At 44.8% G+C, this 60948-nt stretch overlaps 1 long non-coding RNA gene across 2 annotated transcripts; it reads left to right on the forward strand.

The window, feature by feature from the left end:
* Positions 1 to 34470: 34470 nt before the first annotated feature.
* On the forward strand, positions 34471 to 59607 carry LOC120892590 (uncharacterized). Of its 2 annotated transcripts, XR_005737346.2 has the most exons (5): positions 34471 to 36475; positions 37052 to 37226; positions 57608 to 57708; positions 57809 to 57972; positions 58457 to 59607. It is a non-coding gene; the product is annotated as an uncharacterized LOC120892590 (long non-coding RNA). The 2 variants fall into 2 exon arrangements; XR_013426156.1 differs by having other exon boundaries at positions 57809 to 59607.
* Positions 59608 to 60948: the final 1341 nt, after the last annotated feature.

Here is a 60948-nt window from a genome sequence, read left to right on the forward strand (position 1 = left end):
GCGTGTCTCTTCCTTCCACGTCACGCCATGGGGTCCACCCTCTGGACAGCCTGGCTGCCCGGGAGAGGCTGTCTTTCTTGCAGGAGGCTGGTCCTTTGCATCTTCTCTCTCTTACCCCAGAGGTGGCTCCTTGTGGAGCAGCAGCGGGATGGTCCAGCTCCTGCAGCCCAGGTTCTGTGAGTGTGTTGTTTCCTCTCTGTTTTCTTCTCCCCCACTCCATCTCCCCGCCCCGTGCCTCCACAGAGGAGTCTTTTAAAATCACATCTTTAAAAAAGAAAATACTCCAAGATACAGAGCCGATAAAAGACAGAATACCCACCCGGGGAGCAGGAGGATAATTTCCTCACATGCATTTTCTGACAATTTTGGCAAAGCTGCTTCCCAAACATCTGCATTAAATATTCCCCACCACAGGTGTGTGCTGAATGTGGTTGTCAAGTAAATCACACTCAGAATGGTAACTGCTAGGCGGCCGGGGACCAGCCAGGCCATCTACCCGGACCAACTTCTTGGGGACCCAGGGTGCAGGAGGCCTGGGTCTGGACCGCATTGGGTAGATTGCTTCTGCTCAGTGGGAGGAGGAGGCAGCCGTGGCTCAAGGCCTTGGGAGAGGCCATGCACTTGCTCTTTCATAGCACAGACCCGGATGCCAACTGGTGTGAATGCATTCGCTGTGCTACTCTGCTCCGCAGATGAGAAACCCGAGGCACCAAGTAGTCAAAGATCAGATCCTAAGTACCCCGGTCCCCGTCTTGGAGATGGAGAGGATGGACTAACATTTCTTCTCATTCTAAAATGGGCTGATTCTAGAAAATCGCTTCTTCCAAATTTGTTCACTCTTGCTGATGAGTGCGGCTGCCTCTCTAATTTCCGTGGGATGTGAAGGGTTTTTCTAGCAATCTGCAGGCTGAGCTGAATGCCTCTTTGTGCTTTCCATTGCAGTCTAAAATAAAATCTTTGGAATCGTAGGAGGTGGAAAAAAAAACCAAAAACCCTTCTGAAAAAGTCTCGGTGAAAGAAAAGTGCCTCTGCTGTAGGCTCTGTTCCACAGAAGGAAAAAAGATCTTGACATTTCCCCAGGAGTGAATGAGCAGGTGCTGTGATTTTAAGAGTTAATGGCGAGGTTTCCCAAGAGCTCTGGGATAAGGACAGGATCATGACCGGGCTTCTCAATGAGCTTTTTAAGGGATGATGTACAGGCTGGAATCTAGGATGCCACGGTGGTTTTCAGTGAGGGACAGAGAGGCTGAGTTAGCATAAGTCTTGCTCTGTCTCCTTGGTGGCCTGCAGACCTCGCTGTGTCTGTATGCAGCCGGGTATGTATCCTGCCTGCTATCTACGGGTATCTACCATCTCTCCCTATCATCCATCAATCACCAACACGTTGATCACTATTTCTATCTCTATCATCTATCTGTACCTATTACCTACCTCTCTATCCATCGATCTGCCTACCATATTGATCACCTATCAATCAATGGATGCCTGCATCCATCCATCACCTGCGGCGGTGTCTCTTCATCTTGCCTGCTCTCTCTGCCTTGTCTCAGGGTCTCGCAAGGCTAAGATTACTTATCTTCCTAGTACGGATGAATCATGAAGCAGTTCTCCCCCACCCGTGGTATGTCAATCTTCCTCCTGAGTGGACTGTTCAGATAGTTTCGTGGAATTAAAATTCCGGGTCTGCCCTGAAAGTTGAAGCATACATCCATAATGCTTCCTGAGGGTTTTCAGCAATTCTGAGACAGGTGATCACTGCTGCGGATGGGGAGGGCCTCCTCTCTGGGGGTCCCCAAGGCCTGTTAGCGTGGTCATCCAGGGGACATCCCCAGGCACCTGTTGCATTCAAATCTTCTTTGTCTCCTGAGTTGTGGATGGAATTTGGTGGCTGTGGAGTACCCAAAGGATCTCTTAATGCCACCCTTTGTTGAGGCCCCAGAAAGAGGACATGCATTCCCTGAAAACAAATATTCACATAATCCCCCAAAAGAATTTTTGAGTAGCGAATAATCTATGATAGCTCCCTGGCCCAGCTCATTTGACTTGCTGGAATCGTTTCCGTATCCACAGCTGACATTTATTAAGTGACAGCTCAGGCACCGTCATGAGCATTTTACATGTATCAATGCACTTAATTCTCACGGTAACCCAATGGGGTACTCTTCATAGCCCTACTTTTAGGAAGGGGGTTAATGAGGAAGCTGATATCTTTTTGATGGTGAGGCATACATTTTGCTTAGGGAATAAATAGACAAGGGAATCCAAAAAAGTGAATTTCTGTCCTACCCACGTTTGACTTTTAAATTCCCTACTGATCTGCGAAAATAATTTTAAAATAATTTTAAAAATAGGGCAATAAGAATAAATAGGGCAGGGGAAAAAATAGAGCATTGCCTCTTAGATTCCTGATCCTTGGGGTTGAAGGGAGTAAGGAGGTGTTTGCTGCTGACGTGGAATCAGCCTCCGCCACTGGTCTGCTCTTAAGAGCATCCCTGAGACAGATGGTGGCTTGGACTTTTTGTTACAGCCATTCTGGGCCCTATATTCCTGACGATGCCTCTTCTTCCTCCCCAGCACTCTCCCCCTATAATACAAGAGTGTTGGGGACACGAAATCTGGGTGTCCATCTCTGCTTGGCTTCTGAAATTTACTGGCTGATGTGATAGTCAGCGCCCTGTCACTGTTACGAAATACCCGCGATAACTTAAAAGAAGAAAGGTTTATTTTGACTCATGAACTCGGAGGTGGCATCCATAGTTGCTTGACTTTGTTGCCTTGGGCCTGTGGGTTGCCACATGGCCCATCACGGAAGGGTCACATGGCAGAGGAGGCTGCTTACCTCGTGGCAGCCAGGGAACAGAGACAGGCAGGGACCAGGGTGCCCATAGCCCTTTCAAGGTCATGCTGCCAGTGCTCTGGCTCCTTCCCACCAGGCCCCGCCCCTTCCAGGCTCTGCCACCTCCCACTGTGCCCCGGATGGGAGCAGCAGCTTTCCTCACCTGGGCCTTTGGAGGACATTGGAGATGCAAACTATAGCAGCCCCAGAGTGGCTCCGGGAGGGAGAAAGGGAAGGGCACTCTGAGGACCAGTCCCCCAGGCCTCTGGCCATTTTGCTGCGTGTTGGCAGGTGCAGGGCTGAAGAGAGGGACGGATGGAACGGAGCTGCTGTGTCTGTGGGGCTGGTGGGATCTCAGTCACATCCATTCAGTGGGGGTAGCTGCTGTCCGCTGTCCTCCTAGACAGGGCCGTGAGCTGCCCACGCTTTCATAAGGCTAAACTTGGCTTCTAATTTTAAGCTTTTAAACCAGAGCCTGGAGAAAGACGGCCCCTCTAGTGCAGGATACTGACAGATTATCTAAATTTAGAGGCCATGTGGAGTGTGAGTTTGCATATGTCTCTTCCTGATGCCAGTTGGCACTGCAGAGCTGAGCACAACCCCTGAGCATCCTCATGCTCTCTCCCTCCCTCACACACACACACACACACACACACACACACACACACACACACACACACGCCACCCCTCCCCTGTGCATTCCAGACAGTGTGCTTCAAGCAGATGATTGGGCAGAGACAGCAGAGCGCTCCCCTGATCTGTTTGAGAATGGCCACTTTCAGTATGCCATGAGATCCGGTGGCTGCTCTGTCCCCAGGAATCTACGAGAAAATGTCATGTACCCAGCACAGTGTTATGAGGCACAGTGGTTCCTGCGAGGGCCAACTCCGTCTTCTGCCAGGCCTGTTTAGAGCGTGAGCTCTGGAGCGTCCACTGCCAGAACCCTGCATTCTTTTTTGAATTCCAAGAGGAAAACCTTGCAAGACTTGACAGGATATGGCCACTAGATGGCGCCAAAGGTCCGTGAAACATTTGGGTGGGCAGCAGCTCAATCTGTAATTCTGCCCTCAGCTGAAGAATCCTTGTAGAAGAGAAGAGACCTTGATCATAAATCCCACACGCAATAGCAGGTTCATAATGCATCCTAGTGACTACACGTTGTATTTTTCTCCTTCCTGAGAAATAAAATTTCTCTTTCAATGGAGAAGGATGTTCTTTTACATCTAACGTGTGCCAATGTTAAATCTCTTTCCTAAGAAGCCTGCAAACTAAGCCTTTAATGTGCGCTGACCAAGACATCTGGGCGATGTCGGTAGTGAAATGCGGATTGATAGCTTGAGGGACTGAGAACACATAAGCCACAATTTCGGCAGCCTGGATGGAGCGGGTTATTTTTCCCCTAAAAAATGAAACTTTGACTTGTCAAAACCGTTTTCTCATTGATCCACTGAGACAGAATCTGCAGGTTAGAGAGATAAGTTTACAGAAAACCTCTTTCATTTTGGAAGAGATGTTAAGGAGAAAGCAGTGAATAATATCTTTCATTTAAAGTGTACTTACCTATTGGAGAGTGAGCCTAAGAATAAGATGTTGGTTGGACAGAAATACATTTGTTGGTTGCCCCTGCCTCTGCCCTTCCCACAGCCTCTGTGTTACCTGGGTGATAGAAATCACAGAGTGTTGGAAAATATTGCCAAATGAGAAATTACCAGCAGAATCTACATGTGAAAATATACAGCACCATACCTTCACCTCCATCCCAATTAATTCTTGATTATATCAATTCCTATCTAAGTAGGGATATGCAACCGAGAGGGTGAGACTTCCTGGTTACCATACCCCTTTGGCACCTTGTCGGTGAACTCTTTACATGTTGCATGTTTATCACAGGCAAAATGTGAGGTTGGAAAAAAGCCACAGCATAGCAAAGCCAAAACACGGGAACCTGCATTCAGACCCACAGCCAACTCTCCAAACTGCTTTCTTGCAACTGCAGTCAAAGGGCAGGTATCATGTGTCCTTCTCACTCCTGCATGCCCAGTGGCTGGCCTCCTGCCTAGCACGCAGTGGGTTCTCACCCTGCTTGCTTGGTGAGAGGGGTGACCTGCACTCTGGCTGCAGGCCTGGCATGGTGGGAACGGGCTAATTTCCATATTTTGTAGGTGTCACATTCTGAAATCTGCTTGTTTCAGACTGACACTTTCAGAGGCAGAGATTTATCTAGAGTCCTTGAAGAAACAGGACAAAACCCACCACACCCCCATGCCAGGAGCGGGGACCAAGCCTGCAGCACTTCAGGGACTCACACGGAGATTCTCCAAGTGGAACGTGGCAAGTCATTTTGATCAGACACCCCCTCCCGGCCCCCGCTGGCTTTTATCACGGTGTTTAAGTAGGAGGCACTTCCGCTGTCAGTGTTTTTCCTTCCCAGAGTCTGGTGGAGTTCTCCTCGTGCTGGGGGCGGGGAGCTCAGTCGTCCTGTCATATTTATGTGGCCATTTTCAAAGGCATGCCGGTGCATAATGAGCCTCACGTGCATATTGAGGCTCCCAGATAAACCCAGCAGGGACTCACTGAGGGGAGAGAAGGGTTTCTTCTTCATTTCCAGAAATAGAACGAGGCAGGAGGCCGATGATGCGTCCTGGGCTGGGTGCTTCTCTCCCATGCTGCAGAGACCTCTTGCCTTCCAGGCCTCCCTGCTCCTGCCCCTCCTTCAGGCCAGGAGACGGACCTCCTTCTTCTCCTCCAACAAGAGCTAAATCAGGGCCTCTGGTCTTCAAACGGCTGATGGTTCTGCCTCCCTGGGCGGCTTCCGCATTCAGAGATGTGAAAACTGCAGGTCAAGGCTGAGGAGTGTAGAAACAGGGAGTGACCCCGGCAGGACTCCTGCTCCCCAGCAGCTGAGCCTCTGACCCGGGAGGGAATGATCCAGAACCGGCCTGTAGCTCCTTTCCCAGCCAGCTCTCTGTCCCCCTGTGGCCTGTGAGGCCGGCAAACGAGGCACGGGCCTCCGGGTTTCCACGTTTCAGTCACTCTCTCGCCAGGTCGCCTGTTCTGCTCAGAATGTAGGGATCTGGCTGCGGGGACTGTCAACCTCACAGGTCATCGCAGTCCCCGCCTCCCTGTTCCCCACTCACAGCCAGCACAGCTTTCTCCTTGCAGGTTTTCCGCTCACTATGATCCTCTCCTCACCGCCCCCCTCTCCTGTCCACATCAGATCACAAGGAGCCTGAGTGGCGGATGGGTGCTGGACTGTCCCTTTGTTCCTCTGCATGAGGGAGAGCTGTTCTGGCTGATGGCAGGTTATATGCCCACTCATCTGGCTTCTCTGACAAAATGGAGGTAGAAATGGAGGCTCTCCTGCCCGCTCTCTGAGGATCACAGGTGCTGCCTCCATGTGACCACCAGCCACGGTGTCAGTCAGCTCTTCAGACAAGACCCGCTTAGAGGAGACGTTGACCTGGGCTCGGGGTTTCAGAGGTTCAGTCCCTGGTGGGCCAGCTCCATTGCTCTGGACCTGAGAAGATCATGGTGGAAGGACACGGTGGGGGAAGCTGCTCAGCTCATGGCAGCCAGGAAGGCACCAGGGACAGAATAGAGTCCCCAAGCCATGCCCCAGTGACCTACTTCTTCCAGCTATGCCAGGTCTTACAGGCACCACGCAGCACAGCAGTTCTTTCCAATTACTAATCACCAAGTGGATGGATCCTCTGATAAGGGCACAGTCTCATGGTCTCATCATCTCACTCTGAACCTTCCTGCATTAACCTGGGGCTTTTGCAGGGACACCTCATATCCAAACCATCACAGCTGCTGAATTCTGTGCCAGTGTCCCTCATTGCAAATGCCATTCTTGCTGATCTGATAATGGAGCCTTATTACAACCGTTACCGAGCAATAGGTAGAGACCCCCGCCCCCCCGCCCCACCCAGTTGCAATGTACTTTCTGGAAACAGTGCCATAGATTCCAAGATTTATGAGTGCGTGAGCACCTTCAGCGGGCAGCAGTTCATTCCCAGCCCTGTTTCAGGTCCAGTGGTCGGTGGTGACTGTGTGGTGAACACAGCCAGCGTGCTGAGGAGACAGCCCGACCCCAGCTGTGTGAGGGCAAGTGTGACAGGGGGGCGACTGCGAGGATCCCCTTGTCCAGAAGCAGAAGGGAAACAGGTCAGCATTTAGTAACTACAGGAAGGAGAAGGTGTGGGAGGAGAGGCCGTGGAAAGAAGGGACTAGAGGAGTCTGCGTGTCTGGGTGATGCCTGTGCGCCTGTTGTGTATGTGTGTTGTTTGTGGTGTGCACGGTGTGTGATGTGTGGTATGTGGTGGTGTGTCAGTGTGTGTGTGTGTTTATCTGTGCACCTGTAGCTGGGGAGGGGTGTCCTCCGAGCCTGAGGCCCTGCCTTGGCCTGCCGGCAAGCTGGTGGAGGCTGTGCTGAGTCAGGTTTGGAAGTGTGACCACCAGGTTAAACGGGTTCTTTCTAACAGGTTCCTCAGCACGTGCATGTAGCAGAGAATGAAAACCGTAAAATGTGCGCACAACAGGCCGATGGCACTGCCCTGTGGCTCAGTGGCTTCACACCTGCTCTGCAGGGTCCCTCCTTGGGCCCTGGCAGGGCTGTTCCTCTCCAGTGCTGTGTCCTGGGTGGGGCGCGGCTGTAGCCTGTGAACGTCTGGTGGTGTTGGGGCGGAGGCAGGAGGGGGGCTGGGGGAGGGCTCAGGCTGAGCTGGGAGGACTCCAGGGAGCAGGCCAGTGTTGCTCCGTGGTGGACATCACGGGGGACACCCGTCCTCCATGGCAGGTGGTCCTCCGTCTGCTGGCTGCAGCCCTTGGAGCCGGCCATGTTTTCTTTGGTGGGCTCCTCTCCCTGTCACCCCTCCATCGAGCCTGTGGGGACTTCTCCTAAAACTTTGGTGGGTGCTAGTATGTGGCGTAATCTTCCTGCCCTACATTAAAGGCAGTAATAGGTACATTTTTTTCCCTTGAAACTCGAATATTCGAACACTTGTTCTGCTGTGTGCCGTTCCACCCAGGGCACCAGGGCAGGGCTTCGGGGAGTCAGGCTGGGGGCGGGACACACGACCAGTGCTTGACACATCCCAGTGTGCATCACCTGTGAGTGCAGGTCCTGTGCTGCACACTCCTCCCTCCGTCCCTCTCTCCTAAATAACCATGACTGAACCCGCACCACCAGGAGGAAGGGGCATGTTTTGACTGTCCCTACCGTGTGACATGAAGCTGTCTATAGAATGTGGCTCTCTCCCTGTGGGAGAGCCTCCTGGCTGAGCTAAGGTTCCCGTGAGTCTTGTGAAGACACCATTTCTCTGCCGTCAGTGACCCTAGGCCGTCTCAGAGGTGCACTTGGGCTTTGGCCTGGGAGCGTGGAAAGGGAGTGCAGGCAGAACCCGGGCAGTGGGGGCCCCAGGGTTTCAGGAGCTGGCGTGGAGAGGGACCACACCCCTGCCCCCTCCCTTGCTCTCTTGAACCTTGCCTGGAATCCCGAGGCTTCGATTTCTAGGCCTGGGGTCAGGGTGCCGGCCGGGAGGGAGTGTCTGACTCAGCACCACCTGGCGCTCCCAGGGCCGCCGCTGTGGTGCTCATGGTCAGAGTCACCATGAGGACGTCAGCTTTTCCCTGCAGCCAGGGAGACAGTTCAGCGAATCTCTGTCTTCAACATTCTCTGTCTGATCAATGAGGAAAAAGCTTTTTGACAGGTCTGACATTCGGGGTTTTAGGAGTAAAGTGACCTGGAGCTGGAAGAGGGAAGCTGTGGGTGCCACCAGAGGCAGACCCTGGGCCCGCACCCTGAGCTGTGGGGAAGGAGGTCTCTTAGGGTGACGGGCGAGTAGCCGGCTCCTTTTGCCTCGGTGACACGTCTTGCTGCAAGGGCCTTTTTCTTGAGCTCCAATACCAAGGCCAGAAGTAAACATCACCAACAGGGCACCAGCAAAAACCAGGGAGAAGCGGTCCCCGGAGAATAAACACCACTGTTAGTTGTCTCTGGGGAAGGGACACCATGGTGCCGCCGTGTTTTAGGAGTTGTTCTGACGCGGTCCTGGTCTTCCCTTCAGGGGAAGGTTAGCTGGCCCGCCCTGTATCTCCCGGTCCAGTGCCTTGTCTCGGAGCCTTTCTTTCCATTCACCAACGAGGCGTTTGCGGTCACTCCTCAGTGTGACTTCAAGGCACAGGCTTCCGCACTTTGGAACTTTGTTCACTGCTTATCGAGGGAGGAACTCTCAGTTTCCATTTTTTATATTCCTCCCGGGTTGACCCCAGATTGCAGATGCCCATGAAAATCGAAGCCCAGAGGCAGGGAAATCAAGGAGGTCACTCCGGGAGGAGACAGGTTGGCCTGGTGATGTCCTGTGCAAATAACTGTGGGTTGATCCTCGTGGACCATTCCACTCTCCCTGTCACAGCGCTGGTGGGGGCAGCACCACAAGTCCTGGCCAGGTGGGATTCCAGTGAAATGGGATACATGCAGGCATGTTTATTTTCCATCCCTGAGATAATCAAAAGGGAGTTTGAGAGGAATGTGAACTGCTCAGAAGTCTCCAGTTCCTGGGTGTTGGAGGACGAGCCTTCACTCTGGGTCCAGACCAACTCGAACTCTGGAGCAGATGTATTGGAATATATTCAAAGTGTGGAGAGCTCGTCAGAGTCTGAAGATGAAAGCCAGGGCTTCACAACCAAGAAACTTCAGGAACCTTGTTAGAAATCCATGCATGACGTGGAACTGAGCGGCAGATGAAGCCCCAGCCAATCAGGGTCTGGGATCTGGGCCTCTTCCTTATGGGCTCGGAGTCCAGTCCACAGCGGCCCTGCATGCTGATGGGCTGCGGTTCTCTTCTCTGCAATGAGGAGGCAGTCGGTCATGTTCCTGGCTTTTGGCTTGGCGAAGGTATTCAGATTTCAGCCAGCTGGTTAGCTGCCTCAAGGCTACCTGCTTGACTGAAAAACAGGGAATCCGTTTCTTTCCCTTTGCAAGGAGCAGAGAGGGGGGACTGGCTTGAATGGTAATTTTAGGTGGATGATTAAATTTGGCCTCTCAGGCTCCAGGTGAAATGTCACCTCAGGAGACCCTTTTGCTTTTTACACACCCTTGAGCAGTTGTGTACTGCCAGGGCTGAGGTCCCTGATGCAGCCTGCCCCTTGGCTTTAACAGAGCAGAGTCCCCAGCCCACTCTCTAGTTCACGTGCCTCCTGGCTACAGGAGCAGGAGAAGGAAGGGCACGTTTTCTGCTCCTAGGAGAGTTGGGGCGCGGGTGGTTTCTCAGATGACAGTTTGTAGAAGACACCTGTCTCCTCTAGTGCATTTCACAGTTAGGGTGCCATGGGTCAGGCATTGGGTGCCATTTGGCAGAAACATCACCATCTCAGATGCCAAAGTGCTAAGCAGGTACCATGTGCCACCAACCTGCCCAAACCCTGAGATTCGTTCCTAATGTCTCACTCCCAGATCACATCCATCCGTGAATGGTGCCATTCAGCCTCTGGGACATTGCCCCAAACCTCCTTGCACTCCATCGTCACCAATCACTGCCTTTGCAAAGCCCTTGTCACCTCTCACCTGCACCTGAGTGGTTTCCCTGATTCCACTTTGCCTTCCAACGTTCCCCTCATGGCAGGGAGAGTACTCTGTTTAGAAAACTTTCAGATCAGTCAACACCCTCTGTTGAACGTTCTTACGGCTCCCATGTTAATTAGGCCTAAGTGAAACTCTACCTATCTGCTGGCTTTTGAGATCTGGCTTCTGCCTATCATCTGTCCTTATCTCCTATCTCTGTTCTTCTCTTCAGTCTATTCTCGCAGTTTCTTGAAAACTTCAAGTTCCTTTCCATCTCTGGGCTTTGGGGAACATTCCCCCTGGACCGTGATCTTCACAGGGTGCCATGTTTTTTTTTTTTTTTTTAATTCATGTTTCAATTTGAATGTCAGTTCTCAGAGAATCTTGCTTGACTACACAAGTTGAAGCAGTGAGCCCTTCTGTATTATACAACCCCTCTTTTCTTCCAAACAGCATTAACTACTCCCACCCAATGCTTTCTCATTGATTTGCTTATTTGCTCATTTCCTTTCTAGAATATGAAGTCTCTTACACCCTGGGCATCTCCAGGGCCTACAGAGTGTCTTGCCAATAGCAAGTGCCCAGTAGTTATTGGGTGAATGGATGAGCAGAACCTGGTGATTTCTCTAAGTGACAGGGACAGGAGGCTTTCAGTGTGGCCCTTTCAGGAGTTAGGGGACAAGGCTGAATGACTCTTTGCAGGTTGATGCTTTATCCATATTCTGAGCTTCTAAGTTGTCAGATATTTTTCTGAGACCTAACGTCTGTGGTGCTATTAGATGCACTCAAACAATGACAACCTGTTATCTTGGGGAGGTAAGACACTGACCTCATTCTCAGCTGATCTGATCAACAGAAAAGCAAAATGTGTCATTAATTTTAGGATCCATTATATGTGACATTTTTGTCTTGCAAAAGGTTAGGGGCCAATAGGAGACGCAGAGAAAGCTTGCTAACCAATGTGCCTTTATTCACATTTAGAAATTAGTTGGCACTGGGGACAATCCGTGTACTCACCCTGGTTTGAGGTCTAGGTCTCTCTTTTCCTGGAAGGGCTGGTGTCTGTGCTGTGTCCTCAGTGTCTGAAATATCTAATTCATGCATAAACAAAGGCCAGGCAGGATTCAGACAGAATGAATCCCCGAACCTCCCAGGCAGGAGAAAAATGGAGAGGCGTGATACTTGAAACATTTCTCAGCCTTAGTTGTCAATGTTGGTCCCCACTTCAGCACATTTCTGAAATGAACTCTGCCAACGCTAGGTCAGCGACACCATAAAAAAGAATTTTGCAATTAAAAAGGCTTAAAGGGATCACTGGAAAGATGGCCTTCTTCTTCTTCTTCTTCTTCTTTTTTTAAACCAAGTACTTAAAGAAGTAAACTCAGTACAAGTATTTCCTTACATGAGTTTTTCCCATTAGCTGGAGCCAACAGACCCAGGCTGAACAGAGCCCCTGCTGGAGATACTCAGAAAGCAGTGTTTTGAACCCAGCCTTTGCTCCAGGGGCCATTTTTAAAAATTATTATTATTTTTATTTATATATAACAGTGGAATGCATTACAATTCTTATGACACACAGAGAGCACAGTTTTTCATATCTCTGGTTGTATACACAGTATGTTCACACCAATACCTGTCCTTTGGATAATAATGACCATCACATGCCACCATCATTTCTGACCCCCTGCCCCCTCCCTGCCCCTCCCACCCCTCTGCCCTACCTAGAGTTTGTCTATTCCTCTCCAGGAGCCATTTTTAATCTGGGAGGCATCTGCCAGGTGACTTCAACGGTCCTGAAGGTTTGATAATCCACAGAGAAGGATAGTAGGATGAGGAAATAAGATACAGAAGAAAGAGCTCCCTGGGAAATCCTGCCTTGTTTCATTATTATTATTATTATTAACTAATGGTGCGTATGTAGGGGCCACAGTATGACAGTGAAATAGTGTACAGAACCGTGTGTAATGATCAGACCCGGCTGTTGGCATTTCCACTCCCTTCGACACTTATCCTTTATGCGGGGAAATTTGAAGTCCTCTCTTCTGGCTCTTGACAACATCTGTAATCAAGTGTGGTTAGGAGGACGCTGGATGTTACTCCTCCTAGCTGTGTTTTGGCCTCTGACATCCAACCTCTCCCTATGTTCCTCTTCCTGTTCCTTCCATCCTCTGGTGACCCGCGCTCTCTTCTCCACTGCCGTGAAGCCAGCGCTTTCTGCTTCGGCGTGAGTGACAGCACGTGGTGTTCGTCTTTCTGTGCCTGGTGCATTTCACTTAATATCATATCCTCCAGTTCCACCTGAGAATAGTTTGCAAATGTTTTCTCCTGTGCTGTAGGTTGTCTGCTCACTCTGTTGATTGCTTTCTTGTCTGTAGAAGCAGCTTAGTTTGATATAATCCAATTTGTCTGTTTTTGCTTTTATTGCTTTTGCTTTGGGGTTCCTACCTTTTATAAAGGTATAAAGTATAAGCCTTACTATTTTAATTTAGCAGATGGATGGTAGTGATTTAAAATATCAAAATAAAGGGAAACAATGGTGCTCACTAAATCACATAATATTCAAGGTATGTTTTATTGCATTTGACCCATTTGGGCTTTAGAAATTAGATCTTACTGGCTTTTCAATGAATTAGCTAAAATATTCCAAAGCAGAGATAAGAAAATGAATGAAGATGGAATAGAGTCCATGAGTGTGTGGAGTCTTCTGAGTGTCCTAAGGGGAGGCAGCGATTTTCAAAGCCACCCTGTGGTGATAAGTGACTGGAGGGGTTGACTTTTAGTTCAGTCTCTGTTTGGAAGGCAATTAGGATCCATAATGAGAGAATTTCCCAGGCAAGGAGTTTTAAATCAGGACTCAAAAAAAAAAAAAATCATGACTTGACTGGTTCTATAGATAGGTGTTCAGACTCACCAGGAAAACACACACACACACACACACACACACACACACACACACACACACAGTAAAATGATCTCATAACTGTGAAGGAACAGAACTAAAGGGTTAGAGCGTATTGGAGCTGAAAGTTCTCAGAGAGAAGCTGAACTCTCTGTTTTTGTCAACAAGGAAACTGAAGGGATTCATTTACCTGCAAAGGATCACATGGACAGCTAAGGCTAAGTGAGGGCTAGAAATTTAGTGTGGTGACTGTCTTGGTCTGTTCCTGCTGCTATAACAAAATGAGTGAGACTGGTAAAAAAGAAATTTCTTTCTTCTTCTTCTTCTTTTTTTTTTTTTTGTAATTGTAGATGGGCAGCAGGCCTTTATTTATCTATTTATTTACTTTTTTAATGTGGTGCTGAGGATCGAACCTAGTACCTTACATGTGTGACTCAAGCGCTCTGCCACTGAGCTACAGCCACAGCCCAGGAATTTATGTCTCACAGTTCTGGAGGCTGGAAGTCCAAGATCAAGATACCAGCAGATGATTTAGTATCCAGCAAAGGTTGGTCTCTCTTTCCAAGATAAGTTCCATTGCTGCATTTACCTGACAGAAGATGAAAGGGCAAAAAAGGGGAAAATAAGGGTCTCACTATTCCTTCCAGTTCTTTTATCAAGCAGTAACTCCCCCATGAAGGCCATGCCTCATGGCCCAATCACCGACTAAGGTCCCATCTCTTAAGGCTGTTGCCATGGGGACTAAGTTTCAATATGGATTTTGGAGGGGTCACAAACATTCAGACCATAGCACTTCTAAACAGAATGGAAAATTAAGAAAAAAAGTTTATGATTTATTTTTCCCCATTTTTAAATTGGTGCATTATAGTTTTACATAATGGTGGGATTTTTTGTTACATATTCCTTCATGTACACAATAGAACAATATAGTTTGGCCAAAATCATTCCCCACTATTTTCCCTAAATTTTACGATTTCTAATGCTTATTATGTGATCTCTTAACTATTGTCTTTCTACAGTGAGGTGCATGAAAGCTTTGGAGTCTGAGTTTGAATACAGTATCTTCTGCTCTGAGTTATCTGATCTTGGACAAATCAGTTAATCAGTATGGGTTCTTGCTCCCTGATCTTTGGAAAATAAAGCATAGCTGGTGGTGGGCTTTGAAGACGATTATGCAAAAATCTAGCGCATAGTAAGCACTTGGTAAATGGAAGCTATTAATATTATGATCTACATTACATTGGCAGAAATACTGTTCACGGGTTGAGAGAAAGGGCATTGGAGTTAGACTGACATACTTTGAATCTGTCTTTACTGCTTCCTGGTTCTGAGAGCTTATTCAGTAAGCCCCAGAGCATTTACTTGTAAAATGGGGCCAAAGTACCTAAACCATGAAGCTTTTGTGGAGATTTAATGTTGAAATTAATGCAATTTATTTAATAGTGCGCTTCAGACTGAAACATTTCATAAGTATTGGCAATATTATTATTATTTTTAACTTTTCATAGAAGATATGGGGCTGGGGTCAGTAGAATTTTTCTCTCCAGGGACAAATAGTTAATTTTTAAGGCTTCACAGGCCGTAGGACTCTGTTGCAACTACTCAACTCTGTCATTGTAGGAGAAAAGCAGCCATGCATAAACAAATGAATGTGCCTGTGTTGCAATAAAACTTTATTTACAAAAGCAAGTGATGGGCCAGGCTAGGCGGGTGGGTCTTATTTTGCCACTTCTGACACAGGAAAAATAGTAATTCTTGTTTCATGGCTTCTGAAAGAAAGCATCCTGTTGATATAGGCACAGAGGGTGCCTGCCTTCTTTTGTGGAAAGAACAAAGTGAGTCATATTCACGCACCCATTTCCCACCTTCAAACCCTCATCTGAGTAGAATTTATTTCCAATGGGGCAAGAGAATCTCTACTTGCCCTGTGATCACAAATTGTTTCTTCCACAAGGCATGGCTGGTCACGTTCATAAAAAGGCAAAGATCCAGAGGATCATCTCAGAGACCTGTAATTCGCCAGTTCCCGGGATGTCCTTGAGTTCCATTTCATGATGTCGTGTACAACATAAAGGATATTTCCTGCAAATGTGGTTTGGATCCAGTCTCAACGATTCTCAGGGTTGCCCTTATTACAAACGCTGGGCACTTTCAATTTTTCTCCCCCCATTTTTGAAATATGAGGTGGTTATGCCCTTGTTTTGATTCATAAGATGTTTCGTAAGAAGAAGGTCTTTGGAGACAAGGTGCTTTTGGCCCTTGACACTGCCTGGTGAGCTTTTTCCTGTTGTTCATGAACCTAACAAGAGGGAGGCTGGGTGGCCCACTTCGGGAAATGATTAAAAGTGGCACTTTGCTGCCGAGTGGAGGTGTAATCTTATTAATCTGGCATCAGAGGACATCTCTCAGGCAGAGCGAAGAGAAATCTAATCTTGGCCACTCTCACATACAGTATCTGGACAATTTATCGCCTGCTCACTGATTTGGTTCTCGAATGATACAAAAGAAGCCCCCTGAGCAGCCATGGAAATTAGGGATTGAACTCTCGTAAATAAACACTCTGTTGCTTTGTAATAAGCCTGACAGCTGTTTAAATGGGAGTGAGCTAATGTGAGACCCAAGACTTTATAAAAGGCAACGACGATATAGGGTTATGTGTTATGCACAGAGCACATCTGCAAAGTTATTTATGGGAAAAGAGAATCAGGCTCCTGGAGGCTCCCAGTCAAAACCTGTAACCATTTCTCTGATTGGAGCCCAGGGGTGGTTAAAAAAAAACCCAAACATTTAGTAGGTCAGGAAAATTTGTTCTCCTATTTCTGACAGTTAATCATTCTATTATTTCAGAACCTTGTGGACAACTCTTGATAATTAACTTTCCCAGAATCTTCCTGACCATAGACCTTTGACTCTCTGAGGAGATGACAAATTTGTTCTGGAGAGTTAGTAGGGAACCTTGTTCCAGTTGTCATTTAAAGAAATTTATTATATTGTTTTAATTATGTGAAAAAAAAGTTCCTATAGTTATAAAAATATATTGATTTTTCTTGAACATGATTTAATTTTGTCCTATGTAGAAAACAGAGTTGACATTTCTTTCAAAGTGGACTTTGTGGGCTGGGGATGTGGTTCAGTGGTAGAGGGTTTGCCTAGCATGCCCAAGGCCCGGGTTCAATCCCTAGCACTGCAAATAAATAAATAAATAAATAAATGGACTTTGCTTCCTCAGTGTGCTACTTTGTAACTTCTGAGGTAACATCTAATTATCTATTAATTAACTATGTTTTAATTAAGGTACAAGCTTTTGAAAGGTGCTTTCTTTTTCTTTGAATAGAAGATTCTCTGAGACACAATTCTTTACCCAAAGGGATGGATCTTCCGTCCAATACTGGGTGTGGAGAAGTGCTCTGCATGTGATGGTCACGGGATGGTAGGGTTCCCAGGGCCATATGTATAGTCTCTGAAGCCTTCACACCCGTAGCTGGCAGAGAGGAGCGGACGGTGAGGGGTCAGCACAGGTAGCTCAGAGAAAAGGGTTGCAAGAGGAGTGTGTTGGGCCCTGCTGGTTTTCCACAAAGACTCTCAAGGATTGAGAGTCAGTAGAGATTATTGGAGTTGACGAAAAGGTTGGATTCCATGATCCCAAAGAGCCATTTCAGTGGGGCGGGTTGATGTGGAAACTAGGAAACAGTGCTCTGAGCAGTCTGCCCATCTCGGGGCCAGTATGAGGAAGGGTGGGCTGGAATCCACGTCTCCCGGGAGTCAGCCTCAGGAGGATTTTCCACGCAGAGGAACAGGAGCATGTTTGATGACAGGAGAAAAGACCTGTGGAGGTCAGGGTGAGGGAATGCTGGAGAGGTGGCTGGTGTTGGAGAATCAGAGCGAGGGTAGGTGCGGGTACCTAGGAGCACTGCTGGGTTTCTGTGCTCCTCTGGAGAATCCACGTGGATGATGAATGACATTTCTCCCTTTATACGTGGACGTGCGCGCGCGCGCACACACACACACACACACACACACACACACACACACACACACCACTCTGCAACACACAATAATGAACCAGAGGTAGAAATTTAGTAATGTTTCTTGGGCTGATTTTTTTTCCCCTATTAAGGAGTTAATCTTAAAATGATTACCGTGACTAGCTATTGTGGATATTGCCATGGAGAGAAAATTGTTCCTGTTTCTGTGTTAAAACATTTTAAAGGTTCAGCAGTTGCTGTTTTGAGCAATTCTTTGCTTACACGGTATAGATTGTGGTAGAGCTAGTTGTATTTTGTGGCGCTGAGGCTGACTTTAAACCTGAGATCCTCCGGACTCAGCCTCCCGAGCTGCTGGGATTGTAGGCATGAGCCACCACGCCCAGGCTCACAAACTGATGTCTAATGCCGAGTTCCTCCCAAGACTAGGATCTACAGTTAGCTTTCACAGTTTTACTAGAACTTGCTGCTAATCACACCATGGTCTCTCTTGCAGTAGGATAATACAAAAAAATAAAAACATCTACCAATTCTATTTTGCAGTCCTGTTTGGGGACCAAGGGGACAGCATGTACACTCTGTAAATTTTCTTCCAGTGTTGGGTTGGTTTAGCCTGTTAGGAATTGCTGGGGGGAAATTAACGGGTGCTTTACAGCCACCACAGGAAAAGACCCAGAGCCTTTCATTTCGTGTTTATGTGGTGACAAGTCCGTGTTCCTGCTCCATCTGCTTAGTTCCATCTGCAGTTTCAGGACAGGGAGTGAACAGCTAAAACGATATTCTTCTTGGATTTGTAATCTTAGGATAAAACAAAATCCCAGAAAAGAATCAGTAAGCTCGTGTTTATCCAAAATGCAAACATCCAGGGAGTTCCTATTAGCAGAACAGATTTCTAAAAGAGCTGGCCGGCGATGAACAACTTTTGTCATTGTCACCCAAGGCTTGGCATAATCCCGAGGTGCTGTCTGGATTATCAGAGAGAGAGATTGATTTTTTTTTTTTTCAGTGTTAGGGTTTGACTGATTTCATTTGATTTTCTAATTTGCTAAAGACAGATAGAGCCTTACCCAGAATATTTGATTAGCGGGGGGACTGAATTTCTGGCTGTTTTCTGTGAGTGGGGGTTCGCTGGGCAAAAGGAGAGAAATTCTCTCCCTGTTCTTTTATTCCTGCAGATGCAACAGGACTGGAGAGATGGAAAGTCCTTTCTTTACAGCTGTTTGTCGTGAGCAGAGACAGTCACTGCCTGACACTGCTGCCCCCAAACCAAATGACACCCACCAAAGGGTTAATTTCCGAACCCAACTGCTTCTCCCGGTCTATGAGCTGGGGGTGGGAGTGGAGGCTCAGCGGGAGGCCCTGGCCCCACCTGCCTGAAGGGGTGGGCTGTCCACACCTGCTCCTAACCCATACACAGCCCTCTCCGCTGCTCCTTGTTATTTCCTTCCTCACCTCTGGACTCTTCTTCGGCACCTTGAAACCTCGTCTCGGGAGAACTCGGCTTTGACAGAAACCTCTCTGAAATTATTTTTCATCCTGTTCTGACTTGTACTTGAATAATTCTCCATCAACAGCACGTCTGATTGAGTTGGCATCACAAACCCTTTTGTATGCTATTTTTTTTCCCCTTCCTTCAAGAAATATTAAAGTCTGAATAAAATTGGAAATGCTGCCTGGTAATGATCTCATTATATATAAATACAGAAGGGCTCGCAGGGGAGATAATGACTCCAGGACTCAGGTATGCGGGTGAATACCTATTATCTCCAACGACACCCCCTTGCAGTTTAAGGTTCAGGTCTCAGAAAACGGAGGGCTGCTTCAGGCTGGATCCTGGGGTTTCCCCTCCCCCCTCATGACATACCGTTGGGAGATGAAAGGGACCTGGGCTGTGTGTTTACTCTTCATTTGGGAGCCTCACATGTTCTGATTGATCAGAAAGACAAAAAAGGCAGAAGGAAAGACATTTGGTGCTGGCTGCAAACCATCTCCATTCTCAATGTGAAGTTCCCCTGTTCGGGGAGGATAATTGTGATGGGTATAGACGCTACTAAAAGACTTTTAAAAATAACCGGACTGCCACCCAGTTTGAATTCTTATATAGCAAAAGAACAAACACAGATGGCAGCAGTAGGATTGGGGGGCCGGCGTGGGAAAGGCCCTCCTCATGGGGGAGTTTACTAGTTATTAGCCCCAGCAATCCTCCCTGGCTGCCAAGGTGTAAGCAGATGGATCCCACACATCACAGAGGCACACACACAGGGTTTGCGTCCCAATATGGGCTAAGCCCAACATGGAAAAAAATCTTTGTGATTAGCATCAAAGAAAGGAATCGAGTGGCGGAGAGGGTTGAGTATTTTGCTCTAAATGTCCCTGCTAAGTTCTAAAGGGGGGATTTATCTAAAGGGGGATCGCCATCTGCCATCCTAGATCAGGAAGAGGGGGTGGGAGGAGGATGAGTCCCAGGCTGTTTCCATTTGCCCAGCCTCATGAATCTTACGATTCCCCTTGGATTTCCATATCAGGGACTATCAACATACAAAATAATATTAGAAGCATCATTCTTTGGCAGAAGTATGGGCCGGATGGCAGAAATATTTTGCCCATAGCTAAAAGTCTTTCATGCAATATACATGCAATGTTGTTGAGCAATGACCATAAATTCTTACTGAGAGAGAGTTGCAGCCATAAAATCTAAAGGAGGAAATACGAGTCAGAATGAATGGGGGGCAGGCATGGCCAGAGGGAAACCCCTGGTATCAGGTGTGGGGACATTTCCACTGAGGGGAGAATGGGGACAGATGTCCTTGGCTCAATGGCACCCACTGCATCCTCTTGCTGTTTGACACGAGCTAAGTTTTCTCTTACTTTCTAAGATGATGATGTTTGTGATGCCTGGGCCCAAGGGAAAGCAGCTTCTTTCTCTCCCGGTGCACAGATGCTCATCTAGACCGTTTCTGTCACCGGTGCTGTAACTTCCTTGTGTGATGGCATTTGCACGTGAATTCAGTTGTCCACAGGAACTGTGCTGGGATCCACCCTCTGGTGTTTTTCCCCACTGTCGGTGGACCTGAGATAAATCCCTGGTTCAGTGATGGCATGACCTCCCCTGTCCAGTCGTACCTCATGATGCCTTTGTGTTTAGGATGATCCTCATCATAACCTACTGTTCTCTGAGTGTTTAACCTGTGCCCGGCACTGTACTACACACCGTGTGTCATGGTTTAGATGTGGTGTCTCCCAAAAGCTCCCGTGTGAGGCAATGCTAGACGGTTTGGAGGAGAAATCATCGGGCTATAGCTTTAACCTAATCAGTGAAGTAATCCCTAATGGGATTAACTGAATGAATCAGACACAACTGAGTGGTGACTGGAGGCAAGTGGGGTGTGTGGCTGGAGGAAGTAGTTCACTGGGGGCTTGGTGGTGGGGTATACATTTTATATCTGGTGAGTGGAGTCTCTCTCTGCTTTCTGATCACCATGGGACCTCCTTCCCCACGCCACACTCTTCCACCATGATGTTTAGCCTCACCTCAAGCCCTGAGGAATGGAGCCTTCAGTCCATGGACTGAGACCCCTACAATTGTGTGAAAAAGCTGACTCAAACACCAGGTCTGACCCTTAGAGCCCCACTCGGTGGACGCTATGCCGAGGAGTGGGATATCGGGGTCAAATGGTGGTTCCATTCCAAGTTTAGGTGGATGCTGTTTTACCATTTCATGCATGATGCCCAGTGGGTTGATGTCCCATGGAGAATCATTGGTTTGTGGTTGCAAATACGTGGAGGCAGGAGAGCAGGTGGTTTATGCAGAAGTCTCTGAATGAACCCATCATCTCCTCAACCCCCTTTGCATTATTTAGCTAGTTTTAATGGAGATCTCAGTATTCAGCTTCCGTCGTTCGGAACACCACATAAATCTGAGGCACAACCCCTGTAGATGGTCCATAGGAATAGAATGTGAACCACCTCCGCGGGGAACACACTGGGCCTTGGCCTCTGAGTCACCTCGGCTGGCCTTTCTGGGCCTGAGCTGCTTTTTTTTTCAAAGTTAGGAGATTGTTCTACATCAGAGATCAGCCAACTTTTCTATAAAGGGCCAGAGAGTAAATATTTTAGAATCTGCAGGCCATATGCTCTCTGTCACAACTACTTAACTCTGCTGTCTGCACAGAGGCAGGCAAATAGTATACTGCAGATGGGCACGGCCGTGTTCAGATAAAACTTTACTCACAAACACGTTAGTACATAGGAAGGAGGTGGCCCGTCCAGCTGCTCCCTGATCCTGGCGATGTCCAGAGGCTTTTCTGGCTAGAAAATGCCAGAGTGTCTCCACGTCTCACGCTGATCCCAGCCTTGGGGCGAGAAGACATTTCTTTGGCAGCAGAAGTGGTCCTGGGGAGGCACCAGGAGGGACCCTCAGCCATGTTCTGATTGAAATCGCAGCAGGAAGAAGTCATTACGGAGGTGGAGGAAAGACCTAGTTCATCAGGGATGGGTGCTGCTGCTCTCCTTGGAGATCTGGCTGTTAGCTCAGTGGGAAGATGAGGAGGATGAGATGGGGCAGGCTGGAACACGGGTTCCTCAGAGGCAGAATGCTAACAGATTTTTTTTTTCCCCCAAACAAAGTTTTTATGCAATTCCTTATGTAAATCTCAGAATCCGAGCAGAGTCAACGATGAAATTTTTGCCTGTATCAATAAAGCCATTCTGATATAACCATCTATGTAATTATAGCAATTCAATAAATCTAAACATAGATTTGATTTTATCTATCTAATCTCCATTTGAAAACTCCATCTCTCTATATTTGAATAACGGTACTAAGACACTGGAATGAATGTACACTTGTGGGACTCTTCCTATTGAAAGCCATCTAAAAACCCTGTACGAACGGACTTAAAAGGTATCTGTGGGCACAGAACACAAAACAGACCGGGAGAGCGTTGGCTTCAGCTGGGGGTGGGGTTTGACCCAGAATGTCAAGGTCACAGGGCCTGGTCTCGGTTTCTCCTTTTTCAGCCTTCTTTTCCTCTGGGTCAGCTCCATCTTCAGGCTGACTTCTCCCTGGGGTGGGAGGATGCTGTTGGAACAATCGACTTCTTTTTGATCAAATGCAGAGAGGGAGCAGGAACATCTTTTTCTCCGAGGCCCTGGCATAGCTTCCTGGGTCTCCCTGGCTGCGACTGGGTTATGTGTCTGTCCCTGGGTCATCTGTGGCCTGTCAGTGAGCTGCGTTGGGCTGACCGCATGGTGAAGATGGAGGGGACTTTCCCCATGGAGGGACGGACGACATTCGTCAGTAAGAAGAGCATGGGTGTTGAGTGACGTACGACAGATGTTCAGGACAGAGACAGGTTAGGATTTTCAAAAGGCTTCTAGGGAATCCGACTCGTTGGATTTTATGATTTTATGGGAATATGGTTGTCCATATTCAGATGAGAACACTAAGGCTCAAATCACATGACTCATTCAAATTCACAAAGTTGGTGAAAGAGGCTGCATTGAAACTTTTCTCTCTGACCGATATGATGTCTGACCACTCTACAGTAGAACAGCCACCTCCTCTATTTAGAACTAAATGTCTATTAATGTCATATAAAATTGAATTTGCATTTTAACTGGACATATCATACTGACTCATACTGATTTTATAACAAAGTAAGAGCCCCTCTGATTTTTCATGATTTCTGATAAGACATAATGTACCTAGAATGGTTTTTTTTTTAACTTATTTTTATAATATCTCATATTAAATTTCTCTCATTGCCTTGGCTAGGGAGGAACTTTGGAGTCCTGTGGAATCTGAATTATTAACTCTTTTCCAGATTTGCACCATATTCAATTTTAACAAGCATGACCTAGTTTGTCTCCTTAGTAATTGCTAAAAAGACTGAATGATAAGGTACTGATTGATTACCAGTTTTAATCGGGAATGAGGCCTCTAGGACTCCATCTTTGCTTGTTCAGTGTTTTTTGGTAACCGATGTGGATGGAGGCTAAACCGATACATGAAAATGTGAACCACTTCACAGATGGAATACGCCCTCTCATTTGACCTCTTCTCTCACATTTCTAAATGAGCGACATTTTCACTGAGAACATCTCCTTCCAAAATGGAATTATTGGCCTGAAGTCAATGGTAACTAGGATGTTGTGACACTCTCCTATCATTTGCTCTGGATTGAATCAGGGAAACTGTGGCCACTGAGTTCAGGTTAAATTCTTGCAGAGACAGCGAGAAGATGATCACAACGGTGATCACACGTGGCAATGTAGGACAATTTGCTAATAAATAAAGTACACCTCCCATATGGCCCAACTCTCTGAGTTTTCTTTCTTTCTTTCTTTTTTTAATCAGAAAAGTGAAATTCTAGAACTCAAATGCAAATGGTACAGGGTTTGCCAGAAATATCCCCCCAGGATTTTCGATTTCCAGTCTAAAGCTTCTCAGGCAGTGGAGTAGGAGTTGGGTATGAGTCACCGGGTGGTTGGAATGGCAGACCATGTGCTCACCTCATAGAACTTGATTTGGATTTGGTTTAAATAGCTTTAGGGGAGGATGAGAGATTTTTCTGCACGTTAGGACCAATTATTATTAGAGTTGAAACAAGATGGAGACACATCACTGTAGAACCTGTCTCTGAAAAGACTCCTCTTAGGATTGCTTCGGCCACGGGGCAGGGAGGTGTGTTTCACTCGTCCTTCCCTGGGAAGGAGTGAGGAGGAGGCTCCTGTCGCTTTCACTCTAAGGACCGTTGCTGTTGGCAGGAGCCTTACAGCCACTTTTTGTTGGGGGAGACAGAGGTGATCTTCTCTCCCCCAGGATGACCCGATCCCAGCCATTTTTAGGATTTTTTTTTCCATTTCTTGCAGAAGCACTGCTTAGGTATTTCATAGAAAAATTCTGCTTTCAAATTGGACTGAATAGATTTCAAAGAAAATGAATGAAGTGATTAGCCATGCCGTCTGGAAAATAGATGCTATTTTAAAAAGCAGAAATATTTAGAGAGCAAACATCTTCCCTCTCTTCCCAACTGCACTCAGAAAACAGGAAAACAGCAGCTCATCCCCCTCTTGCTCAGTGCCAGACCTTCCCCCAGGTCCCCTCCGCCCCCCTTCTTCGTGACACTCCGTCCCTGCTACAAGAACAGGTTATCAAGGTGATAATAAGCGAGAAAATGTTCCAGCCTTGTTTCAAGCCTCAGCCACATCCACCGCCTAATCGAGGTTAAGTGCCTGTGTGAACCTGCGTTTCCACCCTCTGGCCATGCAGCCCTAAGCCAGGCTGATCCACTTCCTCGCCCCTTCACGCCACATCTGCTGGTGCAGGATGATTGAGGTGGCCCGGGCCTTCCCGGCAGCTGCTGACTTGCACTTGGAAATTCAATCCTCTCAAGGTAATTCCTCCGCTTATAAAGGACTTCTAGCGATGAATTCTGAATTTGAGGCTGCCCACTCCAAGCCAGATAATGGCAGGCTCACTGACATCCACAGGCACTGAGCCCGCCACGGTGAGGAGCATCGTGTAACGAGGCGCTGTTGTCAGTGTGGCCCTTTGTGACCTCATTAGGAGATTTCTAGAACACCATCCCCAAGATCCTCTTTCTTCTGTGGTCCTCTAGATCCCGAATGACTTCAGGCCTGTCTGGGCCACCCCTAGGCTGCAAGTGGCCTGCCCTTGAACATCACAGAGAGAGCAAAACAGTGCTCAGTCTTCTCTTGGGTGGCGCTGTTCTAGCCGCTCAGGAGGCACTTTGGTACTGAGTTTGAGGACCAAACTGGTTTTGAAAAAAATATATGCAGTTACCACTCGATACCTGTCACTGCTTACATGCTGGTGGAGATTGACACCATGTGCAAAAGCAAATGGGGTACCAGACTAGGAGAAATGGGGTACCAGACTTCTTCTGTGCAAGAAAAGTTGCCTAGAGATTCTGAAATAAACATTTGCCTGTGAAATTCTTTGGATCATTATTCTCAAGCAGTAAGAATCCCCTACCCCCGCCCTTTCCCTACCCTAAAAGCTACCCCTGTCCCCCAGTCCCCAGCGGCAGAGAATCCCCGCGGTGGTTGCAGATGCTGCTGTGACAGTCCTCTGCCTCCTCATGGGGACAGCTCTGTTGTGAAAGGATTTGAATGTCCTTGCTGTCTCCTAAAGCTTCAGCTCGGAGCTGCAGAATGTGTTTTGGCAAGTGCAAAATCCAATAGCCACTGAACCCTTGATAATCTTCTATACCCTGTAGAAGTATGTTTTTATTCATCCGTTTCTTCAGGAGGTTAGAAATAAAGCCGTTCCATTCTAGGCATAAATTAGCATTTATAACAATGCAGTGCAAAAAATGCAATTTAAATAGAACTGATTAGAATTTTGATAGGGCACCAAGGAACTTCTAAACAAATGCTGATCAGGTAATGAGTGGAACGAGTCATTTATTTTAGTGGTTCAGCTATCTGTTCAATGATTGGGGCACAGTTTCCCAAATATATACGGTGACTGTTCATTAATTATGCACTTCTTGCTTGGTAATTGTCCAATTTAAGTACAAACTGTGAGCTTATAGGCAGAGCCACAGAAGACAGAAGAGGGAAAAAGAAACAATCTCGATAAGAGTATATTTTCTTTTTTTTTTTTTTTGTAATAACATCCACTAATTCAAGGACTCAGAGAGAGGGGAGCTATTGTTAGATGTTGGCCTTGGCTCTTTTCTTTGTGTGATTGACTAAGTTGCTCCCATTTTCCAGGGAGGGACATTCAAGCTCAGGAGTACAGAGCTTTGCAGATGATGCTTTGCTAGTTGGCCAGTTGGCGTGCAGACCGTCTTGGGGTAGAGCCTTGCCTCGCGGTCAGGTGCAAGGTCTTGTAAGTAAGACAGGTCGCCTCTGGAATGCTAGCCATCAAATCATGAGTTTTTATTCAGTGTGTCATCTTTTTTTTTTTAATACTTTTTTTAGTTGTAGATAAATGCAAAACTTTTATTTATTTCATGTGGTGCTGAAGATTGAACCCAGTGCCTCACGCATGCGAGGCAAGCATTCCACCACTGAGCCACAACCCCAGCCCCAGGTATGTCATCTTGCAAAATGTTCTGAATCAACCCCAAAGGTAATTTGCAGGATTTTTTTCCTTTGATCTGTTGGAATTTTTTTCTTTTATTTCTTTTATTTGTCTTTTCGTTTTTTTTAGATATACATGACAGTAGAGTATATTTTGACATGCTATGCATATATAGAGTATAACTTGTGGTTGTACATGATGTGGAGTTACACAGGTTGTGTACTCATATATGAATTTTCTTTTCTTAATAAGACTAAAATAAAGGAGAAGTCCTGGGGAATGATTTTGGCAAATTATTGTATTGTGTGCACGTACAAATATATAACAACAAATCTCACCATTATGCACAACTCTAATGCACTGATAAAAATATGGAGAAAAAAAGAAGAGTAAAATGATTTTTCCCTTTTATTTGTGAGATAATCTGACTCATATCTGGGAGGTCCTTGGCATGGTCACTCCTTTACCATATGGCTAGATTCTGTATTCGGTTTTGCTTCTTATTTTTTTTTTTTTGGTATCAGGGATTGAGCCCAAGAGCACTAAACACATCACATCACATCACATCCCCAGCCCTTTTTATTTTATATTTTGAGTCAGGTCTCAATAAGTTTCTTAGGGCCTCACTAAGTTGTTGAGGCTGGCTATGGATTTGTGATCCTGCTGTCTCAGCCTCCTGAGCAACTGGGATTACAGGAGTGTGCCACCATGCCCGGTTCCTGATTATCTTTTTTTTTTTTTTTTTTTTTAGTAATTTTTTAGTTGTAAATGGACACAGTACGTTTATTTTATTTATTTACTTTTATGTGGTACTGAGGATCGAACCCAGTGCCTCACATATGCTAGGCAAGCACTCTACCACTGAGCCAGAACCCCAGACCCTCCTGATTATCTTTATTGGCAATTACCAATCAGCTTATCAACCTTTTTGACTTGATATAATCTTGATACTAGTATGTCATTTTCTTGAATGCAGATGAGAAATGAAGTCTTAGGAATGGGAATAATTTAAACACCCATCTCCTGGCTCAGGAAGAAGATCATTTTGAAGGAAGAATGATCAGTTTATCATAGTTGTAATATTCCCCACCCCCCACACATTCTTTCATGTGTAGGGATTTCAGGGGGGATGGGATTCCACAAGCAAAGGCTGCTTTGAATGAACATCTACTTTTGGAGGCAACTGAGCAGTCAAGGCTAATGTAACCCATGGCTGGAGGGGCTATGCTTGGCATAGTGATTTGTGTGAGTGGCGCTCATCTTTATTTATGCTGCTACCTGCAAAGGGAACACCGTCTGTCCTTTGATCCTTTAGGGAATGGCCAAGTACAAAGCTAGCATCTAAAGCAGAGCTCAGTGGAGGCATATACATAGCTCATCATTACTGAATTGATAAAGCAGGGGTCTAGGCAAGCCCCAGATGCAGGTGATGGAGTAAACAGCATGTACAGAAAATTCCTCATGTGTTGGGAAACAATAGCACCTCTCTCTATGTTGCCTATGCTTTCTGTCCCACTGGGGAAGAAAAGGCAAAGTTTGTCATTGCCCGAAGAATCTGTCCTCATGTTTGCAAAATCTGATCATCATTTGAATATCTATTTCTTAAAACAGGTCATTTTACAGTTGAAGAAACTAAGGCAAAGGGAGAGAAAGACAATTACCATACCCATAAAAGAACTCTGAGGGCCAGGAAAAGAAAGAGTCATTGTCCACTTCAAAGCAATTGCCTTTGCTTATGTGTGTCTCCATGCCTGCCTCTCTTATTCTTTTTTTTCCATTTTTTTGGCAGTGCATACCAGGGCCTTGCATATGCTAGGTGAACCTTCTACCACCAAGCCCCAACCCCAGCCCTCCCAAATCTCTTTTAAAACAGAGTGAAAAGGACCTGGATGTACTAGAGATTGCTGACATTGTTTTCTACAGTGATGATTTGGCTCTAATGAAATATGCTATTTAGAAATATGCAAAGAGGATTCACTACCTTGAAACAAACAAATGGCAAATGGATAAAACATTGTGTTTGGGGTAATTTATTTTCTCTGGCTCTGTTAACTCTTGAGCAATTAGCTAGATTATTTCCCTAATGTGAACAATGACTATATTCATACTAAAACAATTAATTGGACGGTTGTTCTAGGATGAGCATTTGCTCTATTATTCTTTGCTTCTCTCCTGGTGTCTCCTCCCTTTCCTCACATGCCCGTCTCTCTCTCTCTCTGAGAGCAATTTCAACAGCATAATGTCTATGCGAAGATTGTAAGCTCTCAAAAATCATTGCAAGGAACTATGGCTGCACATTTATTCTCAGCAGATCTCCACATATCTTTGGATTTTTATGTTGTGCTTACTTTACAATCGCTGAGTTCCATGTTATAATGTCTCCATTATTTTGGTGGGCATATTAGAGCTGATTGTTTCTCTCAGCAGCCCTCAGCCGCCCCCTGTGAGACCTCCACAGCTTACCTTATCATAATATTGGAAAGCAATTTCTCTTCACTGCTGTGAACCAACGCCAGAAATCCAAAATGCTGCCACAGTCATTAAGTGATTTCCAATTAGTTAATTGGTTTCACAGGCTGCTTCTTTCTAAACTGCACCTTAAATGAGAAGCAGAACCATCCATTTTTGAAAGAGGAAAAATCCTAGGGCTTTGGGGTTTTAAAATACTTAAAGCACAGCACACTTTGGAAGAAATGACACTAAAAACACGAGTCCCGCAGAACAGAAAATGTTCTTAGGATTGTCACAGAAAAGAATGGAATCTCTCTTCGGGCTTTCCCACATTGTCTAGGTTTTATCTTACTCACTTTACCTTGGGATCAAAGGAGGTCGGGCAGATAATCACAGAGAGGCACGGAGCAGGGACAGTTTCTAGATTAACATGGATTCTTTTCGGTGGAAGTTTCCTGAGCCTCTGTGATGAGTGCTGCAGGGCTATATAAGTGTGGCAGCTGGGGGATGTTATTTTAAACCTCACTGAGAAGTAGGGTGAGGTCCTTCTGGAGGATGAATGGTTCTTTAAGAAGCTGCTTTTGGGGAAAGGGGTATAGCTCAGTGGTCCCAACCTTGTCTCACATGTGGAAGGCCCTGGGTTCCATTCCCAGTTACTATTATAAAAACAAGGGCTGCTTTTTTTTTTTTGGGGGGGGGAAAGGAAATGGGATGTGATCACGTCTATGGGCTGGCGGAAGGAATGGGCTGAAGGAGAGGTGAGATGTTGGTTGGGCTGCTTGGCACAGGTGTTAACAGTGGGGGGACCATCAAAGTGCATCTTGAGCTGTATTTGCGTTATACAACAGGCTAAGTTAAATAGGATAAACACCAACAGGTTTACTCAGAAATTGAATTACTCAGAGATGACTCATCCATTTTTCTTCTTTAAATTTTTCTTTTAGTTGTTGATAGACCTTTGATTTTATTTATTTATATGTGGTGTTGAGAATCAAACGCAGTGCCTCACACATGCCAGGCAAGTGTGCAGCCCCAGCCCCTCTTATTTTTTTCTTGATAGAGGAAAATATGTTTATTGAATGTATGCAAAAATGAATGCAAATTTTCCTCTGTATTAGACAAAGATGCATCCACCAGGTGAGAAGCAGCAGAGAGCAGTGGTTTGAATTTTTGTCTGGAGACAAACCACCTGCATGGCTATCCTGACAGTCACTTTGCAGTTGAGTGGTCTTGGGCAAGTTACTTGACCTCTTTGTGCTTTAGTTTTGGGGGAATGGGGAAGGAGAATAATACCCCCTCACCAGATTGTCTGTGGTGAGGGTGGATAAAACTTGTCAATCCCTTAGAACCAGATCTGGCACATGGCCTGTTAAATAAACCAAATGTGTAATACTATGTGGCATGAATGCAGAGATTCACCTTTTGTTCTGCCCTTTGGAGAAAACTCCTTGTCTAATGGCTAGTTACTCACCTGTGAGAACCAATGCTTAAGGGAAGGCCCCGGGTGAGACCTGCTGGCTCTGCCAGTCAGTGAGCCCGTCTGTCTGTCCACTGTGTTCCCTGATAGCGGCTCTTCAAGACCATTTCTTTGCCCCAGACTCACCCAGGGTCTGATTTATTTTTTAAGAGCTAAGATTTTGTATGAAGTAGATTATTATTTTTCTTAAAAATAGATTGAAGTGGAAGGGTCGAGGAGGCAGTGACTGGAATTTGAGGTCGGAAAGAGGTGAAGAACTTTCCCTGTTTTGAAGGAAGTGAGAGAGGAGTGAGGAACCAGGGAGTCCAGCACAGCACCCCTCAACTCTGGTGCCTCTTTATCTGCTTCAGAAGTGGTGGGTCTAACAGCAGCCTGGAGCCCTTTAGCAATGACTTTATGGGTTAAAATTCAAAACCAAATTAGATGTGTTTACAAAACAGCACCCCCACCAACGGAATGGCAAGCGGCCAGGGTTGTCAGCACCCTTGGAGTGGCAGCTCTGTACCCGCGACCCGGGGGATGGTCCTGGCCATGGGTACCACTGCGGCCCGTCTCTTCCTATGTCACTCCCCCTGCCCAAGGACAGCACTTCCAGGTGACATGCTGGTGGGCATGAGTAATGCATTTATTTATAGACACATATTTGCTGGTCTTGGTAGTAACAGAAATTGTCTGCTTTGTGCTTGTGTGTGAGTTTAAAAAAATCTATTTTTAGATTTCCTTATGCAGCACATCCCTTCCAGTTGAATCCATGGTTTGGGAAATACTAAGTATGAAATCTCATCGTTCTATGCAATCTTTGATATTGTGTGCTCTGGAAGCGAACTGTTTTCAGGATGATGGGTTCCTTCTCCCCCTCACCCTGAAGCTCCTCCATTGCTTCCCACCTCGTTATTTCAGAGAGGGAGAATCTTTTATTCCAGTTGTATGGAATACAAAGTGGTATTTTCTACTGATGTATGTTTTTTTTTTAAGAAGAGGAATGGCTCTTTCAAGTTGTTAATCAGTTTGAAGAAAAGAAGACATCAAAGAGTGCTACTTGGTCCTTTCTAAAGAGAGCGATGCATGTGTGTGTGTGTGTGTGTGTGTGTGTGTGTGTATGTGTAATATATACTATATATATATACACATACATTATTATACACACATATGTGTATACATATACATATATACATGTCTACCATATATGTGTGTGTATATATACACACATACATACATATATACCACATATATGTGTATATATATTATTGTGTGTATATATATATGTGTATATATGTATATGTATATTTTTTGCTATGAAGTACATTGATAGATTTGTTTCTGCGGCCCGTAGATGGCTTAGGACTCCATAAATATTAAATTGACCAGCCAAACAACCTCTTTCTATCCTCGAAGAACTTAAGATATACTGAAATAAGGTCAATACTATGCATCTTTATCTTTTAAATATTTTATTGTCCTTTGTTTATGGGAAACAAAATCTCAAGAATTCCCATCAAGGGTCCTGACCTGCGGTGGTTTTTCATGGATGTAACTTCATTTTCAAACCAATGAGAAGATTCCCTGGAGTTATTACCTGAGCGATACTAATGGCTTGTAAATGGCACCTTTAAAAAAAGAATCAACTACTAAAAATAATGCCAAGTTGACCATTCTTCAAAAGAAAGGTCAAATGAGTCATTTGAAGAACGCTGGCTGTCTGGTGGAGATGGTCCCAAATGGGTGTATAGGATGTCTCCTGAGCAGGGCAGAAGGGAACCGGTCCTCTGGGACAGGAGTTTGCCATTCGTTCATCATAGGATTTAAAGCCACAATTCAATTACATGAGATTGTCAGCTACAATTCCCCTTGTTAAGTGGCTTTTCTGTTTCAGAAGCAAGCAGGACCCTCTCTACCCCACCTCCCGTTACGGTCAATGTGTGTCTGAAACCCCACTAACTGTATCAGGGAGCACACGGGGTATTTCAGTCTCGGGTATGATTTATATTGAGACAGGAGCAGTCTTGGGGTCTTGGGGGACTGGAGATGCATTAAGCCCTGCACACTTAAGGGTGATCTTTGCCTTCCAGAGAGGCCACATGGTGCTGCGTGGGCTCCTGCAGCCCGGGTGAGCTCTTGGCTTCCTCCTGACCTGCAGTAAACCCACTCTCCTTGCTGGAGATGCTTCAGAAATAAACAAAATGCACTTGTTTGAATCAATATTGGGCATAAATGCTGCTGGGTTTTATGTCACTCTCTGATAGAAGAGGCCATTCTCTGGTTCCACGGGGGTTGGGTGACAGGAAATGTAAGACTAAATGGGCTGGAAGTTTAATCCTGGAGGCACTTAGTCTCCTGACTGTTGCTTGGCTCTCAGAGCACCTCCGTCCACAGGAAGAGCTGGTGTCCTCCCCGAGCGCTGAGCCTTTCTCAGGAGCTGCCCCTTCCTGCCTGTTCCTTCCACCTAGAATGTCCTTTCTTCCACTGCCAGCTGCCCAGGTCCAACCCCTTCTTTAAGAACCAGCCACAGTGTCCCACAGGGGCTACAAGCCTCACTTCTACCCCAGGAGAACCATGGAATTGAGACCACTGGCTGGGTGCCGTGGCCCACGCCTGTAATCCCAGTGACCTGGGAGGCCCAGGCAGGAGGATGGTGCGTTCAAAGCCAGCCTCAGCAACTTAGCAAGGCCCTAAGCAACTCAGTGAGACCCTGTCTCTAAATAAAATACAAAAAGGGCTGGGGATGTGGCTCAGTGGTTAAGTGTCCTTGGGTTCAATTTATGGTACTCCCCCCCCCCAAAATTGAGACCACTGGAAAGGCTCCTGGGTCCAACACTCCACCCGTCCTTTGAGGGAGCCAAGCGCTTGGACAGCACCCCAGGTGAGTTTGGAGTGAGGGGACATGGAGACGGGGTAGGCTCTTCCAGACCAGGATGTGGTGTGGGGGACCTGGGAAAGAGTCGTGGCAGTTCCTGGGTGAGCCTGCATCAGGCCACACCAGCCCTGTCCTTCCCATCCTTCCCTCCCCCCCTCCCCAGTGTCTTTCCAACCCTTAGCTACTGATGGTGCCCTTGGCTTGACCTTGAGATAAAGGAGTCCCACCACAGATTTTAACCTTCTTCCCAAATGCTCTTGTTTTTTTTTTTTTTTTAAATTCTTTAAAATTTGTCCTAATTTGTTCTACATGATAGCAGAATGCGGTTCAAAGCATTGTACCCAAATGGAGGGCGACTTTTCTGGTTGTGCACGATGCAGAGTCCCACCATATGTGCCCTCATACCTGTACCCAGTGTAATGATGTCCATCTCCTTCCGCCATCTTTCCTGCCCCCTCCCATCCCTTCCCCTTCCTTCTTTTTGCCCAAAGTTTCATAGCTAAACTGTGGAACCAACCTAGATGCCCTCCAACAGATGAATAGATAAAGAAACTGTGGCGTATCTACACAATGGAATCTTACTCAGCATTAAAAGAGAATAAAATTATGGCATTTGCAGGTAAATGCATGGAACTGGAGAATATCATGCTAAGATAAGCAAGCCAATCCCAAAGAAACAAAGGCTGAATGTTCTCTCTGATAAGTGGATGCTGATCCATAATGGGGGAGGGGGACTGGGGAGAATGAAGGAACTTCCCAAATGCTCTTTGCCTCTGCTCTGGTCCTGGGGCTTTTATCTTAAAAGAAAAAAAGAAAAAAAGAAAAATCACATTGGTCCCCTTTGTTACCTTTCTTCATTAATTCTGTAATGCACCTCCTGCAAAAGAAGGTCATACAGTAGCTAGGTATGTTTTCCTGGAGGGCTGGTTGTTCACGTTTATCCTCGTTGTTCCTTAACTATAAAGTGTGGGTGACCACCAGGATTTTTTGGAGAATTCCCTGATGTCACCAAGTACACGCTTTTGTCCTTCCTAGTTTTTTCAACTAACTGGAACTCCCAACCTTTTGCGGGATCATGGATCTGTTTGAGAATCTGATGAAATCTCTGGTTTTTCCTTCCAGAAAAAGATGCATAAACACATACAAACATTTTCATACCATTTTAGGAACTTCTAGGACCTCTAGTTTCCAAAAAAGAGCCCTTTAGGGTAGACTGTGATCCCCAGGCTAACTGCCCCGCCCTCCACCATAACCTATTTCTGCAAAGCACCTAACAAGGGTGCCGCTGCTCAGGAGGCTGAACAAACACTATTTAATCTGCTGGTTCCCTAAGTTGCAATCAGAAATACTCTGTGCCTGGAGGAAATCTAGCTGTAATTTTTCCTTATATATGGTTTTGAGAAGCTGTCATGTCCAAGTGACAGAAATACCTCTGAGCAGAGAGTCCAGTCCTTGACTGACGCGCTTCCAGCTGGCCTGCCATACCTTGTTTGAACAAATTTGGCCTTTTCAAAAAAATCTTCCCTTTCTTGTCGGACTCTACCCCGCGGTCCTGTGTGTGCGGCTGCCCAGCCAGGCGACGAGTTCTGCTGACATCTCTGTCTTCGCTCTCTGTATGGAATTTACAGCAATTATCCTTTGGTTGGTCCCCGTGTCTGTATTTTGGCAGGCCGCCCTGCCTTCCGTGTGATAAGCGCTTTGCAGACAGGGCAGCCGAAGCTCTGCCAAAGCCTAATGTCATCCCTTGTCAGATGTCGTCTGGGTCCAGGGGTGACCAACACCCCCCCCACCCCGCATCTGCTGGTTCACGCTCCCTTTGCACCGTGTAAAGCATATAACGATGTGCAAGGCTGGCTGGGATCCAGCTGGTTTGAACCAGGGTGGCCGTGATCCTGGAGAAATCAGGCACCTCCGAGTGTGTTTTTATGGCCTGCGCTACCTGGATTGGTTTTTCTGGCTGTCTTCTGCAAGTAAATGAACTGGCTAATCGCCGTATTTCTATTCCACTCCGTGCTGTGTCGCCTGTGCCTCTGGAAACAAAAGTTTTCTCTACGACGAAGTCACTTCTCAAGAACAATTATGCCCCCTGGGGGTGAATATCTTTGTCGATGTGTGCCAAAGGGTGACTAAACAAATTGGCTTGAAAACGCCTTTCCTCCATTTAATTCTCATTTGATAATTCTGAAGATCAATGAGGACAGCGACAAAATCCTCTAAATACACAGAAACAAAAAGCAAACCCAAACCCCTCCTCTCCCCCACCAGAACCTCTCTCACCGACGGCGACTCGGCGATCCGGGTATTATTTGCTTATTCTATGTCTACATTTTTAACATCTGCATCAGTGAGTTTGGGGTTGGGCCCTGCTTCTCAAACTTTCATGTATACTCCCTCGATCAAGCTGGAGATCTTTTTAAAAACAGATTCTGATTTGCTGGGTCTGGGGTGGAGGCCTGAGGATCTGCATTTCTCACCAGGTCCCAGGTCTTGTCACTGCTGTGGTTCTCGGATCAGCCTTGGAGAAGTGTGACAGTAGCCGTCTGTAGGATACCTGCATATAACCACCAAGCCAACCCTGATACCAACCCAGTGACCCCTTTTTGCCATCTGCATGTCCTGCTGTCTGTCATAACCTGTTTCTATTTTCTAACAGTAAATGTTTAGCGGAAAGGCTCTAGTCTTAAGAGCAAATAGATTTCGATGCAATCAAGGCAGAATCCACCTAAGTACAAACTATTGCCCACAAAAGAACCTCTTTGCCTGCAAGTCCTCATTGGCTTCTCACTAGTTATTTAAAGTTCTAAGAAGAAAATTGTTCATCACTCAAAATTTAGAACAGCCTAGAAAAGTGCAATGAATGTAAATTTTCTGAGTCTTGAGTACTTGAGACAGCAAGGAGGAGCCCATTTTTGGAGCTCAAGTTTAAGACAAGGAAAACTTTAATCATATCCATTCACTCCTGTTCAGTGTTCTTGTTTGTTTGTTTGTTGTATGACTCTTCAAAAACCACCTGAACACTTCTGGAATGAATTGGGTGTAGATTAAGAAATGACTTACGTAAACATTTATTCTTCTTGCCCTGGATCCTGCTATGTATGAAAGACTCGTGGCAGTGACTTTGCTTCTTCGTTAATAAAGCAAGCCATTAACCTCTGTGGGCTCCGGCTCCAAAGCCGGATAATGAAGGGCTGGACAGGGTGAGCCTGGGCTCTCGGATAGTCTGCCATTCTGCACAGGGAGAAGCAGAAGCAGTCAACATTCTGGCTGTTTGTGGCTGTTTATCAGCTCTTCCTCTCTCATGGCCAAGCCGAGAAGGCCCCCAGCTTTCTGTGTGGGTGTTTCATGAATGCAGTGTGGTAAGTGAGGAAAGGACTATTCCCTGTGTTTCTTGAAGCCCAGCCTGTGGACTTTCCCTTCGCCCCTGGATGGTTCCAGAGGGGAGGGAACAGGGAGGGCCTGGCAGGTGTGCACAGAGTGGGACGGATCCATCTTTAGTGCTCTTGAAACAAAAATGGGGGTGGGGAGGGGATGGAAAGAGAGAGGGAGAGAAAGAAGGAGAGAGAGAAAGAGAGCAGTATGGCCAGTCCTCACTCCCGGGTCCGGTGGGCAGGAAATGAAGCAGAGCTGCTGGGAGCCTGTGATGGATGGCCGGAGGGGCCTCTCCTGTCCTTGTGCGGCATCCATTCACATGGGATAGGCTTTGGGAGTCCCCATCTGGAAACCACAGGGTCTGGGCTTAGATTCTAAATCAAGTATTTCTTTCTTCACTGCCTTTGGTGTCTGTGAAGTGCTTAAGGACCCCATGAAAAGAGGCTCCTAGTTTTTACTGAGGTCAATAGAGCGTGAGCCCTGTTCCGGCTTCTAGGCAGATGGCCTTGCACTTCAGGACGACAGGAATGCAGCTATACATAGCTCCCTCCCTCTCCTCACAGGTGACTAAAAGCGAGGTGCTCCTCTCCTGTTGTTTTGAAGGCTGCTGTCTAGTTGAGTTGCTTCTGTAGCAGGAACAGTCAGTGTCATTAGTCCCCCCTGCACGGTGTGGGCTGTGGATCGTGGAACTGACTTGATGGATCACGTTGCCACGTCAGGACGGAGCTCCGGAGGCAGGTGGGTGAGTGGGTTGGAGAAACACTTTGGAGACTTAATGCATTTGTGCAGTTATCAAGCAGAACCACCCTTGGGAGATGGATGGCATTCGGCTCAGCTTGAACGTGAGGCCTGGGGTAGATGGGAAGGGCGGGGGCGGAACCCACGGGGAGCACGCCTGGTCTTAGCCACAGCACAGCTGCAGGTGCCAGACGACAGGGGGTAGCCCACTTTACAGTGGAGCCAGGTCCCGTTGGGGCAGGACACCAGGATGGAAAAGGGCTTGGAAATCACGCCTTCGGTAAGGGGAGATGGCTAGAGCAGAGGAAGGGAGGTCCTGGGGAATGACATCGACCACATGGTGTCATGTTCACGTGCAGAGCTGTCTCAATGCCCTGTTGTGTATAATTAAAAAGGACCCACCAAAAATTAATTAAAAAATGAAACAAACAAACAACAACAGAGATCAAAGACCAAGTATGTATATAGGGCCCCCTCAAATTTCTGCTCCTGTCTGGGTCCTGTTTGTTGTCTTTAACTCTTGGAAGGCTGTTGCAGGGTCGGGGTTTGGAATTATTCTGTGCGGCTTCCAAGGAAGAACTGGAGCCAATTTTGGCTCCGTCTGAGGGTGAAAACAGAACTGGCAGCTTCTTCTTGGGAAAGTGAATGTCTCCTCTTGCCACAGTTCAAGCCGTTGTGTGGACTGGGATGGATGTGGCCGGGAGGACCCCCAGGAGCCCTTCGCAGGCCACCAGGAAAAGATCCCATAGCTTCTCATAAATTCCTTCCCCATCTCTGATGAGAAGCCAGGGACCATGTCTGGTCTTGCTGAAACTGGGTATCTTTCCCTGAGCAGAACTGAGTTTCCTGTTGGAAATGGAGTCGTAATGGAATTGGCTTTTCCTCTCCCTTTAAGGAATAAGAGGATTAAAAATCTTAGCTTCTGTGGAGCTGTGGAAGAGGAGAAAGAACACAGAACTCAATCTAGAGTGGGATCCTGGCTCAAATATTTACTTGCTATGTGATCTTGGGCAGAGCATCCGATTTTTAATTAACAAAGTGGGGCGGAGGATGTCACCTTTGCAGGCTTGTTATAGGCGTTAAACCAGAGGATAAATGAGCGTTGCCTGTGACAGGGCCTGGTGCACAGTAGTCATTCAATAAACAGAAGTTACTCTCCCTAGTCTCGCAGACAATTGAAAAGAGCAAAGTCAGGCCATAAAAATGACTTAAGGACAATGTAGGTTCAGAAACATGGAAACCCTCTGTATTAGTCTCCTCACACTGCTGTACAAAATGACCCCACACTGGGTGACTTAACCCAGTGAGGTTTATTCTCCCATTCTGGAGGACAGAGCCTGACCTCAAGGCATGGCTAGGGCTGCAGCCCTCCTAAGGAGTAAGGGCAAGTCCCTCTGTGCCTCTCTCAGTTTCTGATGGCTCCCAGCTGTCCTTGGCTCACGGCCACATCCTTCCCGTCTGTGCCTCGTCTTCACATTTCTCCACTATGTCTGTATCTTCTTTAACTCCTTCAAGGACACTTGTCATTGAATTTAGGGCTCATCTGATAAATCCAGGATGACCTCATCTCAAGATCCTTAACGCATCTGCAAAGACCTCTTTTTAGACCCTCTTTCCAAATAAGGTCACGTATAGAGGCACCCAGGATTAAGAATTGGAATACACACACACACACACACACACACACACACACACATAAATATATATATGTAGGGTATGTCCTCCAATAGCTTTTTGTTGTGTGTGTGTAGACTGTAAAAGAGACTCCCTGGCCTGTCCAGTGGTGGGCTGGCAAATAGAAAGGTGGCATTTGGTTGGGACAAGCGTGAACCATCGACCAGTGTGTTCTTGGTGAGATCACCCTTTCAACATATATACCCTCACTTTTCTCCCTATGGAGAGTTCGGCTCCCCCCTCTACAGGCCCCCTCATCTACCCACTCAGGTTGGCTTAGACAGCTTTCTTCAATGTTTAGTGATGGATCTGGATGAAGAGGGGTGTGAGAGTGAAACTGGTTTCATTCTGCTCTATATCCTTAGCTGTCTGTATACGTAGGACAAATCTGGAAATGACAATCTTTAAACAAAGGTAAGCAAGTTCAGTTGTTCATCCCCCCAAAAGCTACTTTGCTCAGATTGACTGATGGTCCACAGTCAGATGCAATGTAGTCTTGAACTCAATTCTAAGTGCACCTGGAAGACCCAGTTGGAGTCTAAGTTGTGTCCACCTCTGGTGGTTCAGAAAAGATTGGATCAGGCTACCAAATGGGAGTGGCGAGGTCACAAGGAAGGGCCTGTGGGGTTTATTTGCCTAAAGGATCCAGGGCAGCCTAGTAGAAGAGGAGATAGTATAAAGGATCCAACCCTACAACTTCAGAGGAGAGGCAGGATTCTGAGCTCTGCAGAGCATCCCACCCTCAAATCTGCCTGTGGTCCATTGCTGAGTCTTAGGAGGAAGGTGAACTGGAAATTAAAAACTGCAACAGTGATATCACCACTGCTCTGTGAGATATTGTAGCACAATCAATGCAGCTTTTTATCTCTTGGTCAGAGAATAATAGAAACAAGGGGGTAAAAAAAAAGAGAAGTATAGCTCAGCTCTGGCAGCTCTGGAAGTGCCTAGCTGGGAGGAGACAGAGGTTTGGTGGGTGTGGTTCTGATCAGTGGAAATGACAGCTGTGTTCAATAGAGTAGCGATACCATGTGGGGTCAGCAGTTTGCTGCGAGACAACAGTGCTGCCTTGTAGCTATCTTTGGGTAGCAGAATAGACTCTCCTGGGTGAAATTTCACTATCCATTTAACAGATTTGCTGGGCACCCACCATATGCCAGCACAATGCTAGGGTGACCCAAATGGTGGGCAAAACCCATAGTGATATTCGCTTTGTGAAGCTCTTCAGGGAATGGGGCTTTGTATGAGCAGACATAGAACTGGATGCATATTTAAAAACATGACGTCACCTAATTTTCACTGTCAGATGAAATTTGGAAACTGGGATGCCATATAATCACAGAGTTAGTAGGCACGCTGAAGTTTAGAGTCTAGCCCAGAGATCTGCAAAGACCTCTTCCACATTTGAAAATCTTATTTTTATTTTAATTGATAAAATTGCATATATTAATTATATACAATGCACTGTGTTTTCTTTCTTTTTAAAAATTATTATTATTTTTTATTTATTCTCTTTGGTTGTACATGACAGCATAATGCGCAAGGCACTGTTTTGAAATATGTCTACATATAGAATGGCTAAGTTGAATATTAACATATGCATTACGTCACATCTTTCTTCTGTTTCTTCTTTCTTATTTGATGTGAGATTCCTTAAAATTTTCAAGAATACAATGTATGAACAATAAAAGACTCTAAACAGTCAAAGGAGTTCTGATTAAAAAGAACAAACCTATGGCATTACAGTATCTGACTTCAAAATGTACTACAAAGTCACAGTAATCAAAACAGCAGAGTTCTGGCATAAAAACAGATACGCAGACCAAAGGAACAGACAGAGAATCCAGAAATAAATCCATGTGTTTGCAGCCAACTAATTTTCAGCAAAGGCAGGAAGAATACATATTGAAGAAAGGACAGTCTCTTCATTAACTGGTGCTGAAAAACTGAATATCTGTCCGCATTTCTCACCATATACAAAAATCAACTGAAAATGGACAAAAGATCTAAGTGTAAGATCCCAAACTATGGAACTCCTAGAAGAAAACAGGACACACTTCAGGACATTGGTCGCAGAATAGTTTTTTTTTGGGGGGGGGCTACGATACCCAAAACAATGAGGGCAAAAGCAAAAACTGTCAAATGGGATTGCATCAAACTCAACAGCTTCTGCACAGCAGAGCAAACAATCAGTGGAGTGGAGACAGCCTACCGGGTGGGAGGAAATGACTGCAATCCATTCCTCTGACAAGGGATTGATTAATTTCCAAAATATATAAGGAACTCAAACAAATCAATAGCAAAACAAAAACCAAAAACAAAACAACAAACATCAAAACCCAAATAAAATAAGACACAAAGAATGTGATTCAAAATTGGGCGGTGACCTGAATAGACAAGCAAAACACAACTACATGAAAAAATGCTCAACGTCACTAATTGTCGCGTGCCGCCAATGAAAACCACAATGAGAGAGTACCTCTCCCTCGTAAGAATAGTTATTAACAAAAAATAAAAAATAAATAAAAAAATTCTGGTGAGGTTTCAGAGAAAGGAAAATCCTTATATACTGTTGGGGGAAATGTAAGTTAGTATGGCCATTATGGAAAACAGTGTGGCTGTTCCTCCAAAAACTGGAAGTAGAACCACATGTGATTCAGCAATCACTACTTGGTGTATATCCAAAGGAATTGAAATCATTGTGCCAAAGAGAGATCTGCACTCCATGTTTATTACAGCCCTAGGCACAATAACCAAGTAATGGATTCAACCTAGGTGTCCACTGGTGGATAAATAAAGAAAACGTGGCATATGGACACAATGGAATATCGTTCAGCCACAAAAAAGAACAAAATTATGTCACTGGTGGCAGCTTGGATGGAACTGGAAGACCTTGTGCATAGGAAGACAAAGGCTGCAGTTTCTCATTTCCAGGTGGGAGCTAAAAGTTGATGTGGAAGAAGTAGGGAAATAGAATAGTGGTTACCAGAGCCTGGGGAGGGTGTGGGGGAGGGAACGGAGAGAGCCTGGATACATGGGTGCTGGTGGACTGGAGGAAACAGTGGTCTGTAGCACGGTAGGGTAACTATGGCTGATGACACTTAAATGAGTATTTCAAAATAACAGCAGAGAGGATTCTGAACGTTCCCAACATGAAGACATGGTAAATGTCTGAGGTAATAGACGTCAATTGCTCTCATCTGATGCTTATTCATTGTGAACATGATTTGACATGTTACGTTGTACCCATAAGTATGTACAGTTACTACATGTCAACTAAAAGTATATTAATAACTATACTCACCATGTTGTACAATTCATTTCTTGAACTTATTGCTCCATCCAACTGAAATTATAAATTCTTTGACCAACATTTCTCCAACCCCCAGATCCTTCCCCCTCCATCCCTGGGAACCACCATTCAACTCTCTATTTCTATGAGCTTAACTTTTCTAGGTCCCAAGTATTAGCAAGTTGATGTGCTTTTTGCCTTCTTTGCCTGGCTTGTGTCACTTAACATAATGTCTTTGGGGTTCATTCACACTGTCACAAATAATAGAATCTATTTCTTTTGTAAGGCTGTATAGTATTCCACTGTGCCTATCTATTCCATGTTTTCTTTCTCCACTCATCCACTGGTGGACACTTAGTGGATAGCATAACCTGTCTGTTGTGGAGAGCACTGCAGTGAAGAGAGTGCTCCTGTACTCTCTCTCTCTCTCTCTCTCTCTCTCTCTCTCTCTCTCTCTTTCTCTGGTATTGGGATTGAACCCAGGGATGTACTACCACGGAGCGACAGCTACTTACTTCCCTGGCTCTTTTTCATTTGAGACAGGGTCTTGCTAAGTTACCCAGGCTGGCCTTGAACTTGCAACGGCACCTGGCATGGGAGGGCTCTTCGGCATGCTGATTCCATCTCCTTTGGACATATATTCAGCAGCTGGACTGCTGCCCTGTAGAGTAGTTCTGGTTGGACCTCACCTGGACACCTGTCTGAGACAGCAGGCCTTAGGCTGCCCAGCCTCTGCTGTTCACTGAGCATGAATGCCGGTCCTGAATCTCAGAATGAGGGGAGGGATGGGTCAGTGGGTGGGCTGCCCGGCCCAAGTGGCAGAATGCAGGATGCCGTGGGAGGGTGGTCGGACCAGGGCAGCAATCTTCTTTCCGAGCTCTGTTTGCGGGGGGCCGGTGTCTGCGTGCCTGCGTGTGCCTGTGCATTTCCCCCAGCTCTCCTGGGCTCAGGTGGTCATCATTTCTCAACGTTCCGTGTTGGTCCCGCTCCAGCAATGTGGATGCCGTGTCCTGGAGATCTTGCTGCAGTGCAGATGCTGATCAGTGTCTCTGTGGAGGGGCCTGAGGTTCTGCATTCCTAACACGCTCCCTGGGGAGGCCGAAGCTGCCCCTCTGGACCACACCGGAGCCGAGTGGCCTTACTCCAGGAGAACGCTGCCTGCAGGAAGCCTCTGGAGCCATTTCCAGTCTAGTGATGACGTCGGAGCTTGCCTGCCGCTCTGCCAGGGTCCACGGGGAAGGTTTCCTTCTCATTTCATGGCCAAGGCTCATTATTCCCAATGCCATGTGTCCTTCTCCTTCAAAGAGGAGGTCGACCTGAGCTATGTCAAGTCCACTTTTGGGCTTCCTATATCAACACGCTCTTCTCAGAGCGGTGCTGGCAGAGCTGGTGGTGAGACTCCAAGTACAAACCTGTTTTAGGAAAGAAATTCATCTTGTTGGAGGGAGCCCAGCTACTTACAAGGCAGATAACGTTCTGCAGCTGGCTGAATTGATGGAGAGAGGCACGGGGCTTCAGACTCACCTATTTTTCATTCTTTGAATGAAGTCTATCTTCTGAATTACATGAGCCGTGTGAAGCAGGGAAAGAGAGCGATGGTTCTGGAAACAAAAACAGAGTTCTTATCTTTTAATACAGAAGAGAGTGCCTCAGGATATTATTATTGGTGATTTATGGGGTGCATAGCAATATGACCAGTGTCTCTCCACAGCAGACAGAGGACTCTGACCCTCTGCCTTTGATGAACCCTTGTAGCTTCCCTGGGGCACTTTTCCATTGTAGAATAGCTGCTGCATCACATAATTCTGACTTAAAAAGCACCCTCAGTGAGCTACTGGTACACTTGATTTCTGTTTTATCCTGCCACCGATTCATTCTATGACTGTCCAAATGTCTTAAATCTTCTCACCTACCAGTAAGGCCGGTTAATCACACGTGCTATCAATATTTGCCTGGGAAACGTCTTGAGATATGTTTAACAGTTAAATTAGTTTTATTTGTGATAACTCTGTTGTTTTTCTGAATTGCATATCAGTCTTTACTGAGAAGATCAAACTATGTCAATGTATGAAATCAACAAACAAAATGGAGATTATGAACACAAATTTCCTTAAATTTAGGAGTAGGAGAGAAGGCAAATTTCCTCCTCTCTTTCTCTCCCCATTCTTTCTTCTTTCTTTCCTGATTTTCTAAAACTTTACTTTGAAATAATTCCAGACTTATGGACAAATTGCAGGAATAGTATAAAGAATTATTTTATAGGGCTGGGGTTTTAGTTCAGTGGTAGAGCACTTGCCTAGCATGCGTGAGGCACCACATAAAAATGAAAAAATCAAATAAGGGCATTGTGTCTCTCTACAACTAAAAAAAAAAATAAAAAATAGAATTCTTTTATAACCCCCAACAAAATTGTCCAAATGTAATCACATTGCTTTCTCTTTGTGTGTATCTATATTATAATTTTCTTTTCTGACTCAAATATATCAATGAATAGCCTAAGCATTGGGATTTCTCTTATATAACCAAGTAATCATCAAAATCAGTAAATTAAATTAAGGATGCCATTAAATCTCTAGAGTTTTGCCAATTTTTTTTCAAGTGTCTTAATAATGTCCTTTATAGCAAAAGAAAAAATATCTTTTCTGATCTTGGACCCAGTCCAGGCTTGTGCATTGTGTACGATGTCTTTGTCTCCTTAACCTGTCCATCAGCAGAGTCTTTCTGTCTTTGGCTAAGAGAGTAAAGTCTTGACCTTAAGAGATTTTGTGGAAGTGGAATGGACAAATGTTATTTTATTTTAACAAGCAACCATGAAAGTCATCGAGGAAGTCCCAGGTTTGAGTTTGGAAAATATTAAAGTTTTTTTTTTTTAAAGTCATAAAACAAGACAAGTATAAAAAAATACAGAAATGAATGAAGTAAAAATGAAAGTCCTTCCTCCAATCGCAGTTTTAATTGAGTGTTAAACATTTTTGTTTATTGATGCAGATATGCTCATAAAATAAGTACATTTAGAATGTGTGCTTTTTAAAAAAACAAAAGTGGGACCATACTGTACATTTTGTTCTACGACTTTCTTTTTTAAAAAAAGTTATTGCATTGGCACCTTTCCCGACCAGCTCATGCAGGTGGGCAGGAGTGGGGACACCGTATCTTGAGCTCAGTGTCTTCCATCTTGCTTTGCTGCTAGCTTTGATTGACTGATAACACGGGAAGAGACCTCCTGTGCTGGGAGAGAACGCTCCCTGTTCACAGCTCGTTGTGCAAGTACACAGGAGATTTTGGGGTGCAAAGTCCTTCTCTGGATTATTGACCCTTTCTGCCCTCTCACTCACGGTGCATATAGATCCCTCCGTTAATTTAGATCCTTTCTTGGATAGTCTCCCAAGGGTGACTGAAGCCTGAGAAGGTATTCAACACGCTCATTCATTAAAATCGGTCTCCTCTGTATTGCAACTAGAGTCCACGATGGCACACATACTTGGTTTTGCAAAGTTTCTGCAATCACGTATCTGAGAACCGTCTCCACGGGTGTTAATTTCTAGCTGTTTGGATAGTCTTTTATCTGTGTGCCAGATTAGAAGTGCAGCTGTTCCTCTCCAGGCTTAGACACACTTGCTTGATCTTGAAGTGACTTTACGGGGTTTCTTGCAATGTTTTGCTGAGATCTTTAAGGAAGTCGGTCTTAAAGATTGGTTTAGGCTGGTTTTCCTGTGGTTCTTGTCTGGATTTCCTCTGGACCTTTCTGACCTTTAGCTTTACTCATTCTTTGCTCACCCTGACCTTGTGGTTCCTTTAAACCCAAGGGGGTACGAGGCAGTGATGATCCGAAGTTATTTATGCGTTTGATGGCTGTATTAGTGGGTTCCCATTTTGCTCTTCTGCGGCAGCCTTTAGCCCTAAAAGCTCTTTGAAACAGGGTCTGTTTTCCTCTAACTGCCTTCTGGTACTTGTTGGGCAAAATCGGAGCCGTGATTGAGTCCTCTACACCCCTTACGACACTGTGGAGTAATGACATTTATCACACTTCTTGTTTAAGCCCTTTAGAGAATGACATTTCACAGTGTAATTTTGCCTCCCAGATTTTTCCCTTGTGAGTTTGAATGTTCAGGGTAGAATTCTCTCTGACGGCCTCACCTTTTTCCTATTTTGTGCATCTGTGAAAAGTTCCACAAATAAGGCGTAGCAAATGGAATCGGGTCATGCTCCCCAGCACGCTCCACCTCAGCATTCCTGATTGTTTCTTCCTGATTTGTCGTGAGCAGCCCCCAATTACCTCACCTCTAGCTGCCCTTTCCACTTTATGATACAAGCAACTAAGAGGCACCAGCTCCAAAAATTCCCGGATGACCCACATTTTGCTCTTTTTATTATCCTTTAAGAAATGTCTCCATAATGGAAATCTAGAGGAGCAGAGTTTTGTGATCTTGTCACTTACCATTTTATTCATGCTTGGTTTATTTATATTGTGTCTTTAAACCCCAGAGCCGCCAAAGTCTGCCTGCCAGGACCTACCGGCCAGAAACCAAGAATGTCAACATTAATTCAAAGGCGTGAAGCTAAACAGGGGTCTTAGCACCCACACTTATTTGGGTCAGAAGGAGGAGAACGAGGAGAAGAACTCTGGAACATTTTAGTAGGTAGCAGCCGGAGAGGCGAGACATCTCAGCCCAGATTTATATGGCATGATGCATTTTTTTTTTAAAAATTTATGGTGACATGGGTACCTGTTTTTCCCCCTGTACAGCTATGTATCATTGAGTTCATCCTGATTTAGTAGCACGTGGCAGACACCCGCTGCTAATTCCCCTTGATTTCATATATTTCTTTTACCTGGACTCATAAAGCTTGAGCACGGATACTTCCTTTTCCATCCATCGGTATTTCATGGCCAGTCCGAGTCGTTTTGATCTACAGCACCATCCTCCTTTCCCTACCTCTTTGTCCTCGTCACAGATTGCATTCCTCGGTATTGACATTTCAGTCATTTGATTTATCCCCACGGGTTCCCCGAAGCCAACCGGATCATCATTCCCTTTCTGGTAGAATCACTTCCAGACCTTCCTGGTTATTTCCCCTGGCTCCTAGTATTTGTGGATCGTTCGGTGCCTAGGAGATTTACTGATGATTTGTCTCCTCCTTTAGTTTCCTGTTCCCTGAGATTCCAACCACAGGTGGTGAGTTGGGAGGCCCGGGGGTATTTGGAATTGTGTGAGATGTGAGCTTTGTTCTGCTTGGTAGGGAGTGCTGGAAAGTTCCACCTTGAGCCTGGGAGCAGAAGGCTCATCTCTGGACTTGGCTTCAAACAGAGAATCTGCCCATATGTACTGTCACAGGCTTTGCAGGCGCCGCCTACCAAATTCCCCTGAGAACTTCTAGAAGTCTAGAGATGGATGACCAGTTTTCAAAGTGGATTCTATTAAAAAGGGAACCTATCTATAAGAAAATCGTCTGAAATTTTGATGAGAACAGAATGATTCTTTTCCTGTGCCACTTATTTATTTTTATTGGTACTGTCTTTGTGCGACCTGAGCACATACACATGCCTAGGCAGGCTCATACAGACACAGAGCAGACACAGGAGAGCAGAGGGGGGAAAAAAAACTCCCCTTCCTGAATTCTCACGATGTTGGCATTGAAATACTGAACGCTTCATTATCGCGAGACCTTCAGTTGTCCTGATTTGCATTAGTGACATCTATTTCTCATGTCAGACAAAAGAGAGCAGAAGCGATTTTTTTTTTCAGTCCTTTTAGCTTTCTTTAAACAGGGCTTGTGACTCCACACGGAGAGAGCTTCTGTGACTTATGTATGATGTAGTGGAGATTGGTTATATTATGAAAAGTAGCCTTCTTGCCTTGTCCTTAAATTGAGTGTAACCTAGGATCTTAACCTGTTATTAAAATCACGTTGGCATGAAAGACACTCGTAATTCTCCATTCTGTTGCTCTACTTTGTAAGGCCCCTGGGGCTGGGGTCTCTCCGACTTGTTGTAGCTGGGGGCTTTGAAATTGATCCCGGTTCCCCTCCTGAGGGGGGATAAAAGGTCTGACAGCTGAGGAATGCCTGCCAAGAAGACATCTCCCCTCCTTCATGGCTGAGGAAACGTGGGTGATAAGGACCTCCTGGTGTCTTGGGTTTACCACGGTGCCCTTATTTGTCGAATAAAAGAGGCCAGTGAGTCTCCCTGTCCTATGATCAAATTTTAAAATGGACTTCGGTTGCAGAGGGAGGGATTTGGGTGGCCAGGAGGAAGAATTTCCTGACTCCGATGGTTGCATGATCACATTCTCAACAGCCCTTTAAAAAATGGTCTCATTTCTTTCAGATACTTTAAGGTGGGGGTGAGAACCCTTTGCCTTCTTGGTGCCAGGTCAGTTCCCTGGCGGGCACGGCCACGGCCACGGCAGGAAGTACCAGTCTGCGTTTTCTGATACGGATGCGTGGATTTCTGCCTCATGTTGATGTTTGACTGATTCAAATGCCCCCTGAATCCTGTGAAATGAGGCCAGGCTTATAGGGAGGATGACCAAGTAAACAATAGCAGAGCAGTGTCCAAAGATATCGAGAGGAAAAAAGCCTAGGAAAAGCCTAACACAGAACGCTTATTTAACATCAGAGAGAATAGAAGTCCCATCGGTTTACTTTTTTTCTTTAAATTCCCAAATGGTAGAATACAATAGTCTCAAACTCCATCTTTGAATGGGTCACCATGGTGTCTCGGTTTGAGGGCACAAAGGAGAAAAATAGTATTGGTATTAGTTTTGAAGATACCAGCAGATGACCTCACGAGGGCAACAGGACCTGTGGGTCCTGAGGGTCTGCCGTGCTCACCTGGCACCAGGGTGGAGAATAAAGCACATTTACCCATGAGAACGTACAGGAAGCCGAGCGCCGTACAGAGACGGTATTTGTCACCGATCTCCCACATCACAATCATTTTTATAGATTCAACTAATCCTCACCAATTGAATTCATGGAGTACAGTAAAGAATTTAATTACCCTATTATAATAGCTTGTACTCTCTGAAATTAGGAACACGCTGCGGGCGTTGGCTCACGGGCACCGGCTGATGGCTTTGAGCAGGAATGGAACACGAGATTTAAAATAAAACAGACTCCTAAGCCTTGAGCTATGGCTTCTCTTCAAAACGGCTTCTCCCAGATTTTTTCTTTCTTTCTTTTTTCTTTTTTTTTAAGCCGAGAGAGAAGTAACTGATTTACCATTTATATAAGGGGCATAATTTATCTGCACTGATTAAAATGATCAAGTGCGCGGTGACAGCTCTTTAGATTCCAGGTAAATGCTTCCTTTGTGCTTCTCAGAGGAGAATTTCTGACACTTTGAGGGGAAAGCTGAACGAGTCAGTCTTTAGGGTGTGTTTTTATCCGGGAGGCGGCTTGAGATGGATTAATGGCAAATCACAATAAATTATTTATCAGATAATAAGTGTGATAATTGTTCTTATTTATCATCGGTATAACTCGCCTTGTTCTCCTGTCATGCCGTCCATCAAACTGTCCCCCAAGATTTGCTGGTTAAAACCTACAGCCAAAAGGTCATTCCAACAATTTTTACTCATAATGGCACACTGATTATCTCCTAATTGAAAAATGTAAACGAGGGGCTCTGTAAGCAGCGCGTGTGACCCCTGCATTTCTAACACAATGAGGAGAGTCACTCTGCACCTTATTCATCCTGCCACGGGGAACAGCACAATTTTCAGTAATTTTGATGGTCTCCTAAATTAATTGAAAATAACTTTTTTGTTTTGTTTTGTGTTTCATCAAGCCGGGGGGGGGGGGGAAAGAATCCCATATGCCTGAATTTGCTGAAAAAGTAGAGATGTAAAATACCATTCACCATCTACTGTCCTGCTGGCAGCTAATCCATTGAAGCTTAATTGTAATTATCCACCAGGTCCGGGCCTGGAGAGGAATACTGATTACTGTACGTGCGTTTCCACGGGCAAGACTGTGTATTGAGCCTGTTGCAAAGTTTCAAGTAAATTTATTTCTAACAGCAGCTGTAATGGATCATTGGTTGTGGGCTATTTCTGGACTTGGTGCAATGGGAGAAAATAATTCCGACTTACTGGTGAAGAATTCTTTAAATGAGAGCTGGTGTGCAAAAGCAGACGGACAGACACGTACGCACCCCACACTGTGCGAAGCACCCATGGTGCCAAGGATCCTGGGTTATTTTTTTCTGGTCTCTTTCTCACCCAGAAGTCCGTCCTCTGCTGGACCACCATGTTTCCCAAACTTCCTTAAAGGGAGTAGGAGTGCTTGGGTTTGGATTTGAAATTTTTCCCAAAGGCCCATGTGTCAAAGACTTGGTCTCCAGGGGGACACTGTTGGAGATGGTGGAAGCTTTCAGAGGCGAGGCCTGATCAGAGGTGGTGAGGTTATGGGGGTGTGTCCTTGAAGGGGATTGTGGGATCCTGGTCTCTTTTCCTTTACTCTTTGCTCCCTGGCTGACCATCAGGTGAGTGACTTTACTCATGCATGTGCTCCCACCATGATGTCCTACCTCGTCACAGACTCAAAGTGACAGGGTCCGTCCATCACAGACTTAAACCTGAAAAGCTATGAGCACAAACAAAACCCTTTCCCTTAAAAGTGAATTATGTCAGGTGTCTTGTCATAGTGATGAACACAGTAGTCACCATCAAGAAAGAAGCCCACATAGTGTTCTGGTTCCCATCCCTCCCTCTTCCTTCACCCCTCCTTTCTTCTTGACTGCTTTTACCTGTGTTGGGATCATGGAGTTCACAGCTCAGACGGGACCTTCTCGCCGTGTTCCGTTTCCTAACTCTGTGTCTTCTGTCATTTGGTTACAGCTTCTTCCCAGCCTGCTGCTCCAGGTGGCTGAGAACTACTGAGTGGCACTTAGTCCTTCAGCTCAGTGCCCTTTCCTGTGGGACCAGGGGATTTCTCATACATCTGGGTTGGGTCACCCTCTTTCCCAAGTTGCTCATCCCTGATCATTGTTTGGCTATGGGGTGTCCCCCTCCAGCTCCTGTGTGAATGCAGGAATATCCAGAGGTGACATAGTTATGAGAGCTGTCACCTGATCACTCCACCCGAGTTTGAATGGACCAACTGGGTGGTGACTAGAGGCCTGTGGGGCGTGGCTGGAGGAGGTGGGTCCCTGATGGCCTCTTCCGTGCCCTCTCTCTGCTTCCTGGCCACATGGGGTGAGCAGCTTTCCCCACGATGTGCTGCTTCCCTTGGGCCCAGAGCAATGGAACTGCTGGGCATGGACTGAGCCTCGGAGACTGTGAGCCAAAATAAGTGTTTCATCCTCTAACTTGTTCTTGTCACGTTCTTTTGGTTACAGTGACAAAAAGCTGACTACCGCAGCCCCCTTCTGAGCCCCATTGTACAGGGCTACTCGTGCTCGGGGGCATGGCCTCCTAGACGTACCTATTTTCTTCTTGTCCTCTCAATCACAGGCTCCTTTGTTTCCTACCATGTTCACATGTTTCTGCAGGGTTCTCCTTAGACCCTTTGTATTGTTTCCTTTCTTCCCAATTTTGCCTTCATCCTTGGACACTGTTCAATTTCCTCCTTTCTAATGTTCCACAGGGCAGAGCTGGATTCACTTCAACTTGGTTAGTGTAAGCGCCTTGATCCTTCTGCTTTACCCCACAGCAGAAATTAGACAGTATCAATGTCAACGTATGCAGTAGAGATTACTTTCTGATACTCAGTAGCTTGGTTGGGGGGGGCCTATTTCCCAAAGGTCTTTCTTGGATGATTATCTCCATGTTTTTATTGCTTTCTTTGGATGTTGGCTTGCTCTTGGCAAGAGATAGGAGTATTTGGAAATTTGGTGATTGTAGTAGATTCTCAAAGAGTATCATACAGATGTTTCCTGGAAACTCTTTTGGTCCTGGTATTGACTGAGATTCAGCTCTAATCTTGAATTCATGGAAAGGAGACGGCCCCATAAGCAAATGTTTTAGACTTCCAAATTAGGACACGTGAATGAACCACAAGACAGAATATTTGAAATCCCACAAAATCTAGATGTTGTACTAATTATCTCTTGCCGTGTAACAAATGAGCATGCATATACTTTAAAACATCAGATATTGATTATCTTGTAATGTTTATTGGGAGTATTTGTGGGTGATACTGGCTCAGGGTCTTTTGTGGAGTTGCAATCACTGGTTGGGGCTGTAGTTATCTGAGGACTTGACTTGGTGTCCAAGAAGAGTCACTGATATGACTATGAGCAGAAGAACTCTGTTGGTCACCACAGGGCTGCTTGAGTGGTCCCACAACATGGCCACTGACCTTCTCCAGGAAAAGCAATCCTGAACAGCAAGGTCAAAGCAGTAATGTGTCTCATAACCTAGTCTTGGCAGTCACACAGCATCGTTTCCACAACATCCTACTGGGTACAAGTTAGCTCTATTTATTGTCAAAGGCTGGAGTGGCAGGAGGCAGGGATCACTGGGAACCATCTGGGAAGATGGCTACCATTTTTTTTTTCTGTATCATCCTTTCCTTCTTATCTTTCCTACCAGCCTAGCGGGTGGTGGGGAGGATTATGCCTTGTTTAGCTCAACTGGGAGAAGTGATAGTCATATTATGTCCTTATAGCATCTGAATCAGGAAATGAAAGACTCCTCAAATTATCAGAATTAAGACAAACTGGAAGTTTAATTAATTCTCTTTTGTTCTCTTGTACCAACCTTGGTGTTTCCCTGTGTGTATTTCCCAGAGAACTAGTCTGGCAAAGTCCTCCACTAAAAAATGCTTTGTAGGCAAACTCAGAGATTCACAATTTTTATGAGCCCATTGATGGTTCTGAAAATTTTTGCAGTAGAGATATTTTTCTCTTTGTTTAACACAGCAATTCTCAAACTTACACATCCACAATTTTTTTTTAAAAAAATATATTCTTTTTAATATTTTTTAGTTGTTGATGGACCTTTTTTTCTTTTTTATTTGTATGTGGTGCTAAGAATTGAACCCACTGCCTCACACGTGCTAGGAAAGCATTCTTCCACTGAGCTACATCCAGCCCACAATTAAAAAAACCAAAACCAAAAAAAAACTATACCTAAAATCATTCTCCGAACCCTGTGCTCTTTAAAATATACATTTTGAAACACTGGCCTAGATTGTTATATGTCTTTAACCAATATTATTCTAGAAGGGGTTTGAGATGGTCGTGATATTAAAAGCAGCATCCTGAGCCTCTCTGGGACATGGAGTTGACGACACTAGACGGAAGCCCTTGAAGAGCAATCTTATAACCACAGTAACTAACTCAGTGCCTAAAACTGTTTGTTTTCTGGGTGACCCTCGATCTACCAGCCCCTTTACTCTGCTGTCAGAGCATGCACTTGGGTGTCTCTCTAGCCCTGTATGAAAACTCTATTGGAAACTGGCCCTCAAAGTCTTTCAAAGAACATTAACCTTCTTGCCCCAGAAGGAGGAAATTTTCTCCACCTACATATAAACTCCAAGAAGCATTGCTCGGCTGAGATTAAGCATCTCTTAGCTGGTGTGTTTTATGGCTGAATTGTTTGTCTTGGTATGTAAGCCTCTGGGGCATAACCATTTCTCCTTATGAGCCTGGTAGAGCTCTCAGCACACTGTCAGCACTCAACCCAAAATAAATCATCATAATAATGGTCATAAACATAAATCAAGGGGGCACAATTCAACTTATTTATAGCTTTACAGGAGAGGCACAATAGAAAAAAGTGCAGTTATTTTCCATCATATTATCCTATATCATTTCCAAGCAAAATGTCATATTGTCCACTAGTGTGTAACCAGGTAATGAAGGATTCTGGAGTGACCTGCAAATTTTGCAGGACCAGAGGTGAAGATGGAGGCTGGAAGCTCACGTTTCCTATGTTTCTGTAATTAAAAAATCTAAGTTTCTAGGGCTTATTAAGATAATATTTAACATATAATTATCTTGACATTTTAAAAAGGAAAAGTGTTTATGACAAATTATGTAGTAATATTTAATCGCAAAAAATCTACTAGCTTGGCTCATTTCCTCTATGGTCTGCTCTCTGATTTCCAAAATAAAAACTTACAGCTAAATGAAGATTTTTAACCCAATGCTTCCTCAAATGGATAATAGTGGATTAGTTGGTGGGTTATTCCTCCCATAGAGCATTTCTGTATACATAGTGTATTTTACCACTTAGAAATCTGGGATACTCCAAAAAGTTGGGTCTGAAATTTCTTATGTTCGAGTATCAAACTATAGTAACCACTTTTCCCATTTAACTTAAGGAATTTGCACCCATACCCACAAACATGGGATTATAGGAAGATAACTTAAGATAAAGTCACCATCCATGATAAAGCATTGGAATATTTTTTAAAGTTTTTGTTTTGGCACTGGGGATTGAACCTGGGGCCATATGCATGCTAAGCCTACATTCTACCATGGAGCAACACCCCAATAATCCACTTGAGCATTTTTGTAAACTTGTTTATAGATATTTTTTCTAAGTATATAATTTAGTTACAATTTCAAAAAATATATTTTCTTTTTTGTAACTGACAGACAAAATTGTATGTATTTATTGTACACAACATGGTGTTTTGAAGTATATTTACCTTGTGGAATGGTCAAATCTGCATAATTAACCTTTCCATCAACTCTCATGACTTTTTGTGGTGACTTAATGTTAACTTAGCACCCACTCTTTTGGCATTTTTCAAGAATACAATACATAATCATCATTATAGTCACCAGGCTGTATACTAAATGTGTACTTTAAAAAAATACCTAAGTGACATGTGGCTGTATATTCCCTTTCAAAAAAATTAAAATATTTCAGTAAGAGTAGAAATCCTCATTAACTCCATTTAAATCTTGCCGTCCTGCTACCCTACTTTTTAGTGGTACTTATGAGTTTGGTTTATATTCTCCATGATGATTGATTTTTGGGGGGCTAATATGCATATGTATGCATTTTATGATTTGTATTGTTTTGTGACAAGAAAAGCATTATATTATAGTTCATGTATTTTTTAATGCAAATTAGGACAAAATCATCTATAATATGCATATGCATTCATCCATTTTATCTGCCATGTAACATTCTTGAATACTCCATTTAACAATCTCCCTATTTTATATTACAAATTATATTGCAATGGACATATTTGCATATGATAGAGTTTTTTTTTAAAATTAGTAGGTATTTAGAGGTGTAGAAGATCTGGGCCATAGATATGGACATTTTTTTGTTTTAAACAGGCAGTAAGAAGTAAATTTTCTGATTTACACGGCCATCCCTGATTAATAGTACCTTCTTCAACACCAATGCATGGGATTTTTCAAAAGTTAACTTCTTCATATTTGATGAAAAATACTGTTAGTGGTTTAATTTGTATTTCTCTGGTTATCAATGAGGGTGAGCTTATTTTCAGATTTTTTTAAAATTTGTATTTCCTTTTCAGTGAATTGCCTTTTTATATCTTTGACTTATTTTCTTAATTAGACTGTCTTTTCTTATTGATTTTGGGGGAGTTCTTTATAGATTTTTGATACAAACATTTTTTTCTTGCATATTTATTTCAAATACCTTTCACAGTCTGGTTCTTGACTTTGAACTTTAGGTGACTTTTGTTGAAAAGCATTTTACAGTTTTCTGGTAACCAAACTTACTTATATTTTGTTTTCTTTTAACTTTAGAAAATCAAATATAGTTCTTCTAAAAAATTTCCTCTAGTTTGTAATTAATAAGGTAAGTATAATCCCGGAACTTAACTTGATCAGATGTGAAATCAATGTAGCGTGGAAACTCAATTGGACAATAACTAGTCCTAATGCACTTAATCAATGGGGAATCACGGAAAATATATTGTACCCCGTTTTAATACAGCGAAGGTGCTATTTTCCTTTTCATGAATGGATTTATGCCTAAGCATATTACATTTAGCGGTTGAATTCGCCTCTTTGATTTTCAGCATCATCTGGTTAGACATCGGTCATTTCTATTGAATGGCTCCCTCATCCTGTTACTCCCATGTCCACAGCAGTTGTTAAGCGAGACGTCAGGAAGCTGTGTTCACCAGGATGTGTTCCAAGCACAAGGGACACAGACTTCAGAACGGAATCAACGTGGCTGTGTCATGTCAGAGTCTTTCCCCTACTTTTCTGCTTGCCATGTCCCTGGTCACTAGTGGGTTTACACTAGATCTCCTGTGCCCCCCCAAAACCTCCTATAACCTTTGCCTTTTCTGCTTTATTAGTATGTGTTCAGAGAAAGACACCAAGCCGTGAGGAGTTAGAAGGTGACAGTATCTGAAGTAACTGCTGCTGGCAATGGAGATGGCACGCAGATCCTCGTGAGAAAGAGGCCCCCAGAGTGCCACTATGCCACGGGTCAGCCTCGTTTGGCTGGAGAGGAACTCTGATAGTTTTAGGATTATTTTTGGGTCTCTTTGGATTGATAGGGTGACATTGAAAAAATATTTTCTGGAGGAATTTTTAAATATAATCATATGGCTAATATTATGTAGGGTAGTCTTATTTAATAAAGAGCTTTCATATGCCTTCCATGGTTTTATCCTTTCAAAAAACTTGATGGGCTTTTTTTTTTTTTTTTAAAGTAGTAGCTTTCCTGAGATGTGATTTACATATCATTCGACTTACCTATTTGAAGTGTTTAATTCAGTGGTCACCTTGAACTGCCGTAACAAGTACTACAGATTGGGTGTCAAAAGCAGAGGACATTTGTTCCTCACAGTTCCAGCGGTGGAAAAGTCCAAGTTCAAGGTGCTGGTAGATCCTGTTCTTGGGGAGGGCCCGCATCCCATCTTGAAGAAGGCAACCATCTTGCTCTCTCCTTACAAGGCAGAAAACGTGAGCTCTGGTCTCCTCCTTTTCTCAAAGGACAGTGGTTTCATCAGAGGGCACCGTCCTCATGATCTTCTCTGGAACTCATCATTTCTGAAAATTCTTATCTCCAAATTCCATCACACTAGGGCTTAGGACTCCAAAATACAAATTTTAGTGTGTGTGTCGGGGGGAGAGCACAAACATTCCATCCATAACAAGTGGATTCTGAGCCTTTCATGGAGTTGCAAAATCATTACACAACCGAGTTTTGTCCATTTTCATCATCCTGCCAAAATAACTTACCCTACTCATTAGCTGTCACTCACCACCTCTCCACAACCCCTCTTAGCCATCAGCTCTGGACACCCCGAATATACATTCTGTTCATACAGATTTTCTGAGCTGTTAATACACTGGAACCCTTTAATATACAGTCTATTGTGATTGGCTTCTTTTACTTAGTACAATGTTTTCAAGGTTCTACCATATTATATCATATGTTAGTACTTTTTTTTTTTTGATGCCGGGGATTGAATTTAGGGGCACTTGACACTGACTCATACTATTTTGTATTTTATTTAGGGACAAGATCCTACTGAGTTGCTTAGCATCTCTTTTTTGCTGAGGCTGGTTTTGAACTCGTGATCCTCCTGCCTCAGCCTCCCAAGCCGCTGGGATTACAGGCAAGTGCCACTGCATCTGGCTCATACATTAGTGCTTTATTCATGGTGAATAATAAACCATGGTGTGACTATAACACATTTTGTTTCTTTCATTTATCAGGTGATGGAAATTGGTGTTATCTCCACTCTGATAGGTATTACTACCTTTATTTGATAAATATGAAAATGGTATCAAAGAACCCCAGCGATCTATCAAAAAACTTCCAGCTAGTCAGCGGTAGAATTACAGATGTTAATCCAGTGCACATTTCACACCTCAAGGATGTATCCTTTCATATATTATTTCATCTTTTCCTCATTTCCTCTTAAAATTAAGGACATCCCCAAATCTATGTTCAGGGATATTGCCGTTAACTTGATTCTTCTGATGCTAAGTCATTTTCTGCAGTGCCCCACAGGGTAGAGACTCTTAGGCACCATGAGCATAATGAGATTTAGACATATCTAAAAACTCATTGCAGAAGTTCTCCAACCCCACAGACTTCAGAAACCCACGCACTGTCTTTGTGCTAGCCTGTTTTGATAGTTGATGACAGTGAACAAATTTCTGGCCGACGTGTTAGTTGTGATTTGAAAGGATGGAGGAGTAAGATGTCTTGAAGTCTCTCCTGGTTCCAAATTTACTGGGACTGAGATTGCTCTGTCCCCCTGTTCAACGTGTTATATGTGGAAGACTGTCTCAGTTGTGAAAACAAGTGTGGTGGTAACGGTGAGCAATAAAGTTTGTGATTCCATAACTTATTTTAAGATTGCTTCAAATCTGGTATTGAACACAGTTATGATGACATTTTTGGAATTGAATCTGGACAACGTAACAAAAATCTCTACGACGTGGAAGAGAACACCAATTAATTTAAATGACTTTCCTTGGGGCTCACTGATCATCCTGCTGTGCCAAGTACATTATTAATGTTCAGATGAATTGGCCAAAACATTCTATATTCAGCAATTCATTACTGGAAACTAATGATTTCCATTATCTGGTTGTACCATATCTTCGTCTGTTTTATGCAGCTATAACAGAATATGTGAGGCCAGATAAATGATGAAGGACAGACGTTGGTTTCTCACTGTTCCTGAGACCGGGATATTCAAGGTCAAGTTACTAGCAGGATTGGTGTGTCTGGTGAGAGCCAAGATTTCATTTCCAAGATGGTGCCTAGAATGTTCTATTCTTCACAGGGAAAGGACAAGAGAGAGAGAGAAAAGGGGGTTGAACTTGTTCTTTTATAAGGTCATCAATCCCACGCCTGAGGGCAGAATCCTCATGGCCCGATCACCACTTTTTTCCCATATTTTTAAATTGATGCATTATAATTACACATAATAGCGAGGGTCATTGTTCCTTATTTGTACACGCACATGATATAACAATAAAACATGGCCCAGCATCTACCCTTTTTCTGCCTAATCACCTCTTAAATCCCATCTCTTGATATTGTTAAAATGGCAGTTAAATTTCAACATGGGTTTTTGGAGGGGTTGGGCACTAAAATCAAGCATAGAGACATCGGGACATTGGGAGGGACATTGGGAAGGACATTGCGTGTTGGCTAACTTTCAAGCGTCTTATTTTATAGTTGGGGGAAATTGAGTCCTAAGAAGTTATTGTCTTATTTAAGGTCACAATGTGAAGCTCTGTCCCCTCAGATTTCACTTGACATGTGACAGTTGTTAAACTGCCCCTAAGATCCTGCAGCGCCTCTGGCAGGACATGCTCCTGACCTCCTTCTTCAATGCTCGTGTGATTTCCCCGAATTTCCCAGGATCTCATCATGAAGTGTTCTGGGAGCCTGGCTGGATTCGAGCTTTGACAGTGGTGTGCTTCTCCGTGTGTTCCCAGGGGCTGGCACAACTCCACGCACACAATGGATGCTCTATAAATATCTGTTGAATGAATCAAGCCTGCGTTCCTTTGATGCGCTAGCCAACATTCTTTCATGCTTGTCTGTCTCATGGGCTGGCTGGAGGTTGTCTTAACTCTATTTTTAGTAACGGGACGGTTTCCTCCCCAGAAACATCTTACAGAAAACTCCAGTGCATCAGAAAGAGAGGCAGGATTCGGGGAGCCAGGAGGTCGAGGGAGAAGGGGCACCTCAGAGCCAAGACTCCAAGGAACAGAGAACCAGAATTAAGATCCTAAATAGGAAGGGGCTGTTGCCTATTCCTCAGTCCATGTCCTGTTTGAGAAAGGTAATCGTCTCTTAGCTAAGGTAGGAGGCTGAATCTTGCAGGAAGCTATGTATCCATTCGGTTCTCTCAACAATCATGCAATGAGCACCTGCCTTGTATTAGGCTCGGGTTTAATAACTAAGGGCACAGAACAGAGTGAGCAAAACGGACCAACATATTTTCCTTCATGGAGCTTATATTTTAGTAGGAGCAATAAAAATCACATACTATGTCTGATGGTAATAAGTGCTATGGAGAAAATTAAAGCATAACAGAGGTACAGGATGTGCGGGGGCCACGTGTTTGTGGAGGTACAGGGTGTTGCAGTTTTGAATGGGATAATCATGGAAGCCCGTGTTCGCAATAGCTCTGAAAGAGGTTAGGGAATGAGTCACGAGCTATTTGGGAACAGTAAGTTAAAACTGGGTTTCTCTGTTCAATCTTCTTTACATGAAATTCCTTATGTTATAGGGAGCTGTAGAATAATTCCGATCAAGGAAATTATTTGGTTGAGTTTTCTTAGTTCAGATGTCGTAAATAGTGTTATCCCCACCACCAGCCTGGTTCTGAAAAGCCCCATCACACGCTTCCATGATGGGGAAAGCACTTTTGTTATGGATGATCTGGGAAGAGATGGCCTGATATCATGGAATGCAATTTTGTTTGGCCGATTATGTGATCCACATATGTGCTAATCTGAGATGGAAATGAATTGCGTTCCCATCTCTCTCTTTATTCCAGTGCAGAAGGGAAGAGTTAAAAACCTTTTTTTTTTTTTTTTTTTTTTTTTTTTTTTTAGGGGTCTTTAAAAATTGGCTAGAGTCTCATCTGGGGTACTTTAGGACAGGTCTTGCCTGAAGGTGGATAAGTCTCTCAAGTCTCATTACTGCCCAGTCTCTGCAACAAGACTGAGCCTCTCTGGGTGATCCCAAGTTCTCTTTATTAACCAGGAGAATGTCCTCTGGCACTGTCATCCTTCCACTTTCCCCTGAATCAGAAGCACAGAAAATACTGGGCATGTCCTACCTGGGAGGGTGCAGGAGACCTGTTCTCCATCATGTAGACCAA

This window comes from Ictidomys tridecemlineatus, chromosome 9 (genome assembly GCF_052094955.1).
Source record: "Ictidomys tridecemlineatus isolate mIctTri1 chromosome 9, mIctTri1.hap1, whole genome shotgun sequence".
NCBI classification, from domain to species: Eukaryota; Metazoa; Chordata; class Mammalia; order Rodentia; family Sciuridae; genus Ictidomys; species Ictidomys tridecemlineatus.